The 60,948-nt window shown below is 40.2% G+C and overlaps 1 protein-coding gene across 3 annotated transcripts; it reads right to left on the minus strand.

Moving 5' to 3' along the window:
- Positions 1–18,498: 18,498 nt before the first annotated feature.
- On the minus strand, positions 18,499–60,190 carry ston2 (stonin 2). 3 transcript variants are annotated; one of them, XM_082144094.1, is made up of 7 exons: positions 60,132–60,190; positions 52,810–52,982; positions 51,840–52,004; positions 31,695–31,877; positions 24,156–26,024; positions 22,424–22,626; positions 18,499–20,242 (listed from the first exon to the last, which is right to left on the minus strand). In XM_082144094.1, exons 2-7 carry the CDS (start codon positions 52,886–52,888, stop codon positions 20,165–20,167), a joined length of 2,577 nt encoding a protein of 858 aa, XP_082000220.1. In that variant the 5' UTR covers positions 52,889–52,982; positions 60,132–60,190; the 3' UTR covers positions 18,499–20,164. The 3 variants fall into 3 exon arrangements, with proteins under 3 accessions (XP_082000220.1, XP_082000221.1, XP_082000222.1); XM_082144095.1 differs by lacking the exons at positions 52,810–52,982; positions 60,132–60,190 and having other exon boundaries at positions 51,847–52,000; XM_082144096.1 differs by lacking the exons at positions 31,695–31,877; positions 51,840–52,004; positions 52,810–52,982; positions 60,132–60,190 and adding an exon at positions 28,497–29,658.
- Positions 60,191–60,948: the final 758 nt, after the last annotated feature.

Consider the following 60,948-nt stretch of genomic DNA (forward strand, 5'->3'; position numbering starts at 1 on the left):
GATTAAATGTGGGTTCAGGTTGCCCTTTGGTTCTTGACATAAGTGTACTAAATTCAGATGGTTAGTTCTGGAAGTCAGTATATGTCATTCGAAGTGCCTTTTGTTTTCTTCTATTGCTGTAAAACCAAAATATATATATATATATTTTAAATAAGTACAGCAGATGATATGCGAGGCAGAACCATAAGATTAAAACCTCTTCTTTTGTTCAGTAAAAATACTGCATTGACAAATAGTTTAAATACAAAAAAAATTACAACATTTTCAGTGTCATTAAGATATCTTTATTTATCTTATATCTTGCCAGTCTGTTTTGCAAGAGAAAAAGAGGAGGGAAGACAGAGAGCAAGAGAGATAGTAATGTTGCATAATAGAGGTGTAAGGCTTAAAAAACCTTTCCGTTCAAATAGCCAGGCTGACTTTGACCCCTCCTAGACAGACGCTAGCTATTAAAAGTCAATATCAGTAGTGCTGACACTGATACATTTCAAAACACTGCAGTTGCTGAAAATAATAAGTGCACCAAGGGTCTGAATGTTCCCTTCACGTGCATTTGTAAACATGTTTATACATCAGTTAGTTCATGTAAGAAGTAAATAGAATAAAATATCAATTGTAATAATCTTTAAGTGCATAACCACAAATACAATTTCCGTCTCAAAAAAAAAAAAAGTTTCATTCGATTACATCAGTATTACATCATGAATGGTACAGTCTAGCTCTAGTCTAGACCAGTGGTTCTCAACCTTTGTAACTTCAAGGAAATTAATGCAGGAAACAAATTTAATAGTGGAAACTTTTAGTAATGCATCCAAACTAAATCTTACTGAAAGCAAATTTTTTATACATACTCAAATTTGTAAAACAACTTGTTTAGATTTATGGCTTTGATATTCTTATTTTTTGGAAAATATATATTAATTTAAACATTTAAAATAATATTTTTGTGCATTTTCCATAACAATAAACTAAAATTATAACTATATAACTTTATTTAAGTTCACTTTTTAAAACTTTTTTTTCAATTCAGCATTAATCTACCAAGTGCTGTCTTTAAAAAGAGATCAAGTCTGTGCTCCAAAGCATTCAACATGTATGAACAACATGTTCATTTTCAGGTCTGTACTTAAAAATTGAATAAATGGATTATAGCTACTGCTTAAATATAATTTAGTACCATAAAATCTCCTAAAAATACAAATATTAAATAAAACATTATATAACTAAAATAGTACATTAATTTCATTTAAATATGTATATATATATATTATCTCAAGATAATTCATGTTTTGTTTTTTTATACATTTTATTAAAACAAGCATTACACTAAAAAAAGGTTAACTGGGGTTCTATGCAGATATAGACTATAGGGTTTTTGACTCAATTTTAATGAACCCATGTGCCAAAAAGGTTCTATTTGAGGAAAAATGTCTTAAATGATTCCTTAATACTTTCATGTTTAACCCTCTTGTGCTCTTCGTGTAGTGGTCTATCTTGAGGGCCCCCTTGAGTTCACTGCAGACCCCACTCCTTTGTTTGAGAACCACTGGTCTAAAATTAATTAATTAATTAATTAATTAATTAATTAATCTAAATATCTGGACATGTGACCGAAAAAGGCCATTGGAAAAAGCACTCACGGTGTGGTTCCCATGAGCTGAGCTTTCAGAAAACATTGAGTACTTTCCAAGAGCAACAATTATATGTTATCATGCTTTTGTTCATCATTACAGGCAATAAACAAGCTACTGTCATAACAAAATCTGTGTCAGGACAACATTAGACACAAATCGTGAGAGAATGGAGGAAATGAATAGAAAGAATGAAAGAGAAAGGTTCAATTAAAGAGTTTACGACAATTAATGTCTCACACTTGAATGGCATGACAGTATAGTGAGTGAGTGGACAGGAATTGTGGGTGATTATATCTTGCTGCATGAAGCTTTAATACAATAGAGACAGTGTTTTGAGTCTCTATTGAAATACATCTTGCAAGCACTCGCATGGGCAACACTTGCTCCAGAATACCGTTTCTGATTGGACAGCTGTAATCTGAATTGTTGATGCACTTCATTTAACATTCTGAACAAATCAAAGAGCTTCATCAACCTGGAGGATATTGCAAAAACTCTCAATCATTAACACAAGACTGTCTGACTTGCAAAATCTTTTTAAGTTTCATGTCTGAGAGCAATTGGGAATCCAGCTATCATTATAATACAATTCACTTGCAGTGCAACAGAAATAAAGCTTGTAGATTATAGGCTACAGAGCAACCTTGCAAATATTCAATCAATACTACACTCAGAATGAGTGTTTGTAAGATAGCAACATGAATGTGCAACTATAAAGAACATAATATATGTACAGAATATAGAAATGACGTGAGGTAAATAAAAAGGTGTTGAGTGAGTCCAAACCTTGCTGCGGTGTTAGGGTCTGTTCATACAGAGCGCGTAGTTGCATTCCACTGTGCTGTTTTTCCATCGTTTTTCTATGTAAACAAGCTCTAGACGGCCGTCTTTGACAGGTGGCTAGCACATAATGCCGTTGTAAAAATGTGCAGCTCTATCTTAGAGAGGAAGCTTTGCTGTACTGTAAATAATATACTTTACTGGTAAAATTATAGAATTACTCAAATAAGTAATATTTAATGTGTACATGTTTATTCATTTTGCATCCAGCCATTTAAGGGCCTGTTTACGCCTGGCCACTTCATGCGTTTTTACTGATCGGATAGCTATCTGATTTGTTAAAACTGCTCCATTTACACTTGGCCACATGTGTCTCCGCAAAACGAATATAAATCCGATCTTCGATTCCCGCACTATATGCAAATTTTGCATATTTCACGAATTCACGTCAACGAAATCTTCAAGATCAAAGATCAGTCTCACTATTTTTAATGAAGATGATTGTGTGTTGAGAGTCTGTGACTTATTTTCTGTTTCATTTGCAGCAGTTTGCATGTTGGCTTGCGGACAAGATCAGATACTCCCCTGCGGCGTTTTGTGTTGCAGTAGCACTGTCATATCTGGCCACAACATGTCATAATAAAGCTTATAACATGCTCTTACACGTTTATTTATTTTTTACCATTTAGGAGGAGTACATTTTACATATGTGGTTTCAACAACCAGATGCATTTACACTCTTTCAGTTTTGTCTGGAATACGTCTCAGATCTTCCTGAAGTGATTTGAGTGATCGTATTTAAATCTGTATTGAAAATGTTTCGAAAGGGCATTTACACATGATCTTCTCACAATGCAGAGATGCAGAGAAAATGCATGAAGTGACCAGGGGTAAACAGGACCTAAGACATGAAATGTAGGCCTACTCATTTTTCATAATGGCCTTTGGGAAAGTGTCTTTCAAAGACTAGACTTTGACTAATGTGCAAGAATAAGAAGGATTAAAGCATCACAGAGACTAGCAATCAAGGTGTAAAAGACATTTAAGAAAGATCAGAGAGGAACAGAAGGGGTGGGACTGGTAAGTCAACATCACGACTAACCTGTGAGCAGAGGAAGGACCAGAGGGGGGATTGGGATGAAAAGTGGGAGTGGACCATGAGTCGAGCGGGACAGCAGAGGATATAAAATGAAAAGAGGGAACCGAGAGCCAAGGGGATTGGAAGGAAGTTGTACATCCAAGAAATGGAAACATATTGGACACTAAAATGGCCATAAACTCCCCAAGAGAGGTCAGGGTTATAGAAAACGGCTGGGGAGATTCAAAGAGGCAAGAAGGCTGTCAGCACAGCCATGGGGAACCCAGGTGCAACAGGTTCAGCAGAACTCTGAGAGAAGGGTGAGTCTGCTAAAGAAAAGAGATGTGGTTTATTATATGCGCACAGGGAGGCCAAGAGGAAGAGATACACACACACACACACATACATAGCTGATCTTCTGGGATTTCCATGCACAACCATCTCTAGGGTTTACAGATAATTTTCCAAAAAAGAGAAAATATCTAGTGAGCGGCAATTCTGTGGGCAAAAATGTCTTGTTGTTGCCAGAGTTTAGAGAAGAATGGCCAGACTGGTTCGAGCTGATAGAAAGGCAACAGTAACTCGAATAACCACTTATTACGACCAAGGTCTGCAGAAGAGCATCTCTTATCACATAATACGTCAAACCTTGAAGCAGATGGGCTACATCAGCTGAAGACCACACCGGGTGCCACTCCTGTCAGATTAGAACAGGAAAATTAGGCTACAATTCACACGGGCTCACCAAATTTGGACAATAGAAGATGCCTGGTCTGATGAGTCTCAAATTCTGCTGGGACATTCAGATGGTATAGGGTTAGAATTTGATGTAAACAACATGAAAGCATGGATCCTGCCTTGTTTCAATTGTTCATGCTGGTGCTAGCGTGTGATGCTGCAGGGGATTTTTTCTTGGCACACATTGGGCCCATTACTAATAGAGCATTGGCCATATTGTTGTCGATCATGTCCATCCTTTTATAACCCCAGTGTAACCATCTTCTGATGGCTGCTGCCAGCAGTATAACACGCCATGTCACAAAGCTCAAATCACCTCAAACTGGTTTCTTGAACATGACAATGTGTTCACTAAATTCAAATGGCCTCCACAGTCATCAGATCTCAATTCAATAGAGCAGCTTCGGGATGTGGTGGAACTGGAGATTCTCATCATGGATGTGCAGCCGACGAATCTGCAGCAATTGTGTGATGCTATCATGTCAATATGGACCAAAATCTCTGATGAATGTTTCCAGCACCTTGTTGAATCTGGGCCACAAAGAACTAAAACAGTTCTGAAGGCCAGTACCAACAAGGTGTACCTAATAAAGTGGCCAGTGAGTGCATATAAGTCTTTGGGAAGTGCTGGAGGAGACTTTACAGAGTGTAGTGTCAATACAAGATCTTGACCAAAAAAGTAATGCACCTCTCGATGGCAATAACATCACAACTTGTATTTCCATCAAGAGGTGAACCCATTTTTGGTCAGGATCTTGTATTGACAATGCAAGAGTCAAGCACCCTGGAAAGTCTACTCCAGAACATCCCAAGGGCTTTCAATGAATTTAAGGTCTGGACTCAGAGGTGCCGATTCATGTGTGAAAATGATTCTTCATGCTCCCTCCCAACCATTCTTTCCCAGTTTGAGCCTGATGAATCTTGACATTGTCATCCTGGAATATGGCCATGATGTGTCTTCCTTCATGGTTGTTTAAGAAATGAAAAGCTACACAGTCCATCCATTAGAGTTAGAAGAACTGTTGCCAAACATATAACATGATAGAAACTATCATAAGATAAGATAATAATCACTGCAATTATGATACAATCATTGACTCTTAAAGGGATAGTTCGCCCATTTAAGACATGAAGTTGTATGCAATCCTTACCAGCACTATAGTGCATACACACTGACCCAGTCTGTGGTCACCTCCCTGGTCAGAGTTCTGGCCGCTGGAAGTTTTTCAAGAAAGTAGTCTCGGTTAGTTTCCGGGGCCTCAAAACTGTGCGTTTTTACGTGAAAAAATTATATGCGTTTCAAAGCTTGATTAATTTACATCACAAAAAACACTCCAGACAAAATTCATACCTCAGTTTTAATCGGCACTATTTTCTTTCCATTTCTATCAATCCGCGCTGCTGTCAACGTCAACAGTGCGCACGTTCCGATCAGCTGTTCCATAGTGTTTACACAATCGAATGACAACGACGTAAAAAGTAGAAAATTAACAATGGTGCGAACTTGTAAATTCCCAGGTTGTGACCACAAGAATGTGCCGGGATCACCGTTCAGATTCCATCGTTTTCCTGTTTCGGATATAGCTATGAGACAGCTTTGGCTGGTTGCCATCGGCTACTCTGCGGGAGCTAAAATATCCAGAATCAAGGATTTTCGTGTGTGCAGTCAGTGCTCACTTCAGCGAAGACGATTACATCCCCAACCAAGGAGGAAAAAGAAAAAAACAGATTTTAAAGAGTTTTGCTGTACCAGTATCACGGGTAAGCTCTATTTACTAACTTTATGATCTAAACTGTACGGTAAACAAGCTGATGTTTAGACTAGGGATGCACCGAATCCAGGATTCGGATTCGGCCGAATCCTGGGCTTTTTGACAGGGTTCGGTTTCGGCCGAACCTTAGATTTATTTTCCACCGAAACCGAACCCTAGACTTGCACTACGCTGGTCGACGTCACACGGCCGTTGATTACGTGAAGGTGTTTACATAGGACCGTTCGAATGTAGTAGGCTGTAAGAATCTGAAAATGGAACTCGTAAGCAAAAAAAGTTTTGTTTGGCAGTACTTTCAACCAAAAGAAGGCGATTCAAGTCGAGCTTTATGTTCAATTTGCAATGCCGATTTGTCTCGTGGTGGCAAGGACCCTAAGCAGTAAGGATGCGAGTAGGATTCGGTATTCGGTTTCGGATTCGGCCGAATCTTAAACAGTGGATTCGGTATTCGGCCGAACCCCAAAAATCTGGATTCGGTGCATCCCTAGTTTAGACTCCAGTGGAAATCATGTGAAAAGAGGTCTAATATAAAAACAGGATATAGGGATATAGGTACAATTTGCTGAGAAAACTATTTGATTGAACACACACACAATTGAGGTTTTGTGTTGCAATCAATAACATTTGATTTGATCTTGTGTTTACCAAGGTATGCATGTCTGCACCCACTTCTTTTTCCTCCTTGGTTGGTAAGGATTGCATACAACTTCATGTCTTAAATGGGCGAACTATCCCTTTAAGCATTTGCCTTTTAACAGTGACCTTTTTTTTTTTGACCAGGCAGTGTATGTAGTGCTGTTTTTTAATAAAGTTACATATATATTTTTTGTTATATTTCAGATATATTTTGTCATTCGTACAGACAATGCGTTGGAATGATTTGAAATCACGTGGCTTGTTTAGAGTGTTAAAGTGTGCTACTTTTCTAAGCAATCCAATTGTCATTTTTTTCACTTCGATCAGGAACCTCTAGCAACCATCATAAATGCCCTATTAACCACTAACATCCTAGCAACCTCTTAGCAACAAAACGTATACCTACATCTGTGTCATTATCTCAATCCAAACAAAGTAAATTCACAGTAAATTCTCATAGATCTCATATATATCAGAGTTTCCAAGAAAGAGACTGTACGGCTCATCAATGCCTTCTTAAGCCGCAAAATAGATTCAAATAGAATATTTTTTCTTTCTTGATCTTCCACAAAAGAAGATAAACCCTGACCTCTTCAGAAAGGGTCTGAAGCCTCTTAGATTACCTAGCTCACCACTAAAACTCAATCAAAGAAGCTTTTGTCAGGCTGTAGTGTCTGGCGAGAGTGAGTGAGCGCCACAGTGACCTTTCTACAATAGCAACTGTTCTACAATGTGAACTATTGAGCTTAACAGCAGCGAATAAGGCCTGTCCATTCTGAGGAGACAATTACATTCTCTAGGAAAGCAAGAGCCTACTCTGCGGCCAACCATCAAATACACAGGCTTTTCTGGATTGAAGCAGTCTCTCTGGCCATTGCGAGGTCATCAGCTTTAGCAAAGACAAACAGCAGAGCCATTGTAAAATTCTTATGGCATCAGAGCTATCACAACAAGCACAGAGCCGCACAGACACAGGGCCAAAATCAACAGGCTCTCCATTCCTTTGGAACGGTCCAACATGATATTTACATTGGAAGAACACGAAGCAACGCACTTTGTGAACATGATCATAGAGACGAGTAAAGGTTACAGATTTAGTGCAATGCTCGGTAGATTTCGACCATGACGCTTTTCAGAGACAAACTCTGTACGGCTGCATACAATGGACGATGTGTTTGACGGATCGTCTTGGCCGTCTGTTCTGGCCACACACACGAGAGAAATAAACCACTATGGAGTTGGCCTGAATAAATGATGTGTGCATGTCTAACTTAGTTGACATACGTACAGTACGTACCTCTGTGCAGTCCAAAAATGGGGAGTAATCAGCGGGTGGGATGATGGGAGGGCGTACATATGCATTTAAGGGGCGAGGACGGTGTGGGTCACAGGCCAGATTAAAAGACCCATACAGTGTTTCCCCTACCATTATATAAGGGAGGTGCCCCCCCCCTCCCTAATGGCTCGCCCCCCACCCCTGAAGGTCAAGTAAATTTGATTTGATTTTCTTTATAGCGCCAGATTACAATTTGTTATTTTATTAAACAAACTAAATAGTCCTTAAGTAATATGTTATTTATCTTATTTCCATGATAGCATGTCTTTTCTGTCTGTGTTTGTGCATTTACAATTATCCCAATGAGTGCGCACGCAGTCACATGCCACCCCCCCTGTAAACTGTAAACCTAGGGGAAACACTGAGGATTGATATTTGAACAATCCTGTTTTTCTTGTCTTTCAGAAAGGCTGACTGCTTCCTCGTGTTGTCGAGATCTGTCATGGTATTAAAAATGCCTTCAGGGGCTCCTTCAGATTAACTCCCTGTGAAAACCAAGGATGTCTCTGAACATTTAAGGGGGTTTAAAGAAATATTTTACTCAAAAATTTGAATTCTGTCATTATTTCACCTTCCCGTCATCCAAATCCACATGACTCATATCTAAAATGACACAAAAAAGCCCCATAAAAGTAGTACAAGTCTTCTGAAGAGCTCTGTAAGAGAAACAGAATTTTAAGTCAATATTCAGCTACAACAGATCAGTTCACAAAACTGATCTGAATGATTCATTCACAAATCATTAGTTAAGAGCTCACTGGAATTTAAGTGAATAACAACTTCAAGGTATGGCTTTAGTAGACTTGGAATATAGCCTAGTAGTATGAACTACTTTTACAATATTTTATGGTGCTTATGTGCTTCTCCCATTCATTGTTATGGCATTGAAAGCACTAGTAAATTATATTAAAAAAGTTTCCTTTCGTGCTGAGAAGGGTTTGGAACAACATGAGAATGAATAAATGATAACCGAATTTTACACTAGACATCGTGCACTAGACATCGTGCGCGGACCGTGATGCTGCCAGGATCGCAGTAATCTTTGATCTGTGATCTGAGAATTTGCTCTGCCACTTTATTGGTCAACAGGGTCATTTTGGAGGTTTGGCAGTCTTCCCTGACCTTATTCTGTTCCCAGACAGACAGCAAATTGACAAATGAAAAGACTGATAAACAAACACGCAGACGGCTTCATAGGACAACTGAACTAGCTAAGATCCGCTACAGTGCCCTCGGCTTTGTGGGCCAGACGGTCGTGCCAACCATCTTGGTTGGTTGACCACCCACGTCAACAGAACACTAACCCATCCAGAAGAAATCAATAATGTGGATTCATCACATGCTTTGACATAAATGTGGCATGAACTGACAATCTGAAAAATTTCCAGAAAAACATCAAGGTGGTTTTGGATCTATTCAGTTTTCCATCTCCTATAACGGTAAAAGCTGAGAAGTTCAGTTTGCGAGGACATTATTGCACTTATGGCAACATTATATCTTGATCACATAGTGCAGATGAATATAATAGGCCACACTTATAAAATGTAGGCCAAGAAAAGCATCTCTGTGGAGGACCATACCTGTCAACACTCCCGTTTTCCCGGGAGTCTCCCGTATTTCACACCCATCTCCCTCCCTCCCGTTTTGTTATTTCTCCCGTGAAATTCCCGTTATTTGTATGGCCCAAACGTCGTTATATGAATAATCACATAAATATATTATTCCAAGGTTGTCCAGTTGCCAAATCTTGTATGAAACCCATCCTACTCGCGCAATCAACACATCATACAAATTTCAACCCATTTGTGAGCTCAACCTGTAAACCGTACAGTTGCTTTGGTTTTTCAATCCATACCAGTTTCGCCCCGTGGCTCAAAAGGGACAGAACAAAAATAGGGACACACGAGAAAGCCAAAATAGAATGCAAAATTTATTAACAACATAGAACTATACAGAAAAAAACAAACAAAAAAAAAAATTACGTACAACGGTAACAGTGAACAAATTCATAATCCGTGCACGCTTTCGCAATCGTTGTTTGGTAAATCGTCCTTTCGCAATATTTGTTTGTAATATTCAGTTCCTGTGAAAAATTGTGAAATACTGTTCCAATAGGTGAAGTTACACAACAATATGCTGATTGATTACATAACAATATTTGGATGTAATATTCAGTTCCAGTGAAAATCTGTTCCAGTTAATGGAGTAGGCTATACACAGGTGATGTGTAATATTCAGTACCAGTAAACTCCACCCGCTGGAACAGTTTCTTCCAGTAACTGAATATTACACCTGTTCAGTTTTGAAAACTGTAGCCTACTCACAGATTTGTGGCTTACCTTATTTTAGAAATCAGTTTTTCTGTATATTGATTTGGTGTGTATTGTTAAGATGAATACAACTGTCTTAACTGAATTTTTCTATTTGGTGATGGGGTGTGTAATGTATAGGCTAGATGACATGAAACCGCATGTGGTTGAACTGAACCCCCCCCCCCCCCCCCCAAATGTTGACAGGTATGTGAGGACTAGGGTGCAGCAGCTGTTGTTCTCTCTTCATTTTTATATTGTTGTTGGCGCCCTCTGCTGGTTAAGAGTTCTCGACACAACTAAAGCATACTAACGACACTGTTGTCTCAGACCTTTACAATTGTTGCTAGATATTGTACAATATAACTCTGGTCAAAGTTTGCCTAAAAAATATTCACTGTCTTTCATGTCAGACTGCACGATACATCATAGCTAACTCGTGTCATGATTGAAAGCCTTTGTATCCATCCATCCATTCAGCATCTCTCTTTATGTACAGTATCTATCTACCTATCTATCTATATAGTATTTATACAGTATCCATCTATCTATCTTTATAGTATTTATAAAGTATCCATCTACCCCTCTATCTATATAGTTTCTCTATATCTACTCAGTATCTACATATTATCTATCTATATATCTATATCTATACAGTATCTATCTACCTATCTATCTATACAGTATCTCTTTCTATACAGTATCTATGCATCCCACCATCCTCTATATATATACAGTATCTACCTGTTTGTATACAGAGTGTTTCGCTTTTTATTCAATATCTATCTATCCATCCATCCATCTATTAATACATTAACTACTATATATCTATACTGTATTTACCTATCTACATATGGTCTATTTATCAATTTATCTATTGAAAATTGGATATAGAATCATAAATCATTGAACTTTTTCTCTATTGCAAAAAGAGAAATTTACACTACTTTAGCTGTGGAATAAATTGAAAATAAATATTGAAAAACTCTAACAATGAACGTATAAAACAGTCCTTGTGAGGTTTGGAGATATTGAATTCAAATGACTTCATAGTTCAACTGCATCTCTTGAAGAAGTCTCACCCTATCACATTTATGCATGTGCAGACAGAGAATGAATTATTAAGAATTTGAGAATCCTCACAGGCGCTGTCCCTGCAGTAGAGAAACCTCTGCTAGATCAATATCTCCTTCACCTAGTGTCACTAGACAAGCACTGGGAAATTGCTGCTGTACAAAATAAAAAAGTTCCAATTTCACTCTAGGTCAAAGCTATTACATTTCCAAAATATCAGGCTCAAAATGCCCAATCCTATCCAGGATTTTCTCTGTATCTCCAGTATAGGGAAATACAATAGAATTGCAGGTTTAGTCTCGAGTGGACCTTTCCTTCACTTTTGCTGCATTTCAATTTTCAAGATGGTAACTATGGAAACGCATGAAATGTTGACTAGATGATTTGAGGGGGTAATACTGTCTTCACATTTTAGACACATGTTACAGACTGTGAGAAAGAACAGGTTCATGATATTTCTCCTTTTACTACAGGGCTGTTGAATGCTTGATTCTGATTGGTTGACGAACGTTCTAAGGTGTGCAATTATTTTCAGGGAAACGCAGGGGGGCAGGGTTTCATAAAACATTGAAGCTTCCCCGGGCGCCGCCATTGATTAGCGGACCATCACCTGCTGTTAGCATTCCATTGACTCCCATTCATTTTGCCGTCACTTTGACAGCAAATAACTTTACATCTGAGGCGTTTAAAGACTCCATTTGTCCTTTATTTATTTCTAAAGAAACACGAAAATGTATAAAAGGCTCCATTACCTTGTATCTTACGTTATGGCTCCGTAGAAGCCGTTTTTGTAAAAATAGGCTAACGATTGCGTCATAACCACGGGACTCTCTGTCACACAGTAGAGAGATTACCGTATGGACAGGAGGAGAAGCTCGCGCGCAATCGGGGGGACGTGGAGGCAAAATGACAAAGTAATTAATCCGAATACTTAGCAAAAGTTTCTGCTGCTCCTAGCTCATGGACACCTCCTACTCACACTCTCCGTCTCTGCAAGTTTCGGAAGGGAATGATTCAGATTTCTCTTGGCACAGCTACTAGAAGACAGACGGGTTTATACACTGCTGAAGAAGCGCGGATGATCTGAAAACACAGACAAGTAAGCTGGAGTTCGTTCCGCGATCTCCAGGGTCAGCTAGTTATCAAACTAATTTTTGCAAAAGGCAAAGTTCAGCTTAAAGGAGAAGTTCACTTTTAAAAAAACTTTTGCTGATAATTTACTCACCCCCATGTCATCCAAGATGTCCATGTCTTTCTTTCTTCAGTCGAAAAGAAATTAAGGTTTTTGATGAAAACATTCCAGGATTTTTTCACATATTATGGATTCCATTGGGACCCAAACGGTTCAAGGTCCAAATGACAGTTTCATTGCCGCTTCAAAGGGCTTTAAACGATACCAGACGATGAATAAGGGTCTTATCTAGCGAAACGATCGGTCATTTCAAAAATAAAATAAAAAGTTGACGTTTTATAAGCACAAATGTTCGGCTTGCTCTGTTCTGTGATGCGCGTTCGTGACGTCACGTAATACGCAATTACGTTGAAAAGGTCACGCTTGAAAAATTGAAGAAAATGTTCTTTTTGGCTTTTTAATATTAAAACACTCAGGATGCGCACACGAAATGGGCATTTTAAACGATAAACTGACACAAATACATTTGAAAATGTTTATATGGTCCTCCTTCCGCACATTTGTAAACACATCAAACTTGACCTTTTCAACGTAATTGCGTATTACGTGACGTCACGAACGCGCATCACAGAACAGAGCAAGGCGAACATTTGTGCTTATAAAACGTCAACTTTTTATTTTATTTTTGAAGTGACCGATCGTTTCGCTAGATAAGACCCTTATTCATCGTCTGGTATCGTTTAAAGCCCTTTGAAGCGGCAATGAAACTGTCATTTGGACCTTGAACCGTTTGGGTCCCAATGGAATCCATAATATGTGGAAAAATCCTGGAATGTTTTCATCAAAAACCTTAATTTCTTTTCGACTGAAGAAAGAAAGACATGGACATCTTGGATGACATGGGGGTGAGTAAATTATCAGCAAAAGTTTTTTCAAAAGTGAACTTCTCCTTTAAGTTTAGCTCCTACAATTTTTTTTTTTTACATTTAAAAGGAAAACACAATGCACAAGTATCACTCTACACATCAATATATTATGAAAATGGCATTGCAATGCAAGCATCATTATGTCAAATGAATATGGTAGGGTAGACTATGTACAGTTGAGACATGTGTACAGGTGAGACACCTTAAATAACTTGCGTTCGCAGCAAGCACAAGTTGTGATTTTTGCTGTGCACATGCGTATTAGTGTCCATTAATACGCATGTGCACAGCAAAAATCACAACTTGTGCTTGCTGCGAACGCAAGTTATTTAACCTCCTCAGACCCAAGCTTTGGTTTGGTGTGCATTTTAGATTTCTTCTAGCTTTTTGGGGTTAGAAGGGACCAATATATATAATAACCAGATATTATCTTTGAACATGAAGCACTTTTTGAAAAAAAATATGTCCACATATGTGGACACTGGGTCTGTATTCACACAAAACAATCAAGACACCATTGTGTAACAAAGTGCAAATCTCTTTATTTACAGCCTGAGCACTGTGCCTGAACATTTTTCACTGTAACTCTTGTATAACTTCTGAACATACATACATGACCCACAGCTCAGCCCAAGGGAGTTGGATCCGAAAATTTAGCTGGGGCCCCACCCTGGAACCAGGCCCGGGGTTGGGGCTCGTATGAGAGCGCCTGGTGGCCGGGCCTCCCCCATGGGGTCCGGCCGGGCTCAGCCCGAAGGAGCGACGTAGGGCCGCACTCCCGTGGGCTCACCACGCATAGGAGGGACTGTAAGGGGCCGGTGCTTAGAGGACACGGAAACTAGCTCTAGGGACGGGAAATGTCACCTCGCTGGCGGGGAAGGAGCCTGAGATTGTGCGTAAGGTTCAGAGGTACCGACTAGAGATAGTCAGGATCACCTCCACGCACGGCTTGGGCTCTGGAACCACGCTCCTGGAGAGAGGATGGACTCTTTGCCACTCTGGAGTTGCCCATGGTGAGAGGCGGCGGGCTGGTGTGGGTTTGCTTATAGCCCCCCAGCTCAGCCACCATGTGTTGGAGTTCACCCCGGTGAACGAGAGGGTCGCTTCCCTGCGCCTACGGGTCGGGGCTAGGTCTCTCACTGTCGTGTGCGCCTATGGGCCAAACGGCAGTGCAGAGTGCCCGGCCTTCTTGGGGTCCCTGGGAGGGGTGCTGGAAAGTGAACTCCGTCGTTCTACTGGGGGACTTCAACGCCCACGTGGGCAGCGACAGTGACACCTGGAGGGGCGTGATTGGGAGGAATGGCCCCTCTGATCTGAACCCGAGCGGTGTTCTGTTATTGGACTTCTGTGCTAGTTACAGCTTGTCCATAACGAACACCATGTTCAAGCATAAGGGCTTCCATATCAGTGCACGTGGCACCAGGACGCCCTAGGCCGGAGGTCGATGATCGACTTTGTGGTCGTTTCATCTGGCCTCTGGCCGTATGTGTTGGACACTCGGGTGAAGAGAGGGGCGGAGCTGTCAACCGATCACCACTTCTGAACATTGATATGGAAAAACTAAATTTATATCCAAATAAAAAACATATCCCCAAAAAAATTGGAAATTTGCTTTCTTTTTTGTAACACTCCAAAACTTCAACAAACTAGGAATGTTCTTTTTATTTGTGAGTGAGTGAGTGAGTGAGTGAGTGAGTGAGAGAGTGTGTGTGTGTGTGTGTGTGTGTGTGTGTGTGTGTGTGTGTGTGTGTGTGTGTGTGTGTGTGTGTGTGTGTGTGTGTGCGCGCGATCGCGATTGAGCAAGAGAGTGTGTGTGTGCGCGATCGCGAGTGAGCAAGAGAGTGAGTGTGTGTGTGTGTGCGCGTGCGAGTGAGGAAGTGTGTGTGTGTGTGTGTGTGTGTGTGTGTCACGAAGCTCAGTGCAACTACAAATTTTCATGTTTTTGCTAACATTCTTATACAGTTTCAACGAAGCTAATAAGTCCCATTGTCCACATGTGGACATCAAGTTTAGCAGCATAGTAAATCTTTACTGTTACAAAAGTTTGTCAAATTTTAATCATACAACACTATTTTGCATAACTTAACAAGAATCAACAATGTTATTCAAATGTTTTACCTTGTGGACGTTTTGGTTGGGTGTGGCTGCGTGACATGTCGCCTGTGTTTTCCGCCATCTTGAAATTATTAATTAAAAAAAATTTTCTCCTGACACCACCAGATGGCAGTGTAAGTGTCCGCGTTTATGAAAAACATGTTCCAGTTACACAGAATTAAGTATTATGCTGCACACAACTAAAAATGTGATGTCCACGTATGTGGACACGGGGTCTGATGAGGTTAAGGTGTCTCACCTGTACACATCAACTGTACATAGTGGGATCTTTGATCGTGGGAAATTTGAACAACGGACGCATCTCCGATCCGAAGATATTGGGAAAAGAGTTTTTTTTTTTTTTTAAGGTAGGCTATGACGTTCACTTCACCATGCACTCTCCACAACGAATAGCTTTATCCTTATGTGACTGTTAAACGTAAATGGTATCACCACAAACGTTATTCTGTGGCAAATTTCATGGTATTGTGTCATGCAAGGTAATTGCAAAATCTAGAGAAATGGGCGAGGTGGCCAGCGAGTAGGGTTGCCAACTGTCTGAAATAAAAATAAGGAACGGGGGGGGGGGAATTTAGGCTATAAAGGCTATCATGATCATTTTGCCAACAATGAACCATGGATTTGTTTAGTTTATAATACGTTTTATTTTTTACTTAAACAAATACAACATATAGCCTAACATTCAAAACTCATCGGCTTAGACTGCATTTGAAGAAAAATAAACACAACCGTTTTCTGTAGCCTTGTGCGAACTTATTCAAAAGAATTAGACTTCTAGAATGTTCTTTCCAGTGCAAAAATTTTTATTTTTAATTTAGCCTAATTAGACAACATTTTAAGGAAGTGTAGTGCAAATATATTTATATAGGTAATTATACTTCCATTATAGTTAACTTTCTTTCCAGTGCAAAACAATAATACATAAAAAAAACAGCTAATAAAGAAAATCTAAAATATTGCACTCAAATACTGCATTCAAGCAATACAACACCTGTATGTATGCACATGGAAAATCTCACAGAAATAAATAAACCTTCAGACTAAGCACATTGTGCAGCTATTTTTTCCATGTGTACTTTTTTGATTTCTTTACAATGTCAGGCTAAACCTGTACTATCTCTTTTAATATAATCACTCTCTTCACAACTATATTTTAGTTAAAAAAATCCACATGATTAACGTTACATAGCCTACCATATCAGCCTCTGGAGACGTCTGACGGACAACAAGGAACCTTGACATTGCTCCCTCCTGTGCCCGGACAATCGGCCTTGTATTCATTGTCCCTCACGCATTCCAGCCACGGGTAGTCATTTTCCCATTCAATTCTATATGTTTGTGCTCTTTTCTTTTTCGTCGGCTGCGAGGTAGTCATTTTTACATTTCCCGCTGTTGTCACTTGTCGTCATCGTTGCTACGATACGTGACTCACAATGACTGAAACGACCAATTAAAAGGGCATTCTCTGATGATGTTCCAAGATGTTAAATTAGAAATTAGTATCTACCGCACCGTCGGTTTTTTTCTTATCATAGCCTACTAATGTCTTCGTTCATAGTCTGACATATATTAGAAGCTATGTGTCTGTCATGGATTTGCACTGAATTGATTCTCAAAAATACGGAACAAAGTGCGTTCCGTATCAGTTCAATACGGAACAAGACTTCTATGTGTCAAATACGGAACGATTCCGTATTATACGGAACGGTTGGCAACCCTACCAGCGAGGGACAGTTGAGACCCACGTGTATGCACTGTACCCCCGATAGAGTTCTATTAGGTCACACACTGTTTGTTCAGTGTTATGATAACAGGTTAAACGTCGTAATTAGCCAGCATAGGACGCAAATGAAAATAAAATTAGATCTAAACCAGTGCTATGAATGAATATAAATGGATGAATAAACAAATATGTTGCCCAATTGTTATTTTCTTTATTTTTTATATTTACAATGAATGGTTAGTTACCTTTACATTATTCAAAATGGGTGTCTCAACTGTACCATGGTACTGTCTTAGCTGTACCACATATGGGTAGGCTACAGTTGAGACAAAAAGCACCTTATTTTTATGAGCTAATTGTCGAAAATATAAACTACTTGTGGGTATTATATATTATTAATTGATAATATATTAGTCTACAAGCTAATGAAATGTCATGTGGAAATCAAAACGCAAAAAGTGTCTCAACTGTACTCTGTCTACCCTACTTTATGCATGTTATAATAGGCCAGGTATAAAACATTTAGCATTCACTTGTATGCAATAAGGCTTTTTTTCTTTTCTTTTTTTTTTAAAGGTCAAATACCTCTGAATCAGAGGTAGAGCAACTCTGGTGAAGCACTCGACAGTATTTTGGAAAGTGATAAAGCATCGAAGTACAACTGGGAGAGTTGTGAATGTTTCTGCTCTTCTGTCTGGTTCATTTTGCTAAAAGGTTAAGGTCTGTTATGTCTGTTGATCGAAAATCATGCATTATAGTGTGATCATATGGCAAATGTTTTCATTTCAAACTTAAGACAAAAAGCATAGACCATATAGCATATAGGAATACCATCCACAACATCAAAATATAAGCTAGATGAGGGAAAACAGCAAGTACAATTTTTTTTTAAACATACTTTATTGTATGCATGCCGTCCAGTTGAGAGATGAAGGTGCCTGATTGAATGATTGGTGTTAGTGGAATTACAATTATGAAGACAACAAAAAATAAAACATATCTATCCATACTACATCAATTAGCAAAGCATAATTTTTTTAAACATTAACAAAGAAAACCAACCCAGAAAAAACAACAACAATCAATCCTGATAAAATGGATTCATTTCATTCTTTGTTCATCATGTTAACTAAATTTGTTAACTAATGAAACCTTATTGTAAAGTGTTACCACTCTGTCGAATGTTTTCCTCTGTGTTACAGGACAAAACAGAGCTATCTTAAATCATAATAATTTGTATTATGATTAAAACATTTTTTTAAATTTTTATTTGTTTTAATCATTCAAGGTTTGTGCACAGGGAACAATCAAAGCAACTGCGATTCCAGAAACCAAAACAACATGAAATGAAATAATGCACAAATATTATTTGGGAAGTGTTATCTTAAATATATTTTTTAAACACTTATCAGTATAATGTCAACAACCATTAGTTAAATGATGCAGTACACCTGAAAAGAATTGTGAAGAAAAATTGTTCAAAGCACACAGAAAAAGAAAAAAAAAGAAAAAAATCAAAGACATCATTACAGCAGTTTTCACTAGTTTAACACAAAATGTAAGCCCCCTTTAGTCATTTTGAACCCAAGTAATTGTTAAACTCAGTAAAAAAAAAAAATTACACTCATTTAAACTCAACAAGATGTGCAAAATACATGGTACATATATGTATATAAAATACATATATGTGACCCTGGACCACAAAATCAGTCTTATGTGTAATTTTTTTTAAATTGAGATTTATACATAATCTGAAAGCTGAATACATAATCTTTCCATTGATATTAGGTTTGTTAGGATATGACAATATTTGGCCTAGATACAACTATTTGAAAATCTGGAATCTGAGGGTGCAGAAAAATCTAAATATTGAGAAAATCGCCTTTAAAGTTGTCCATTTCAATAGGCGATAGTGCTGCATTCACTCACAAAAATATATTTTTTATATATTTAAGGTGGGAAATTTACAAAATATCTTCCTGGATCATGATCTTTACTTAATATCCTGATGATTTTTGGCATAAAAGAAAAAGCGATAATGTTGACCCATACAATGTTTTGTTGGCTATTGCCACAAATATACCTGTGCGACTTAAGACTGGTTTTGTGATCCAGGGTCACATATGATCTATTTCCCCTCATAGGAATACTCTGTTTTAAGAACTCATTGTTTGGCAAAATTTTAATTCAAGCTTGAAGATCAATTGTTATATGTAAATGGAATTCAAATATAAATATTCATGAAAACAAATTAAAATGTGCTTATAATAGACTCATGAACACAAATCTAAGGTAAAGAATTCACATCACTAGTACATTTGTACTAGTTTATACATTATACATGTATACTACATTATAAAAGCATTTATTTTTAACTAGAAATTAGTGAGGGTTTGTCTTCTAATTAAAAACAGTTCTGAAATGTGTTAGTTAACGAGTCCCTCATTATTCTCTGTACAAAGTTAAATAGCAAGAAAATGACTGTTCATAGGCCAAAATATACACAAATGTACACAAAATCTCAGTGATATCTGCAGTACAGATGGCAGCTGCATTGTTTCAGGCAAAGATGATTATTGGACTTAATGAGATGATTGTGAGTTATTCACTATATGGGCAGAGCAATGTTTTCATGTCTGTAAAATAAAAGCTCTGTACTTTGCTGCAATAGTAATTCATATTCTTGAAATATTTAGACATGCAACAAATGTGGAGATCTGGAAATATGCTGTAGTGTTTTGCGAGGGGTCTGTGGTGTGTTTTCCCTTTCTACATATCATTTTTACTGAATGTGTTTCAATTTCAAAATATTGCCCAAATTGGCAATAAATGTAAACGAAAACTAGTTCAGGGTTGAACTTTCTCTCGTTCAACAAGTGCAACCTGTGACCCTCCCTCTCTTCCTGGTTCCTCACTGATGAGTGCACTCGTCTGGCTTCTCGTTTTGAGGACTGTCCACTGTGCTCTCATTCTTCTGCTCGACTGCCACCTGCAGGACAACAGAAGCAAGTGCAAGTGAGTAGTTGAGTAGTAGCAAATGCTTGCCACAAGGAGGCAGTCGATTACAAGGCAAGGAATGTGGGAGTAATGACCTAGTGTAAACGGAACAACCTAATCTCAGGCATCACCTGTTTCCACATGCTCATCCCATTTCAATCTGCCCATGACTGACCTCACTGGGGTTCAGACACCTTCTGCCACTGTCCTGCCATGCAGCTATGATGCATTTATCATATACAGCAAGATGCTTCATCAGCAGGTTTCGCTGTCATTCCTATACGGAGGTTACAGGCAGAGTTTTACATCTTGTTCCTGCCGCCCTGCTGTTTGTTGCGCACCTCTGCTCAGTGATGAATCACTCCCTGTGGCTGCTGAACAGTAATAGGAACAGATGTTTGTAGAAAACAGCTCCAGCCACCTTAATGACATGTTCGGAATGCAGTAGGGAAAACAAGCTCTGGCAGCTGACACAGCAGGTTGCTTGAGCGTGACAACTTGTCTTTCAGTGGCTTTGTCACAAGGGTACATGACATTTAGCTCAGACCTGTCCCGAAGGGCTTGAAAATCACCACTAAATAACCAGATTCAATTACCGGTTTCCTAAAGTGTGCTTTTGAGGGTGAGGACAGGTGTATAACATCTAACAAGGTATAAACAGAGCCGATCCTTACCTCCCTGGGGCCCTAAGCAAAATTATGTTTAGGGGCCCTCATACCTGACCCATGAGCCATGAACCATTTGCCATTGCCACACAGTCACACCTGACACCCCAGTGTTCCCACTACAATCCCTCCTTTAACTAGTTCTAGTGAAAATGTAATTCCTGATATCAGAAGACATTGTTACTAGTAAAAAGTTCATTCTTAATATCAAGAATTCACATTTTAAATAGTACAAATTGAATTATTGATATCAAAAATGCATATCCTGTGAATGAATAAAAGCTAAAATGGCACCATAGCATGTCACTGTGTTTTAAATGATAAAAGTAATTCTTGATACTTGATGGTTATTATTTACTGAGGGATGTGCATCCATATTGACCAGAATCTCCAGCCAATCAACATTTTAAATTCAATGGAGCCTATCAATAGTCAATGTCAATACATGGCTTTCATTATTGCATTAGTGCAGAGTTGTAACTAAACCTTGACTGAGCGACTAGATAATCATCGTCTTGTTTTAAAACTATAATCCCGACAGATGTTTCTGCTGGAAAGTGCACGTTTCATTTCATGCACGCGCATATGAACGCGTGACGCGGTTATCTTTTCCGAGCTGCAGTTTATAAACAAACACCGTTGTCTTTTGTCGTTTATTAAGCATAATAAATCAACTCACATCAACTTAACTTTAGCCTACTGGTCTTTGCTGACATCAAACTTTGAGAGGAGAGAACACAAGTCTACCTGAACTGTTGCCGCAATTAACTCTCATGGTGTTTTTTTCTCTCTCTTTTCGTGACCAGAAGGATAGTTCCGCTTCATTTTGTCATCGATATTGTAAACATTGATTGACGCGCTTTGACACGAGGGGGAGGCGGGGCCTTGAGTAATTTGCGGGGCCCTACGCACCTTGCGTAGTGTGCGTATAGGGCTGATCGGCTCTGGGTATAAACATAGTTTTAATCACTGCGCTAACGCATATTTAGTGGAGAGTGGGGTAAGATGTGCCAACCTTTAGTCTAGCAAACGTGCAAAATTTGTCATGTGACCGTATACAGTATTTAGAAAGAACCAATCATATAAAACTACCTGTGATTGAGCACTTTAAGTTATATTATATATAAAAATACATATTTTACATTTTACACAGATTTTTATATTAATACTATTACAAATACTATAACTAATACACAATATTATAAATAAAATGTATTAATTAATATTAACCTTTTTTGTGGCTGGTTAATGAAAATCTGAGTAATCTGGAGCAAAATAAGACATTGGATTGTGCATTAATAAATCACTTTATGTTAAAAATTTTATTTAAAAATGCAGCAAATTCATATTATATTTATACTGATTCAATGTGGCACAGTGTACCCCTAAGGTGTGGAAAGTTTTGTTAGTTTGACCGCATTGCTCCTTGCCTAGAGGACAACTTAAGTAAAAGGTGGCACAGCTTTCTCCACCTTCCCCTCACACACAAACACACACACACACAATACCTGATAGGAGTAATGTGATTTGTAGGTGATCCATTTCTTCAAGTCAGTTCTGTCCCCCACGGACAGAGAGCGAACGGTGGCTTTGGACGCAGAAGCAGAGGGCATGTCAAACTCAACCTCTACCAGGCACTCAAATTTAGGAGGTACCTCCCAATCTGAGCCCAGCTCCAGACGACAGAAGAACGTATGAGGATGTCCCAGTGCTACAAAAAATACCATCCACAACCATATTAATGTAATGTATGCAATATTAAAGCAAATCATTAATTAATGAAAATTACTACAGTACATGGCATTTTAGATGAAGGACCTGAGCTGCATAATATATAATTTATCATTAGCACAGAACTGGCCTCGATTCTGCTAAAATGAACTGAAGATAACTCAAGAAATGTCAGGTGTGCCAGACTTGATGTCAGTGAGGCCAGAAACAGTTTTGGTTTATATTCATCTTGATGGCGACACATGTTTGAATATGCCACAAAAAAAGAAGCTAATATTCAGTGAAACTTAAACCTAAACATATCCTTTAAAATTGCTCTTGTAAAGCTATTGTATGGCTTCAGAAGACTTTAGCTCACGAGTCATGTGAACTACTTTTATGATACTTATATAGTGTTTTTTGTCCTTTTAGGAGCCTGACAGACATTCTTCAAAATATCAAATTTTATAGTCTATTGAAAAATAATGTCATATGGGTTTTGGAAGGACATGAGGGTGAGTAAATTAACTTTTTTCAATTTTCAATTGTTTTCCTTGAAACATTACTTCAGAGAACAGAGTCAATAAAGAATTGAGGAAAAACTCATTGCACTGAATTGTAAAGCTCAAGGATGTCAGACAGTGAGTCTGTGAATTAACAGATAATGACAGCTTGAGCTTTGTCTAACCAATCAGATTCATGCAGGGGGAGGGTACCCTGCTGATGTACTATTGAAAAGCCTAAAGCACTTGCCATTGTCAGAAAAAAATACCAGCACTGGCCACAATGCGAATGCTATGACAACAGAAAATCAACAAAAAGGATAAAAGATTATTTCTACACCACTGCACTTGCTTTGAGAGTCAATACTGCATTAGAGGCATGGCTTGTTACCGCAGCATTGTGATTCGGGGGTTTGTGAGGATTTATTCAGCAGCATCAAAACATAAAAATCCTTATCTACTATCTATAATAATATTCTCATCATGATAATAGAGAAAAACTCAAATAAGAGTAGCGTTCTCAAATATTGGCATAATTTCATAATCTTTCAAACAGAGCAATGGCAAAAATCATTACAATGTGACAAAATTGTTGGTTCATTTACTGACTTGATTGATCTAACCTCCATCTAATGAAATACAGTAGCTAGATAAAACAAAACAACTCTAACACAGCTTTGATATTGCATAAGAGTAACAGAGGAGAACATGATCAGTTTAACCTGTAATGTACAGAGCGCATCATGGCTATTCTACGCTAATGCTATATCGAACTATTTCGAGGTCAATAAATTGACAAAAAAAAAAAAAAAAAAACCCAAACAGGGAAGACCATGAGTACTCTCAGTGACAGCAATTGATTCATTATGAAAACACAAAAATTGTGTGACTTCTCAACTACTTTTTTTAACTTCGAAACAACCAAGGATACCTTCCTGCATTCAAAACTTTTTCAAGAGCCAAGATAATTCCTGTTGTCACATCATTTGAGACCGTAGCTACCTCAAATTCAGACCTAAGTTCTCACCTGAGTTCTTGTCTGGCAAGCGACTGATCCTCCACACCACAGACCTAAAGGCCTGTTCGTATTTAGCCGTGCCGATCGTGACCCTCATGGCTGGTTCTGACCCTGATGTGCTGGTTGAACCAAAGCTGGCTCCTTTATTGAACCGAGCCTTCAGGGACTTTTCTCCCGTCACACTCTCCCGCCTAAAGTTCTTTGCCCAAATTTCTGGTATGGGGTAACGGATAGCAACGTTCTCACATGGTATTAAAGTTAAAGGATCCCGATTGGATGAGAATCCCGTTGACATCACCAGCCAGGACTGAACCTCCACTTCCGCACCCCTGACGCAAGCGACTGTTCTCAGGGTGAAGGGAAGGGATTTTTCTGCGAACGCAGTGCGGAAACGCAGTAGTTCAAAGCGACGACCAACCGGTGGACTAAACGTAATGGCACGGGACTCTGTGAACTCTAACTGGTCTGCACACTCATGCAGCCGACAATCCCGCAGTTGAATCCAACGTGATGTTGTGTTGGGAATTATGTCATGCCGAGAAACCACCTCTTTACCTTTGACCTGGACATCATTTAGGCCGATACTACAAGGTGGAGATCCATTCAAGAATGCTAGCATGTTCACTCGGGTCAAAACTAGCTGCTCCAAGATACGGCTGTCCCCTTTAGACAGAATCCCATAAAAGTTATCTCTCACCTCCACGTGGACCTCCTCGTCAGTGTAAGTCGTTGGCCAGTTGAGACATTCTTGATCCACTGAGAGTCCTACAAGCCTCTCCTGCAAAGCATGACGAAAGCTCAAGAAGTCCTGGTAGTTTGTGGTCCCAAGTTTCACCACTTGCTCTCTTACGGGCAAATGAACCACAGTGACCTTGGGCTGGATCTTCCTCTTCTCCTTGTAAACCACATTGTCTAAACTGATGGTATGAACCCGGCCGTTCTCGTCGTAGTTCTGGAGCTTGGGTTCAGATATCTCATGCTGGGAGTTCAGCTGGAACTCTTTGAAGGGCTTTTCCAGCCCTTTCTCATAGAAAAGTTGCAGCTGGCCACTGTTCGTCAATCTGACAAATATTGGTCCCCAGTGACGTGAGGACATGATGTTCTTCTTCTCAGGGATGCGCAGGAGCATGGGCCAGCCTTCCTGAGGAGTCATGTGGTCTGGTTCATAGGTGGAATCATCTGAGCAAACTTCATCCACCGAATCATCTGGTAGTGTAGGACTACCGTCATGGTCAGGGTCAGAGATGTGTATATTCTTGAGTTGATCCAGACCATCCACAGGAAAGCCTGGTGGGACACTATCTTTTCCATTTGCAGAGTCCTTCTGAGCTGAAAAAAGCAAAATAGATTCCTTTTTGATTTCATCATCTTGATACTCAAAGAATGGTGAGCTGAAGCTGGACATATTCTGTGCCTCTGGACACAAGCCAATGCCTTGGGACGTTTTCAGGTCTGTTTTGTCAAAAAAGGCACTGAAAGGGTTAATAGGAGAAGGTTGTAGGTTGGAGAACTCATCATCGAGGAAAGGGTTCTTCTTGTTATAAGGGACACTGTTGTTCGATAGTGTGTTATCAAAGGCAAATATGGAATTGGTGCCATTAGGGGCCAAGTCCAGGATGTGTCTCTCCGTCATCTGACCAAAAATGGAAGAGGAAATCAAGTTGCTGTTGGCATCCTGCAGTGGAGAATTGTTGAGATTATCCAGTTTCATATTAGAAGGTCTCCCTGGAGACTGGATGTCCTCATCATCATCAAAAGTAACCCAACTGGTAAAGTGGTTGGAGGTGACATATGAATGGCCATTGGTGTGTTGGTTATTTGCTGTCCAGCTGAATGAATCCATGGTTATTTCTTCATCCTCTTGGCACACAGAAGAATCTATCAAAAAATAAAGACAGAGCTGTTTTAACACTTTCAGATAAAATTTTAGCTCTCTGACATATAATTCCTTTTATAACAGAAGCATTCTCTCACAGGAATCAACAGAAACAAAGGCACATATCATATTTATGAGAGGCAGACATAATGTTATAAACTAGAAAATGGATGACATCCTTGGTGTTTCCACTGCCTTTTGAGTTTATTTCTGAAACCTATTTCTGAAAAGTCACAATGGTCGGACTATTTAGGTCTAAATAAAGAAAAAAGCTGGAAATAAAGACATTTCCACTAACAGAAAGCAGACAGCTTCTAATCAACTACGATTCACAAGCACTTATACATACAATTACTCTCTTTCACATGCTATGCATTAATTTCAATACAAATATATTAATATTTCATAACAAGATGTGTAAGTGACTTTACGTTGTGTTATGTTGAGTTGTGTTTTTTTTTTTCTTTTGCACTAGGACAAAAACAAATCTTTATAGTTGCACCCAGGTCACAGAAGATATTGGCTACACGTACCACAAGAGCTTGAAGTACTTTGTGAAATTCCCCTACTTAGCTGTGAATAATTTGTCTATTTACAACATTCTAGACATTCTTGCTGTTAGATTTTTTTTTTTTTTTACCCTAATTCACATTTATTTAATCATTTATTGTAATTCCTATGCAACAGTTCAACACAGCCTTCATTTTGACTCGGTAAGTACGATTACATGCACTTCAAAAGATTGATTTCACACAAAAAGTTTTTTTTTTCTTTTTTTAAATTTATGTCATGTAAACAAGTTTAATTTAAAAAGGAGACACTGATTATAAATGTACCTTAGGCAAATAAGCATAAATAAGAGTGATAGAAAAATGATCATCCATTCATTAATGAATCCTTCTGCTCTCTTGGTACTTTAAAATCAAGCTCAAACTCTTGTCTGTTCCAGTTCTCCAATGCCAAATTAGAGAGAGAGTCTTTACCTGTTGCTAGGCACCAGCATTCCCCACCTCAGACCTACTTTCTCTGCCAATGCAACAAAGCACCCAGTGAATGGTCTGTCTCACAGGCTGAAAACTGGCATGACTGCACTATGCAATGAGAGCATATATGCACTCCCAGACTTTGACACATGCTAATTCACAAACAACAATGATATGATCTGAAATAGAATTATAGACCAAACCAAAAGCCACAAACAACCCTTTTTATGATCTGTAATAGAAGTATAGAGCAAAATCCATAAAAAGCTAATAATGTGTACTTGAATTGTTCAGGCAACCTTTTCCCAGTCTCTTAAAACATTTACAATTTACTGTGAGAGAGTGTGTGCGCTATGGCTTTGCTAATCTTCTCATATAAGTTCAACAGGGTTTATCATACTACAAATCTACTCAACTGAAACAGTTCCTTTAACAGAAAGTAATAAAAGACTACAATACACAACATGTACACACACAGAAGCGACCACAGACATAAAGAGACTTCAAGACTCAGATATTATCAGCCCTGGAGGAAGGAGGTTAAAAGATTATCCCAGCTCAGAAAAAAATTATTCCTGTGAATGCAATGCCCCGAACATGAATACTTATGAACAGAATCTGCACACCTTCAAAGCAAGTTTGATCATGTTCTTACAAGAGCTACATCAAATCAGCCAGAGGGTGAGATACAAATTGTAACCATCAGAACAAAGGTTCAAGGTCCAACCAAGTTCAAGTTAAATTCACAAAAAAAATTAATAATCGAACAAATTGACAATATTATCAATATTTTTTTCTTCCAACAAAGCAGCAGTTTAATCGCAAAACACACGTATACACTGCAAAATTAGTTGTCTTATTCAGTATATATATATTTCCAGTAAATTAATAATAATACTTTAATCATCCTTAAAACATGACCAATTTGCTTTAGCAAAACTGCTTAAGTTACTTTCTGAGATTATTTCTCGAATTAATTAATTTAATTTTTTTACTTGATACTTATAACAAGAACAACAGTATCTTACACAACCTTGCTTCTCAAGTTTGAAATATTTTTTTGCAGTCTAGAGATTCCGTTCTACTGAGTAAATCATAAAAAAGCAAAAGCCTGTTGCTAAGCATCAACCTACTGGTATTTCTTCAAACTTATAGCTCTAAGTAAAACTCAGCATGGATAGAGTGCTGATCCTGAGGCTGTATAAGCTATGCCAAGTGGGATTCCAACACCCCGCTTCTTTTTTTTAAACAAACTACACAAACTTAAATCTTAAAATACAGAATTGAAAGATGAATGCATGCTTAATCAGCAATAAAAGATGCCCATGTTATATGTTTCTTAAAAGAGGAAGGAAGAATGGTGAAAATCAAAACTAATTTCGCAACAATATTGATCCAGAAGCATTTATAAGCCAAAGTCAGCCAAAACTTTGATACAAACACTCTATGCAAAGCCTGCCACAAAGCAACAGTGCAGGGAAAGAGACTCACCAGTACAGCAGTCAAGAGTCCAGGTGCTAAAGAGAGAAAACAGATGGGACACCGATTGTGAGACTTGACTACGGCACCAAGCAGTAAGAAGCAGGTCACATGACCTCCTCTGTCCGTGGAGTGCCCGCACAGACATGTAGATGCCTGTTGATCTGCCTGCCTCCCTCTCAGGAGGAGTCTTAAGCTTTTGACAGGTAGCTGTCTTTACAGAAACTCTGCCACACCTCGACACAGAAATGCAGCCTTACGACAAAAATACGACTGGTGGGAAACAAGGTCAGAAATTCGCCCGCACTTAGCTCTCTCATGTTTGTCTGTAACCATGTCCATGAATATCCAGATTATGTGTCATATAAAAGAGAAGACATTATGTGAATAAGTGATGCAGAAACTGACTCATCAATAATATGATGGTGTGCAAACAAACAACTATTTTTATACAGCTGTAAAATGTGCAAGTCAATCGGCATCTGACTGCAAACTAAGACTTGAGACAAATGGGTGACAGCTTGTGATTGCACTGATGTCTTGATCTGCTTTGAGATCGCTCAATCCTTTCCTACAGCACTGAGCTACTGACCTTTATTTTGCTGGTTTCAGATCAGTCCTTCTAAACAAACCCAGAGCATTAACAGGGGATTACTGCAGAATTTACTACACCCATTTAAACTGATTATTGTTCGCATCAAATGCATGTATTGATCTCAAGATTGGCACTCTTACTGTAATATTTCATTTTAAATGCCCATTTTAAACCCTCAAACTATTTATTTCAAACAAGTAAGAAAAATCCTGCTTTCCATAATGTATCCCATTTGAAACTCGCCAAACTATGCTGGTGAGAAGCAGGCAGATCTTTCCTATAATGTGAAACGGAGTGATAGCTGCAGGTGTGAGTCACAGGAGGCGGGTGTTTTGCGAGGACATTTACAGGGGTCAAAGGTCAAAGACGGTGAGAAAGCGTGCAAGATTCCCAGCAGGATGTACTCTTAAACAAGCTGTTGCTCTACTCTATAACCTCTACTGACCTGAGATTACAGTTTACTTCTGCTGTTCCCTGTAGAGATTTGTAAACTGACGACAATGTCCTTCTGTGTGGGCTCCACTGGATATGACAAAACCACATACACACATGCTCTTTCTCTTCCTCTATTGAGCACACACACCCAATGCATCTCTATGAACAACACTATTCTTACGTACCACCGGAAATGGAATAAGAAGGAAATGAAAATGTGCATTGCGTATCCTTTATACATTGCACGTCCCAACAGAAAGCTTTCATAAAGACCTGCCTTGCTGCATAAATATTCACTCGTGACCGATAGTCTCTCGACTTACAATGACACATTCATAGCTAACCATGTTTCATTCATGAATAAAAGCTGTAAATCACACACAAAGAATCCCTCTAAAGAAAACGTTTGGCATACAGTGCTTAAAGTACACACAACACAAGCCAAGAACATTCACTAGAAAAATAACATGAAGATGTGCAATGTGTACAAACAGTGAAAGCAGGTCAAACAATTACAGCGGACTATGTACACAAATAATCAGCAATTACAAGCAAATTTACTCTCAATTCAGATGTAAATAAACAATCATGGACCAACACCCATGGGTCACATGGTGAAAGGAAAACAAACAGAACAACACCCTGCTGCCAAGATTTCAACATTCTGAGAGCAGGAGCAAAGGCCTGTAGGCAGGTCTAATGGTGTCTCTCATAGACAGGCCATATGGAAAATCCAAAATCCACAAATGTTTCTACACAGACTTGATGATTGCTATTACAATTGCAAATGTTTAATGAGCATGTAGATTCATGCCTGTAGTACAAATAGTGACACCTCAAAGCTTCCGATTTGTTGAGGACAGGTATGCCGACACCTGGCCAATACAATGGATGAAAAAAAAAATCCCATGGAGCAACCCAAGTAATATCAAGAGACCAGAGACTAGCATTAATTGAGTAACCAGAAAGCAACATCCAAACAACCTCTCAGAACACCTTTTTTCTACTCGCATATTCTTCAGAAAAAAAAGTACTTAGATTATTATTCAGATTATTATTATAGATAGATTATTATATACAGATTATTCATTCCGTCATGCTACTATCCAAAGTGACAAAGCAGACTTACACTACCATTTAAAGTTTAGTGTCAGTAAAGCCTTTTTGAATGTTTTTAAAAGAAGTCTGTTGTTTACCCGGCCATATTTATTTAATAAAAAATACCGTAAAACTGTGAAATATTCTCTATTTTCTATGTAATTTATTCCTGTGATGACAAAGCTGAATTTTACTCCAGTCTTCAGTGTCACATGATCCTTCAAAAATCCTTCAAATATGCTGATTTGATGCTCAAGAAAGATTTCTTATTAATGTTGAAACAGTCATGCTGCTTAATTTTTGTGGAAAGTGAAAAAGTGAAGAATATTTATATTCTTTTTTAAAGAATGTTCAAATCTTTTTATGATAAAACTGTAGTGCAGCTTGTCGTAATTACACAGTTGACTATTTAGTGTAACATCTGCTTTAACTAACACTCAATATCATGCACTGCTATTCACTTCTCCCTGAAGTGAAAATTATGTTGCAGTGACTTCATCTTCCCTCAGTCTGAGAAATGAAGCATGCTGCATTTTAATAAATAAAACCGTCTTAAGCACCTCACCCTCTCCTGTCTCCATAGAAACCCTGGTCTGAGTGAGCTATTGCTGGAAGGCTGAGGCGAGAGGCCTGAGATGGATCGTGTAGGAGCGCTAACCGCTTTGCCGCAAATTACCTGCGAGAGAGAGAGCGTCCTGCCTCAAATCAGCACAGCGTTCCTTCAGAGCCACCATCACTCACACAAGAGGAGCGTCTGAGGAGCAGCTGTCACAGACCGCGAGAATTTATTTGTCCCGATTCCTTCATCATTTACTCCTAAACCTGACGTCTTTTCATTCCGCCTGCGTTCCTGGATGCGACCCTGGAGGCTGTGCTGAGCAACGGAAGGGATTTATTGATGGATAATTCAGCATGTGAAGCATTTCCTGTGCGATTCTCACTTCCTTATGTCTTCTCACGAGGGAACAGACTTTAATTACTGTTTGAGGCATTGGGTGAATATAAAACCGCCACTTGCAGACGTTCGGATGATGAGAGTTACCCATTTATTAACTAGTATAGACTGTGTGTGTGGTACTTACTTGGAGAGTGAGGACAGGAGGGTGTTTGACTGGGTGGCTCTTCGGTGCTAAGAGAGGGCAGGTCACAGGAAGACGCCCCCATGCTCACAGAGCTCTGCTCCTCTGATTGGGTGGTCCAGCTGCTCTCTGAAGGGGGAACTGTACTCCAGAAACTGGCTGAAGAGCAAATGCTGTGTCTGGGACCTGTAATAAAACAGAAATATTTTTATAGAGATAAACATTTGGGGTACATACTCAAAAAATAAACAAGCAAAATTCTGGATTTAAAAAGAAATAGTTCATTCAAAAATAGGGACGTCGCTTATGCTCTTAAGGCTGCATTTACTGATCCAAATACAGTAAAATCTTGTGAAATATGATCACTTACAATTTAAAATGACTGTGCTCTATTTTAATATATTTTTAAATGTAATTCATTACTGTGATGGAAAAGCTTTTTCAGCATCATTACTGCAGTCTTCAGTATCACATGATCCTTCAGAAATCATTCTAATATGCTGATTTGCAGCTCAAGAATTTTGTATTATTATTATTATCAATGTTGAAAACAGTTGTGCTGCTTAATATTTTTTTGTGAAAACTGTGATACATTTTTTAACATTCTTAAAGTTCAACAGCATTTATTTGAAATAGAATTTTTTTAAATAGAATCTAAGTCTTAATACTGTCACTTTTGATCAATTTAAAGCATCCTTGCTGAATAAAAATAAAATAAAAAAAAACAACAAAAAAAAACGTTTTATTGGTAGTATAGATTCATTCCATTTCAATTTCCTTAAATTACTTTCCTTAAACTATTTCTTTTCAAACTGAAATTCAACTGACAATTATGTCTCTTATTCGTAATTGTAGAATTTGATTCAAATTCAGAAATTGAATTGGAATCCAAAGGCATTGTCATTTTTAATTGTGAATGGTGCACAACCCTTGTATGTGTGTGTGCAAATAAATGTGCGTTGCTAATGAACAGGTGTTATCATTGAATTAGGACAAGAGACTATTAAATATTCACAGTGGGGAAAAGTGCTTTAGTAAAAGGATTAAACATCAAGGGTGAGGTAAGATAGCACAGCATACTGATGTGTATCAGCAGCGTCAAACAATTGAATCAATCTACTCAATGATTTTAATTAGCACTGCTGTAATTGCTATCAGAGGACACATTTTTTTATGTTATGAATGACTATGTAGCTAGAATAATGCTTTCAAACAACAATGGTTCTAGATTCAGGTTGGAGTAATATATAAAGTCAGATGACACACTTCCAGTTCTTTCAATACATGTAGGCAACTTTGATGCTTAATCAAACAATTGGGATTCAGAAACATGCCAAGCAGGATGTGTACACTGCCTAGCAACAAATCCAACCATACAGGGTTGTATTCCCTTTCAATGGATTTTCCCCTGGAGCTCAATTAAAAGAGTTCACAAAAGTAGTGCCTTAAAACTTGTATGGCCTACCTACGGCATAAAGAAGAACTTGTCAATGTTATAAGAAAAATCTAAAATAATTGGGGACATGGGTTTAAATGGATAAAGAACGATATCATGTAAATGTTTTCCTTTATTACACAAGAAGAAGAAAAAACATCAAGAGAAGTGGTTTGAAGCATTGAACTGACATCATCTGACTGTGAGTATCACAGTGACAAAGACAAAAAAGATGATGTGTCATAGGATTATGATGATGATAAGTCTAAGACACGACTGCATCATCAGTTTGAAAAATTAAAGTACAGTCAACTAACATCTAAGAGGAATATAGTGAATATCACTTGCCAAGGGCAAAACAAGAGACAAACTTGCTTTGGCGAGTAAATAAAACATGGCGATATGTTTACTAGGAAAAGCAACTTGCAAAGAATGATAGTTCAACAACTTTTAAAACTGAACATTAAACTTTTATTAAGCATGCCCAAAGGTTTTGATTTCTACAGAACTCCATGAATGTTCCTCACATTAAGTCACCAAAAGAAAATATAAGCAATACACCCTTAGTGTGTCTTCACAACTGATGCAGAGAAAAAACAAGTGATGCTGTAAATGACACAATGACCTGCTTGTCACTGTATTTTGCAAAATATTGACAGCAAAAAATCCCCTTTTTGTAACAGTTCATTATTGTTCTCTTACGAGAAGTCTCTCGTACTGCGTAAGTATCTTACGCTAGGGGAAAATCCCTTTTCCGCGAGATATTGAAGTAAAAAAATAATCCTTAATTTTGTATCATTGTAAAACGTGTTGCGGCAGCATACAGGCATAGGCAAGACGGCTCGTGTGCCTATTGGCTGTTCTGCGGCAACTGCAGCAGCCTATCGAGCGAGGCCTAGCGTGACGTCAGACCCAATGAGGGTGCTTCGCGCCCACTGCGTCACGTCCCGCCGAAACGGGCGTGGCTTAGGCCTATAAATACAGCTCGCAGGCAGCTGATATCTGATTTTTCATCTCTTCAGCGAAGCACACGCATCGCTGGATCCGGAGAGAAGCCGCGCCGTCTGACGAAGCACTTGCAGCGGGACGAGTCGTCACTGAAGTCGCTGGCCGCGCCGCCTTCAATCGCCTTCCTGCAGCGCTATCCGGCGCCTATATCCTTTACACTCTCTGTTGTGTGCGTGTTCGCCGCCGCGACACACACTGTCTAAAAGAGCTTGCGTCTTTTTAAAGATGCCTTCCTGCGGCTCGTGCAGAGCCACACTCAGCGACGGGGACCGCCACGTTATCTGCGTTTCCTGCCTGGGTGAGGATCATGCAGCTCTTGCGCTCGCTGACAGCGGCTGCCATCACTGCGAGCTACTGCCTATGGCGACTCTGAGGACTCGCCTGGCATATTTCACTGAGACTGCACCTCCGCCCGCAGCAGTGCCGCGCCGTAAAAAGCGCCGTGCTCAGCGGGTCCCGGAACCTTCCCCCACCCGTCAAAGCTCGCCGGTTCGCCCGCCAGCTTCACCGGCTTCGTCAGTGTCTCTTCCTGATGGACAGCAGCCGCCGTCTGCCGCCGCTTCCGTCGATGACGCTGATGAAAAAGCCGCATTGGGGGAGGATGATTCCTGCTCTCTCCTGGCATCGGGCAGTGAGGATTGGGCGAGCTCTGTGGATCTCGCGCCCTCTGTCCGCGCATCGTCAGGCAAAAGAGCTAGCTTCGAGTCAGAGCTGATGCGCATACTCGCACAGGCCGCGGCAAGCCTCGGCCCCGAGTGGTCTACGCCTGAACAGCCTGCTCACAACCGGCTGGATGGATATTTTCTTCCCGGGGAGCGCGCTTCGCCTGCGTCCAGACCAGCGACCTTTCTTCCTGAGTTACACGAAGAAGTCGCTAATTCTTGGAACGCCCCCTTCTCAGCTAGAATGTGCTCTTCTGTTTCGCTAGCATTCTCCGCTGTTGACGATGCTAAAAACAGAGGTTACCATTCGCTGCCGCCGGTCGAAGAAGCGATAGCAGCCCACCTTTGGCCGCCCTCCGCTGGACGGCGCGCTAAGCTGGCTCTGCCTTCAAAAGCTTGCCGCATGACGTCAACCCTGCTCGGTCGCGCTTTCTCCGCCGCTGGGCAGTCTGCATACTATGGCCACACTGCAAATTCTCCAGGCCGATCTCCTCCGAAAGCTGGACGAGAATGGACCAGATGCAATTTGCGTGCCAGACTTGAGAAGTGCTACGGACCTCGCTCTCCGCGCTACTAAGTCTGCTGCACAGGCCATAGGACGGAGCATGGCCTCTCTCACTGTGACTGAGAGACACCTATGGCTAACGCTCTCTGAGATGTCTGAGTCTGAGCGCGCCGCGTTCCTCGACGCTCCGCTTTCTCCCGCTGGCCTCTTCGGAACTTCCGTCAAAGATTTCGCGGAAAGATTTCGCCGAGGTACAGAAAGCGTCACAGGCTATGAAGCACTTCCTGCCGAAGCGCTCCAGTTCTGCAGCAGGCCGTGCGAAACCGTCTGCTCAGAGCTCACAGCCTCAGCCTCCGCCCACCGCCGCCACTTCGCAGCGCCGACAGGCCCGAAGCGCGAGACCGCGCTCTCGCTCATCTGGCCGCCGCCCCGACGCGTGGGCCGCGGCCCAGGATTGCGGTAAAGCCCGAGTCCCCGAAGTCGTCCTAGCACGCCTAGGGAAACGACGGTGTCCAAGTCCCGCTGCGGCCGGACTTCCACCAAAACTCATCGCTCGTTCAGTTCCAAGAAATGTGACTGTTCCAGTGTATTTTGCAGTCAACAAGCCGGTTCCACTGCCCGCTTGCCTGCACACAAATGCCGTTTTTACGGCTACCCAGATAAATCCCATATAGAGTGTATTTTCTGGTGTCCCGGCCACGGCCGATGGTGTTATGAGTGTAGACAAAATGCCCACTGCCCAGTGCCCATTCCTACACACAAGCACAGCCCGTCACACATGGCTCGCGCACATAAAATCGACCCAGTTCAATTGCGCATTAAACGTAGCAGATGTGCCCACTGCCCAGTGCCCACAATCACTACGTCCTGCATGTCTCGAGGTTTCTGTAATAACGAAACCAACGTGCATTCGCTCTGCTCAGGCGGACAATGCTCTCGGTGTGGTAAATGTGCCCGCTATCTCGCGCCCACATCCACACACAGACATGACAAGTCCTACGGGACTCGCCCAGCCCTCCCCCTCTCGGTTAACCACCGCAGAGGTGCCGAGCGCGGGCAATCTGCCCGCTGTTATCAGCGCGCCCTCTGCCTCGAATGTCATAAGCGCGACGCTTGTGTTACAGCACACCGAAGCCCCTCTGTCGCTGAGCGACCAGAGCGCGCTTCGCATTCAACCCCTAGCCATTCATGCAGATGCATGGGCGAGGCTACCCGGGGTTTCGAAGTGGGTGCTAGACATTATAAAAAGAGGCTATTCGCTACAGTTTCGCCGGCGCCCTCGTCGCTATCCGACGCGCGTCGAGACCATGGTAAAAACAGAAGTAGCACACCTACTTCGAGCCGAAATTTTGAAACTATTGAGCAAAGGGGCCATAGAGCCGTTATCTCTAGCTCAGAGCGAAGGAGGGCTATACAGCAGATACTTCCTGGTACCGAAAAAAGACGGGGGTCTCAGACCCATACTAGATCTAAGGCAACTGAACAGAGTGCTTGCAAAGCGACAGTTCAGAATGCTCACGACCAGAAAAATCCTTGCGCAGATTCGCCGAGGAGATTGGTTTGTGTCAATAGATCCGAAAGACGCGCATTTTCAAATACAGATAACGTCACGTCACAGGCGATATTTGAGATTCGCCTTCGAGGGCCAGGCATATCAGTACACAGTCCTACCGTTCGGCTGGTCCCTAGCACCCCGTACATTTACGATGTGCATGGACGCAGCGCTCGCACCCCTCAGGCTACAGGGCATGCGAGTATTGAACTACTTGGACGATTGGCTGATTCTAGCTCAATCTCACTCGATGCTCATAGAGCACAGGACCATTTTACTCGATCATCTCGAGAATCTGGGTCTCAGAGTCAATTGGGCGAAGAGTTCTCTGTCCCCCAGACAGATAATATCTTTTCTGGGCACAGAACTGAACTAGCACAGTTCTTTCCGCTGCGGCGCATCTGTCCCGCTCAAGAAATTTCAGAGGATGCTAGGTCTCATGGCCTCAGCATCATCAGTTCTTCAGCTGGGCTTGCTTCGCATGCGCCAGCTACAGTTCTGGCTGAAAGCGCGAGTGCCGCGCCGAGCGTGGGCTTCCGGTCTGCTTCGTCTCAAGGTCAATCAGAAATGCATCGCAGCTCTGAAACCTTGGAAAGCAAACGACTGGTACCAATCAGGTGTAAGCCTGGGGACTTCCTCGAGTGTGAAGGTGGTGTCTACGGACGCATCCACCTCGGGATGGGGAGCGCTGCTCGAGGGCAGACCGTTCTTCGGCCAATGGTCAGAACGGGAGAAGCTTCTGCACATAAACTGCCTCGAAATGCTGGCAGTAGACAACGCGCTGACGCGTTTTTGTCCCCAAATACGAGGACACCACGTCCTGGTCCGTTCGGACAACATGTCAGTGGTGTCCTACATAAATCGCCAGGGCGGCCTCAGGTCCCGAAACCTGCACAGGCTGACAGAACGCCTCCTGGTGTGGGCTCAGCGCAACCTGCTCTCGCTGAGAGCAGTGCATGTGCCAGGGCTCCTAAACGTAGGACCGGACAGACTGTCCAGGAACAATGTTCCGACAGGCGAGTGGTCTCTACACCCACAGACAGTCCAGCTGCTGTGGAAGAAATTCAGCAGAGCGGAAGTAGACCTGTTCGCGTCTCAAGAAAACGCTCACTGTCTGGAATTTTTCTCCAAGAGCAGGGACGCGCTGGCTCATGTATGGCCCCGCCGCCCGCTCTATGCCTTTCCTCCCGTCTCTCTCCTGCCTCAGGTGATAGAGTTGATCAGGGAAGAAGGATGCTCAGTGCTACTCGTAGCGCCGTTCTGGAAAAACCAACCCTGGTTCCCAGTTCTGATGCAGCTAGCGAGCCCTGCCCCATGGCCAGTGCCAGTGAGGAGGGACCTCCTCTCTCAGGCCAAGGGCTCGATTTGGCATCCGCGCCCAGAGCTGTGGTCCCTTCATGTTTGGGCCATCAACGGGTACCCGCTGACCTCCCAAGCGGAGTGTTAAACACGATCACGCAGGCTAGAGCTCCGTCTACGCAACGTCTCTATTCCTCGAAATGGTCAGTGTTCTCCAGCTGGTGCACAGTTCGTGGCGTGTCGCCCCCAGACTGTGGGGTGACGGAGGTTCTCTCCTTCCTACAAGAGCTGTTGGACAAGGGCAGGTCCCCTTCCACGCTCAAAGTTTATGTGGCGGCCATAGCAGCGTTCTCAAAAACAACGCTTGGTCAGTCAATAGGAAGGAACGATTTAGTCATCCGCTTCCTTAGAGGAGCAAAGAGACTGAATCCTCCCAGACCTCCCTCAGTCCCTGTATGGGACCTTTCTGTGGTACTGGAGGCCATGAAAGGTGACCCATTCGAGCCTTTACAGACGATTGATCTTAAACACCTGTCTTTCAAGACAGTGTTTCTTCTGGCTCTCGCTTCGGTGAAGCGCATAGGGGACTTACACGCGCTCTCAGTAAGCGCGACGTGCATGGAGTTTGGGCCTAATGACTCAAGAGTTATACTCAAACCTAAGCACGGTTATGTTCCAAAATCCCTCAACACACCGTTTAGGGCGCAGGTCATTTCCCTGTCAGCCCTACCGGTCTCTGACGAGGAAGGAGACGCAAGCTTCCTTTGTCCAGTCAGGGCATTAAGAGCTTATGTGTCTCGCTCATCTGTCTTCAGACAGACGGAGCAGCTCTTCGTTTCGTTCAGCGGACGTTCCAAGGGACTAGCCGCGTCGAAACAGAGCCTATCCAGATGGCGCTGGCGTACATTGCGCTGGCGTACACTTCCAAGGGTATGCAGTGCCCGTTGGGTGTCAGAGCGCACTCCACGAGAAGCATGGCTTCGTCGTGGGCCTGGTCAAGTGGGATTGCCTTGCAAGATATTTGTATGGCGGCAGGCTGGGCCGCCCCGTCTACATTTATAAGGTTTTATAACCTAGAGGTTCCCGCCTTACAGGCCAGGCTGTTGTCGGTCTAAATATACCAGTACTGTCTGTTCTGATGCTATCGGTTCAGAATACTGTGTCTGCTGAGCACTGCCCGCTGATCGACCGCAAAATGCTTATGGGCAAATAAATAAGACCCACAATTTTCCATCAGCTCAGGCCGTACTCCGCCCTGTCTGTATGATGTAATTTGCGTCTAAGGGACGCTGCTATATGTGGAAGAGCGCGGCTCCGCCCCTCCCTCTTCCCGGACTCCCTGTGAGTTCCCCTGGTGATTATGCACTATATGAACCCCGGGCTTTCGCCCTTGGGTCTTTGGTGTCAGATCCCAGCACGCACAGCGTTTTACATTGGGTCCCCTAGCGTAAGATACTTACGCAGTACGAGAGACCTCTCGTAAGAGAACGTACTCGGTTACTAACGTAACCTCGGTTCTCTCTAGAAGAGGGAACGAGTACTGCGTATCTTGCCGTGCATGCACACGCTCTGGTTCGCTTCGGCGATGAAAAACCAGATATCAGCTGCCTGCGAGCTGTATTTATAGGCCTAAGCCACGCCCGTTTCGGCGGAACGTGACGCAGTGGGCGCGAAGCACCCTCATTGGGTCTGACGTCACGCTAGGCCTCGCTCGATAGGCTGCTGCAGTTGCCGCAGAACAGCCAATAAGCACACGAGCCGTCTTGCCTATGTCTGTATGCTGCCGCAATGCGTTTTACAATAATACAAAATTAAGGATAATTTTTTGGCTTCAATATCTCGCGGAAAAGGGATTTTCCCCTAGCGTAAGATACTTACGCAGTACTCGTTCCCTCTTCTAGAGAGAACCGAGGTTACGTTAGTAACCGAGTACGTTCTCATTGGCACCCATGTACACCCAATGACAATGCAAATTGAAATAATTATGATTCTTACCTCAAATTAATAAACTGAATTAGTTCTTTAAGGGGTACTTCATCACTGGCAATATGGGCTTTCAATAAAACGTGGCTGCCTATGCAGTAGAAATGTTTAAATAAAATGTTTTTAAATCCAAGGCCACTCCCATTAGTCTGCCATGGATACGCTTGACCAGAGTAAAAAAATGCCTTGCTTTAGTAGGAAATACTTCTTAGCAAACTTTTAGTTATAATGGTGTCAACTTGTATAGTTCCCGGGTGCAAGAATAAACATTTAGCAAGAGCGAGTTACTTTTGGTATGGTGAAGGATCCAGAATATTGTAGGCAGCGGCTAAAGGCTGCAAAGGATCGTAAATATGGAGAGAACGCAGGAACAGAAAATCTGAAAAACCGTGTTTGTAGTCAACATTACAAACTGGATGACTACCAACTAGGGATGGACATTCGATTAAATTTTATTAGTCGATCGTCGGGAGAATTAACGATCGACTATCGATTAATCATTAATATTTTTATATTGAAATTTATTATTTCTTTAACTTTTTATAAATTAAAAATGCAATGAAAATACAAAAATACAGTTTATTTGTCCTCGATGAGATCTTTATTACAAGAAGATCAACTTGTGGCAGTGAAACTGGACGTTCGGTAGACTTGAAGATTCCTGCGGTGCTCTAAACCAGCGGAACCTGCAGCTGCGAGCACCCATGGCCACTTCATCCGTTTTCTGTGATCGGATAGCTATCCGGTCGTGAAAAGACCAAATCTAAATGCCCTCCGAAACGCATTCGAGACGGATTTAAATCCGATCGCTCAAACCACTTTATACTTTATATCTGAGACGCATTCCAGACGAAACTGGACAAGAGTAAATGCATCTGGTTGTTGAAACCACATATGTAAATTTGACTTATCCCAAAAATGATAAGAAATAAACGTGTGAGAGCGTGTTATAGGCTATATGTCATGTTATATCCAGATATGACGACGCTACTTCAACACGCATCACCACAGATGAGCATCTATTCATCAAGCTAACGTGCAAACTATCGCAAATCAAAGTGAAAGTCATTCATCAACACACAATCATCTTCATTAAAAGTAAAGAACCGAAATGATCTTACCAGGGCTGTTGCCGCAATATCTTGTTGCGGTCTTTGATTTAGAAATTTTCGCTGATGATCAATAAAATGCAGCTCATATCAGTTGCATTCGATGACGTGCAACAATTTAAATATGCATATAGCGCGGGAATTCAAGATCGGATTTATATCCGTTTTGCAAAAACACATTTATGTGACCAGGTGTAAATGGAATCGTTTTGATAAATCAGATAGCTATCCGATCTGAGAAAACGCATGAAGTTCCCATAGAACTTCTGCACCAGTCTACTGATTTCTGTTGAGAAAGATAAGCATGTTGACATGATCTGGGATCAGACGCGACCGCAACCTGGTGACAGCCAGTCCAGCCGCCGAAAACACCCGCTCTGAACAGCCCGGTCTCACCCCAAAACGTCATATACTGACGCGTCTTGACCATGCGTCAACATACGACGAAAAGGGTACCCCTTTAACGTCAATATGAGACGCAGACAGAAGCGCACCAGCAGCGCCTCCTAGCGGTACCCTAACGCATACCTAAACCTACCCATAACCCGAATCGTCACACATGGACGTTATGGGGGTACCCTTTTCGTCGTATGTTGACGCATGGTCAAGACGCGTCAGTATATGAGTTTTGGGGTGAGACTGTCAAGCCGGGGCAGCCGGGGACTGACGTTGCCGGGATGCACAGGTACCTCCGCGCTAAAATTAATTCCATTGCTTCAAGACACACTACGCAACGCAACCTGCATTAGTTTAATCGATAACAAATAAACGTGATCGACGAAATTCTTAACGATCAATTATCGATCGTCGATTAATCATGCCCATCCCTACTACCAACACTGTTTTATGACACCTTTGGGCATGGCCTAAGCCAGCTCGCACTATTTATACAGTGTGTTTTATAGCACTTATTCGAAAGAAGCAGTCAAGCAACAGGAGGTGACAGTAACTGTACGTGTTTTGTATCTTTTTCTCATTTGATTTAAAGTGCAGTTGTAGTTACTAAGAAACAGTGTTTGTTTACTGTGCTCATGAGCTGAAATCTCGTTGGTGAAGTCTCGTTTGTTGACGTTTAGTCACGAGGTAAACAGTTTTGCTGGTGAGGCGTGTCCAGCTGTATTCAATAATGACATTTCAGGTGAGTATAAAGTAGTATACCGCGGCAGCCCTCGTGTGAAGCCTCGTGTGACGACCGAAGTGTGTAAAGATAAGCGACTCTACCAGCGCGACTCCACTGAGCAAGGACACCGACAAGGCACTTGAGTATTATTTTCTTATTGTTTACTCTCTCTTCTACACAAACAATTTTTCTTCTCATCTTTCTGTTTGTGACCTCTCTTTCACTATGTGTTTTCAAATCCCTACTATTACTAACACGTACTATTACATTTATTAGTCACACCTAATAAATCAAAAGTCACACGTAGGAGGAAGCACAATCCTAGCAAACTGCGTACCTTTCTCTTTTGCCATTGGTCTCTGGAATTGCCAGTCCGCTGTAAACAAAGCTGATTTCATTACATCTATTTCTAGTCATTCAGGTCTCAGCCTATTGGCCCTGACTGAGACCTGGATCAAACCAGAGGACACTGCCATACCTGCTGCCCTCTTCACTAACTTCACTTTCTCACACACCCCTCGCCTGACTGGAAGGGTTGGAGGTACTGGTCTTCTCATCTCAAACGATTGGAAATGTTATCCTTTACCACCTCTGTGTGACAACAGCTCATTTGAATCGCATTCAATTGCCATCACTAGGCTTATTCAAATCCATTTTGTAGTTGTCCATCGTCCACCAGGTCAACTTGGCAGTTTCTTGGAGGAGCTTGATGTGCTACTCTCATCCTTCCCTGAGGATGCTACTCCTCTCGTAGTTCTTGTAGACTTCAACATCAACCTAGAAAAGCCTCAGACTGCTGATTTCCACACTCTGCTTGCCTCATTCGACCTCAAACGAGTATCTACTGCGGCTACTCACAAATCAGGTAACCAATTAGACCTTATTTACACGCGCTGCTGCTCCACAGACCATACACTGGTCACTCCGCTGCACACCTCAGATCACTTCCTCCTCACTCTCAACCTCAACCTGCCTCAGAACTGTAGGTAGAACACAACCTCAGAACACAAAACAAACTCCCCCACAGGTCACCTTTCGGCGAAACCTACACTCACTCTTATCCTCTTGTCTATCCTCTTTGGTCTCATCCACACTTCCTCCACCTGATCAGCTCTCAACACTAGATACTAACAGTGCAACTGATACTCATTTCTGCTCTTGAACATCCTGCTTGGACAACTTCTGTCACCTTTCCTCCAGGCCAGCCCGCGCCACACCCTCTGCCCCCTGGTTATCTGATGTTCTCCGCGAACATCATTCTAAACTCAGGGGTGCAGAGAGGAAGTGGCGCAAATCGAAAGATCCTATTGACCTTGGTCTTTATAATTCCCTCCTCTCTTCCTTCTCTGCTAATATCTCTACAGCTAAAATGACTTACTATCACAATAAAATTAACAATTCGTCTGACTCTCGCATGTTTTTCAAAACCTCCTCCTCCATCAACCCTAACAGCTGACGATTTTGCCACATTCTTCATAAATAAAACAACCACCATCAGCAGCCAATTTACCAAACCACAAACTGACACACACATCTTACCAGCTAACACACACATTCTACCCTCCTTTTCTCTGCTTTCAGAGGCAGAACTCTGTCTGCTTGATCCTATTCCCACTAATCTACCTCAAGCCATTTCTTCCTCCGTTGTACCTGCACTCACGCACATTACAAACGCCCCTCTTCACACTGGTACTTTTCCCACAGCATTTAAGCAGGCTCAGGTAACCCCACTGCTTAAGAAACCCACTCTAAATGCAGCACATCTGGAAAATTACAGATGGAAGAAAATTCCCTTCTTCCATTTGTCGCAAAAACACTTGGAACAAGTTGTTTTCAACCAGATCTCTTCCTTTCTAACACAGAACAACCTCCTGGACAACAACCAGTCTGGGTTCAAAAGCGGACACTCAACTGAGACTGCCCTGCTCTCGGTAATTGAAGCTCTGAGACTGGCAAGAGCAGCTTCCAAATCCTCAGTTCTCATCCTGCTGGATCTGTCTGCTGCCTTTGACACAGTTAACCAACAGATCCTCCTGTCAATTTTAAAGATCAGAGCTCAGTGCTCGGACCACTTCTCTTCTCCATCTACATGACATCACTAGGATCTGTGATTCAGAAACATGGTTTTTCCTATCACTGCTACGCTGATGACACGCAACTCTACCTCTCATTCCAGCCTGGTGATCCGACGGTTGCTGCTCGCATCTTAGCCTGCCTGACAGACATTTCTGGATGGATGAAGGACCACCACCTTCAACTAAACCTTGCGAAGATAGAGTTGCTTGTGGTCCCGGCCAACCCAACACTACACCACAACTTCTCCATCCAGTCAGCCAGGAACCTTGGAGTTGTGATTGATGATCAATTGAACTTTACAGACCACATTGCTAGAACTGCCCGGTCCTGCAGATTTGCCTTATACAACATTAGGAGGCCCTTCCTATCAGAGCATGCTACACAACTCCTTGTCCAAGCACTTGTTCGATCCAGACTGGACTATTGTACTGCTCTCCTAGCAGGTCTTCCAGCTTGCACTGTCAAACCTCTGCAACTGATCCAAAATGCTGCAGATAGAGTGGTCTTTAACGACCCGAAGAGAGCACACGTCACTCCTCTCCTCACAAAATTGCACTGGTTGCCAGTTGCCGCTCGCATCGAATTCAAGTCACTGACTTTTGCCTACAGAACAACCACTGGCTCTGCTCCCTCCTACCTAAACTCATTACTTCAGACTTACGTGCCATCCAGAAACTTTCGCTCTGCAAGTTGTAGCAACAATGACAATGACATCCGGCCAGATGTTCTGAATTAGCGAATCCTGAGTTGCAAACATAGCTCCTTTCTTCTGAGTAAACAAAGGAACATCCTGTTTCACTCCACGGCTAAGACATGTGACCACGAAAGCTAAGACATGTGACCACGAAGGCGCTGATCTGGCTGGCTCTTCCGGGGAACATGACACATTTATAACAAGCTAACCTTGTTTAACCAAATGTTCGACCTAGACCCCCTCCTCAAAATCAACAAACCGCACCACGCGGTGAGCTTCAAACAAATACAAATCACACATCGGCTCCAGCTAATCGGCAACTTTTACGGCTCCTCCAAAACTTTATAGCACCCTAGACAGAACGCTCTGCATTCCAAACCCCCTTTCTCTCTGCACCAAAGAGATAATGAAACTCTATGTGACTTTTACGCCACACACACACACACACACACACACACACACACACACAAAAAAAGACTTTCCTATCAGACACAGACTCTGAGATTAAAGTCCTACAAAGAACCCAAATCTAATAGCCATTACGAATGTTTTTGATATGTATTTTTATGTGTGTATAATTGGCCAGATAATGTCTGAGGTATCTATGCAACGTTATTATGTTAATCAAAATCACTATGCTAGTGATTATGAGGAAATTATGTAACCCTGTATTTCTGTCATGCAAAAACGTAATTCAAAGTGTCAATGTAATGGGAAAAACATGTCGGAGTCGAATCCTGACTGCAAAGTACAATAATATGCATTTATTCTAGGAAATACCATATTTCTAGATATGAATGTTAAATTCGATCTCTCACATGTTTGAGTCAAAGTAGGCGTTTCTTCACAAACAAAGAAACTTCTTTCCCGTTTCAGATCAGCAGATCCGATTTGCTGTTGTCCCAAAAAGAGGGCGTAAGCAGATGTCTTTTAAAAGTAGAGACCCTCTCCTCTGATCTCTCTCTCAACTCTGGCTCTCAACTCCCACTTTCAACCTTCGTCATCTTCTCCACGAGCAGCGCTTCTCCTTGGCCTCCCTCTCTCTGGGACGCATACCTCCACGCCATGTAGGAGCTGCCCTGCCGTCCTTTGCAACTAAGTTCATACTCGCCTTTCCCCTCCACAAGGGAAATGATCTGACTTTTCTCGGTAACGTTACATTCAGTGAGCCTTTTAAGCTTCCCGCGACACCAGAAGACGCAGCACCCACAGGACACCGTCCGCGCTTCCTGCCTCTCAGTCCAGCACTCGAACAGAGAAACAACTTGCAAGTAGGCTAATGATCATTCTAAAAGCTGATTCCAGGTGTCTTTTTAAATTAGGTTTCTGTCTGTAATAATTACCAGCCATTTTTCTCTCTCTCCTTATTTTCTCTCTTTCATTTCATTCACTCTGATCACGTTATTTATTATGTTCTTGTTTGTTTAAATGTTTGTTTGTTTTATTGTTTGCATGTTTACATACGTTTATAGTTGTAGCTTATGTAATAACTCTTGACATTTATTTAAACCCATTCATACTTTGACTGTCTCTGTATTTGAAAAGCCATCTTTATAAAGTCAATGAAAATGCAAAAGATCTAATTAAGCAGGGCTCCAGACTGCGACCAAATGGTGGCATTTTGCGACCAAAATTTGAGAGTGTGCGACTGAATTTTTCATCCAGTCGCACATGTGCGACCAGTAAATTTGTTTTGTTTTTACACGTTAAACGGAAGGGGCGCGTCAATGAATCCGGAATGTGTGGCAGGCCAATGAGTGTGAGAAGAATTGGGAATGGCCACTGTAACTGGCTAATGTGTGGAGGGGGAGGGTCCTAGAGATAATCGAGCGCGCGTAAACGTCCGTGGGAAGGAGACGGAGACAAATATCAATGTCACAGACAGAGCCGGATGATGATTCAGAATCAGAGGTTTGTGAGGTGATAAAGGCCCGAACCCACCATTTTCGGGAAGACTGGCTGCGAGAGTTCAGCTGGTTGAGGTACTGTAAGGAGACGAACTTAATGAACTGCGAATGTTGCAGTCGCTATCCCAGAACTGCGGGGAACACGAAGTTTGCAGACAGTGCAGGCACTTCGCAGTTTAAACACAATATGCTAGTTAGACACATTCTCAGCCTCAAGCATAGAGTATTCCGTGACATGTTAATAAATCAAAACAAAATGAAAGCGGAAAAAAACTGCGCTACTCATTTCTGCGTCACGGACCGTTTAATAGTTCAACCAATAATAGACAGCGCAGAGCTTCTCTCGCCAGTCGCGGGCGGATCTCGATCACGCAACACCGTCACATCGTGGACATCCAGTGAAGAAATCCATTGAGTTCGCGACAGAATTAATAACATCGTTGCGAGATCCAGTGAGAAACATTCAGATTCAACGCAGAATTCTCTGTTATAAACCATATCAGATCAAACAGCGCTAACGTGGAAACCAGGAGAAACATGTGCCATGAACGAACAAGTTATAGAAGGCTTTAGGTCCACAGATCATCAGCAACATTCACCATGGATTTAATGTAGTAACACTAACTGTAACGGTATACTGTGGTTATAACAGTAGCCTACACATATCTTTTTCCAGCACTTCAAAACTATAATATCATATTTAAATGTTATTTTTAATGTGTTGACCAAAACATTTTTTGTTCAACCTTTAAAGATTGTCTCTATTTATAAAACTAAAAGTTTCAAGAAGTAGGAAAACTCACACTTATTTAAAAAAATAAATAAAATTAAATTACCATTGTAAACATAGGCGCTTATTGGCTATTTTCAATCCCTAATATCTATTTTGTCACTCATTTTGCTATTGAATTAATATTAAGACATTATGAATGATAATAGTTCAAGTTAATTTTATCTACACCTCAAATTAAGCTCAGTGCTTTGTCATCCCACAGTGCTACCAGATACTTTCTGTAGAACTTAGTGCCGCTGCCCTCAAATGTTAGTCTGGAGCCCTCTGAACTTAAAATAAAACTGCACATTGTAATTTCTGTACGTTAAGTCTATTTATTATCAAAGCATTTGTCAGTAATACAGTTATTTTTGGGGGAAATGTGAATAATTGCATTGCAAGGTGATTTAAGATGTGCCCCTAAATTTTCTGCTTGCGCTCCTAAAATTTTAAGTCAGGGGCTACAGCGCTCCTAATAAAAAAAGTTAGTCTGGAGCCCTGTTAAGCTACACACTCGATATTATAGACTGCTTTGAGTAGTGTTAATTCATAAACCCAGAAAGTTTTATGTTCACGGCCAGAAGATACATTTTCTTGGAGTTTGTAAACGGGATACCCCTTCTTGACTGTGATAATCTTACATTTATTCGCTGGACGAATGACTGATGACTAGACCAGTTACAGAACAAGGTAATCTCGATAATTGATAATGTAAATGTATATGCGATTTATGAATTATGACCATGAGTTATGATTATTAATAATTCCAAATTCCCTATATCCTTGAGCTAATTCGTATTGACCCAGAGTCATATATACAGTTTATGTTACAAAGTGAACGTCATCTTGTGGTGCCAACTCAAAGAGGCACAAAATCTCTTTCTCTGACCTTTCTCTGGTCTGTTCCATGCTGGTGGAATGACCTGCCCAACTCATCCAGAGCGGCTGAGTCCGTGACCATTTTCAAGAAATGTCTGAAGACACGTTTTCGGCAACACTTGATCCATTAACACTTCTATTATAATCTTCTATTATATATCTATTATCTTTATATACAAAAGGTTATAGCACTTGCATATTGTTTTCCTAGTGTTAGTTTAACTGCTTCTTTTGTTCTCATTTGTAAGTCACTTTGGATAAAAGCGTCTGCTAAATTAATAAATGTAAATGTAACTGCCAAAAAGAGGGTAAAAACTGAAAGAAACTACCGTTCCGTCAGTTCTCTTCAACTACCCAAAGCAAAACGCTGTCGCGCACAGGTAAGAAAGATGCCATAGTGTTCCATTTTTACCATAATGCTGTTTAAAGAGTAGACAAAGTAAGATACAATATTCAGAGATAAACCTACTTTTACAATAACTGTTCTGTTAATAACCCTCTGTTGATCTGACGGTCCGTGGATGACAAAATGCGCCCTGGAGCTGTCAAAAGACTTTAGCTAACAAATAAACATGAATTTCTCGATCCAAGTAACAGAGAGAACAAGTAAACATTGTTCATTCACATATACTATTACACTTTAACTAGTTTTCGAACCAAATTCAATGCATTCAAAACCAAAAAAATCTCTTTTTATTTATCCATGTTGACAGTGATAAGTGGAATCTCAATGTTTCAAGTGAATAGTTTTAAAGATTTGAATATTCTCAGTCTATGAGAAAAGAAAAAAAGTGTGCATGTGGGATTACTCCACCTAACACTCCTTTTCCTGAGGGTTCCCAAACCACTGATATCACCATAATCACAACTTCAGATGGATCCAAATGTGCTCAGATGGATCCAAATGTACTCTAATGATTATTAGTCAATAAATCACATTATGTTCACAATATACTTATTTAATATAACCATGGCAACATGAGGTTTCTGTTGCATTAGCAATAAAAGATAAACTGCTTTTACTCCTTTCTTTCCCCCCCTTAGTATTCATTTGATCTAAAATAATATGAATCTGGATGCCTTCGAATATAAATTATTTAAGACACTGTGGTTGGATAAACCCAACATATGACATTGGCTTCCCGGCTGCTAAACCTGCCTCTAGACCACACATGAAAATAAAGGCATCAAACCAGAAATCATATGTTGGACAGCCCCTGTAATTAGAGTAAATAAGCAGTACTTTAACAAACCCAGGCTTGATCTCTTAGTGATCATATTATGAAAGAATGATAGAGTGGCTGCACCCTGGACTTCATCCTTAGGCAGATTTCATGCAAGAGCAACAACAGCTGAGATGAAAACTCTGCTTATGGCTTCAATTAGGGTTTGAAGGGTTTGGCCATTTGTGTGTTGCTGCACCCGGCCTCTCATAGGAGATTTCCTGGGAAAGAGTTGCTGGCAAAGCTGCCGGGTTTGACAAGAGTGGGGGTGGGTGAGTCAATGTGTGCAAAAAAGAGACAGACAGAGATAAAGAGAGACAGGCAAGTCTAGACCAAGCCTCAGGCCTAAAGGAAGTGACACAGTCCTAATCAGCCCAACCCAACTCATTTCTAGAAATCAGTAGAATAATGTTTCTCAGGAAAACTGTAAACATTGGGAAATACTTGTTGAAATGGGTGTGGTGTAATGGTTAGAAGCTCAAGGCTGGTACTGAAAGGTTGCCTTTGTGCCCTTAAGCTAGGCATAACCCCAGATTTCTCCAGAGGAATTATCAATATCATGAGTCACATGACTACTTACTCACTTGATGAGGAAGCATCTGTCACACATTATTTTGAGTTTATTTTGAGTCTCATTATGAAACTATTATTACTACTTTTATGAAACAGGAAATGTACATGCACTATATATATATATACAGTATATATACAGTGTATATATATATATATATATATATATATATATATATGTATATGTATATATATGTATATGTATATATATATATATATATTTATTTATTTATTTATTTGTTTGTTTGTTTATTTATTAATTTAACACATTTTTTTATATAAAAAAGCAGGGCAGTTTCAATAAATGGTCTTTTTGGGCAGGGGAGGAAGTTTGTTTTAAAAACTGGAATCCTTAACCTTACAGAACTTAATTCTCAGAAGATCTTATTTCCTTACAATATGACCCCTTTCGAAACTGTTTGCATTGCATTTCCCTGTTTTCTAGTATTTCCAATGATTTTTAAACAAACTGAAGGATGATGGATTATATTGTACTGAATCCTGAACATCCCTTAGGTAGCATAGCATATGAATCCCAAAGTGAGATTCCACCTTTAAAGGACAAGTTCGGTATTTTACACTTAAAGCCCTGTTTACAGATCATTTCTGATGAAATAGAACAGTTAAGATTGAAATTTGGACACATGCTGCTGTCCCGACAATTTTAGGTTTCTTTCGCTTCCCCCCCCCCACCTCCAGAATGGCTGCATATGTGCACTGGAACAACCCTTCCTAAAACGCATTAAACTTTCGTTTACAAAGACGTGAAATTCACCGAGTGGTCAGGGGTGTTCACTGATATGCTCACACAAAAATCGCTGCAAAAGATGCTTTCCAACAGGTTTTATCGTCGTTTTTGTCCAACTCCATTGACTTGAATTGGATGTGCTGTGAAGTACGGTAATTACTCCGCTGCCGGGCTGGAGTGTCTATTATTCAAGCTCTCAACGGAAGAATGTACGGGTGTGAGGCGTTTGGAAAAATAGGTCCACAGTTTTACAACGAATGGTAAAACACCTGTTGGAAAGCATCTTTTGCAGCGATTTTTGTGTGAGCATATCAGTGAACACCCCTGACCACTCGGTGAGTTTCACGTCTTTGTAAACTAAAGTTTAATGCGTTTTAGGAAGGATTGTTCCAGTGCACATATGCAGCCATTCTGGGGGTGGGGGGGAAAGCGAAAGAAACCTAAAATTCTCGGGACAGCAGCATGTGTCCAAATTTTAATCTTAACCGTTCTATTTCATCAGAAACGATCTGTAAACAGGGCTTTAAGTGTAAAATACCGAACTTGACCTTTAATGCAAAAAAAAAAAAAAAAAAAAAAAAAAAAAAATTTAAGAAGTTCTCATACCTTTTACCTGCGTTGAGGGAGGAGGAGAGGGTGACCATGGTTTGTCATCAAACTGAACCCAGGAATTCGTCTGCTCTGTCTTGTGGCCAGGCACACATGGTACTTCTGCCCAAGTAGAGGAGTTCAGCACAGGCTCGTCTAAAGAGGGCTGGAGGTGGTGCTCATCTACACAGCAGAAGAAACAACACACAAACACGGTAAGTGAAATACAGCCTCTGCTCAGTTAAAATGTCACAGCTGAATGTTAAATCTAGCAGGGTGCAAGAGCTCTGGACCGTTCCTGCAGTAATCACTATGGAGCAATGACCTAAGGACACAGGAATCTCACAGAAAGGTCTGAACGCAAACTCAGACAGAGTAAAACAAACTGATACCCAATCTGCAAAAGGTTACATGTCTTTATAATTCCTTATGTATGGTGCAAAACGATTTTTCAAATAGGTACAAGAAAGTCATCTAGAGCCTTTCTTTGCCATGTAAAGTAACATTCAACAATTCTTCTATCCAAGATTGGACCAGGTTTTCCAATTGTGTAAAACTGAGATAATCAGGGTAGTGCCATAATAATTTTTTTACACAAATGAAAATAAGGCTGTGAGGGATAGAAGTGCAATGTGTTCAATTGGTTTGTTCTGCAGTTTAACAACATGCCAATTGTTCAGCTGACAAATTGTTCATCTTTCCACAAACAATTTCAATAGACAAAACTTCCATGAAACAGTTTTAAAAGTTGCGAGTTCTGAAAATTACATGACCTAGTACCTTTATACAGTACCTAACATTGTAAAGACTGAAGATCATCTCTGAAGAAGGTCTATTATTGACTGGTCAAATAGGTACTTACATTTACATTTATTACTTTCATCAGCAGAGTATTCAAGGTATACATTTTTTTACCATGTTTGATACCACAGAACTGAACCCACAAAATATCCAGTGACTTGTGAGTAAAGACAATGTTTGTACTGACCTGCCTGTGACTCCTCATCTGAAAAAGCGACCCACCCCGGTCTTGGAGTTCCAGTTCTGCTACTGGCTGTAGCAGCCATGGGGAGTTGTTTTGTCCTGTGTCTTCAGTTGCTTGCACCTTGTAACTCTGTCTCACTCCAACAAATCTTGAACGCCATGCCCACCTAAGGAAGGCTTAAGAAGAAGAAAAAAACATTACTCACTGTTCATGCAATTCACTTCATATAGTATAGCAGTACATAAGTCAAGTCTCAACTCTTGTTTAAGACATTGTTCATATGCAAAAAATATGCACAATCCAATATGGAATGGTAATGCTTGAAAGTTCTGTTTTCTCCGATTTGAGGTACAGTGGAGAACTTTGGTTATACCAGCTATAATCCTCTAGTTAGAAAGGTCATCTTAGACTTAAATTGAAGCTTATAAACTTGGGAAGTTTTTCATGTACATTTGAGGCAGCGATATATATATTATAAAATGCTTGAAAATGATCAACCTTGATGACAATTTGTCAGGCGGACAGACATTTTTTTGTCTTTTGGGGTATGTTGAGGGTGATATTTGACAGCAAAAAGGCAGCAATCCCCAGAATCTTTTTCTGCTAGTTTCTCCTATGTGTCAGGATACACCATGCAAAATGTTAGGGTTATATGGCCATTTATGTAGCTGCAGTACCTTAATATTCACAATTACATCATTCCGCCAAAAGCTTTTCCCAAAAAGGGTGTTTTTTGGCCCCTGAGACCAAACGGGGCCGAGTTGGGGGTGGTCGTTATCAACTTGTGATGGCCCGAGGTATAAGATAATAGGAAATAATAGTGAAAAAAAGCTATCAAAAAACATCCTGAGGAGTGGACCTGGCTCCCGGCCTACTATTCATTGGGGATTTGATCCATTTCAATATGAAGGTATTTTCCTTTAAACTACTGGCCAAACAGTTATTGTTGCTAAGTAGAGTCAAAATATTTAAAATAATTACAATAAACAAGGCTTGTTTACACTGTTTTTAAACAGAACAGAAATACAGTATACATTATACATTTCATGTGATCCTTCAGAAATCATTTTAATATGTGGCTTTGATGCTCAAGAAACATTTCTTATAACTGTCAATGTTGAAAACTGTGATTTGTCAAAATTCTTTGATTAATAAAAGTAAAAAAAAAATATATATATATATATATTTTGAGATAGAATATCTTTTGTAATATTATACATATCTTTAATGTAACTTTTGATCAATTGCATGCTTTCTTGTTGAATAAAAGTATTAATTTCTTTCTTTTTTTCAAAATCTTACTGACCCCAAACTTTCTTTACTGTTCGGGTACAATAGCGCATATGCACCAAAGTTATAATATAATAAATGATAATTATATGTATTTTTATTAAAACATAGCTATCCATCTGAAATATCACCTGTGAACTTCCAATGATTATTTTTATTTTTTTTAGCTGATTTGAAATTGATCAAACTTTTCAACTTTTCTAATTTATGTTCAATAAGATGTTATTAAAATGTCTGTCCTAATGATTTCATGCAGGTTTTGACACGAGTGGGCACAAAAAAGCACATTTAAATCATCACAATATTGTGTGATTTTGAATAGTCAACAAAATAAAATATGTTGTAAATGCTCAATATATTGACCAGCCCTATTGCTCATCAAGTGATAATGAAGAATCGCTCTACTTTACAGGATTGCTCAACTGGCTTTACAGGATGAGTTATGCTGTACTTGCATTTGTTGAGAGTACAAAAAGGTTGCAAATTAGAGGCTTTGACAGCAAGAAGTGACAGCAGTAAACACTGAAGGCTTGTGTAAGTGTTTTTGACTGCCAAACAGAAAACAACATGCTCCGACAGGGCCTTTCTATACAGGATGGAGGCTGTGCGAAGCTGCAGGAAAGACTACTGATAAATGTCTGACAACTGAAAACTATTTATAACACAAAGAGCTACTACAGCCCCTGTGGCTTCTTAGATGAAACATCATACATTAAAGCAGTGTGTTGTAAATATAATCAAAGTTTGTGTCAAGGACCACTGCACTCTAATGTCTCATTAGTGTTCACAAGGAACTGGGTGACAAATGCACCATCTTAAAGTCACCGATGCCCTTCAAAGGTCACAAAGGAGGAAAGGCACAGTAACAAAAGCTGAGAACCATTGTGATCAGGATTTTTCCACATCAGAGAGGGGCCAATTTTCTCTCCTAAATCAAGACCCTGCAGGAAACACACTTGGACGTGCTGAACAATCTAGTAAATTGGGGCCAGTTCCGTAACATGTTTTCGCTCTGATGAATCTCCTTTGCATTCACAATCCGGCTACATGCTACCCTTCCTCAGCCCCCTTTATCACACCAAACAAAGCAAGCACCTCCCTCCAACTACCGAATTCATTCAACATCTCACAACACCCATACTTAAATACTGAAACCATACTGAAAAACAACAGCCATCATTTACTGATTTGGATGCTGTCTATCAGCACTATATTCCTCAGCCATTTCTTGTCCGGTCATGTAAAAAGTTAAAAGGTTCTTCTTACTTATACATTTGCGTAAAGTATTAACATGACAAAAATAAAACCATGTTAACAGGGCTAAAAAATAAACAGGGCTTTCAGGTCCTAAACGAAACAAAGTCAAACAACTTGATTTACCACCATTTTCTCTGAACTTGGCCTGAAAACTAACAATAAAAAACACAAAACTAATTAAGAATTAATAGGGTCTTTATGAAATGAATGCTAAACAGTAACCATTTTTGTAACTACTTGTTACACTATTTTATGACACTTTTTAAAAATACAATACTAGGGCTGTCAAGCGAATATCATTTTTAATCTAATTAATAACATGATGTGCCGATTAATTAGGCCTAATCTAATTAATCGCACATTCAATTTGCCTGAGAAATTACCCCCAAAAGATCATTCACCCCCGAGTTCACAGACAAGGCTTAAGCCTAGTAGTCCCAGACTAAAATGCATGTTTGAGCTGTTTTAACTGAAAGCAACTTATACTGACCCATCTTCAAACATGTCCCTGCCATTGTTTTGTCTCAAGATGCACACCACCAGTAAAGTTTTTTCTAAGGCATGTTTATAAAAGCTACTTAAATGTCCTAATTGAGCTAGGCCTTAAAGTCATTATTGTGTGAAATGAGAAAAGCATCATATAGACATTACAAAAAGTAGTTTTAGAAATAAATATTTTATTTGATTCAACATAGAATTTATTACACATAAACTTTTAGGCTACATCGGCCATGATTTTTTTCAGAAGCTGCATCGGAATTGCCTATATTTACAGACCAAAACAGTTTGGTTACAAACATTCTTCAAAATATCTTCTTTTATGTTCCGCAAAAGAAAGAAAGTCATACATGTTTGAAACGACACAGGGGTGAGTACATGTAAATAAACAGAATTAAAATTTTTGGCCAAACTATCCCCATTATGATTTTTTTTTGAAATTTCTAAATTAGAAATGAATGCTTATCCCGTGTGCTCACAGAAGACAAACACATGCATGAATGTCCGAACCCCGACACGTAACCAAAACCAAACTAGACATTCCGCACATAAAACAAATGTTGTCATGAGCAAACTCGGAACCGCATGCTCTCTATCACAAGACAATAGGAGTGTCCGAGCTCTGTCACCAAACCAAGAATAAACAGACCGAAGTGACAGAACCCAGACAATTTGACTTAATCACACACAGATGCAAATGCAATTACACTATCTGACTAGATTTTAAATTATTGTGAAAACTTTGAATTCTGGCCATTTTAGTTGCTCTCTGGAGCCTTCAGAGTGTGCAGCCAGAATTTCAAAGCAACCCCAATGTTTGCAGCTGCAAAATTTTACAAAACTTTCATCCACTTCTCAGACTCCAACAGGCTTGGGCTTTGGCAGTCTGTCAGTTATGTCAGTGGTGCATGCAGGCATCAACAAGATATGTGCACAATATTCGAACGTTTGGCATAGCTGGCCCGCAAAACTCTCTCACTGTGTCAACTCTCTCACTCGCACGACCATCCGCGAGCTCATGATCATGCATGACATCATTATTCAGACTGTGCTTATAGACACTGCATAATTTCCTGCTGTCAGAGCTCACAGTCTTAGTGAATTTGCATCACGCAGTACATGTGAATAGGAGGATAGGAGTAAAGAAAAACAAACCAAAAAGGAAAAACAAAGTGTCTAAATGCAGGAATAAACAGTTATTATCTTTGTGGTGGTGCTGCAATGTCAAGCCACACCTGGACCTCAAAATGCATGGTGGTCACAGACGGGCTACATATGTGACCGTAGCAGAGCGCAAGCATCAGGTGCATCTCATCATGAGAAGCCAACAGGGCTCAGTTCAGCCTCCTGTTCACCTTTTTATTAACGTAAGAGTGCGCACGACCATTGTAACTTGATTCTGTCGAGGCTTCCGGTCTCATCCACTTCCAGTTATTTTGGCTATACTAAAACTGTTGCTTGACATAGCAAACTGTTATTTGTTATCACATTTTTATTATTATTATTATTATCATAATCATAACAAACTGGTTTGCATTGTGTTACAGCATTTTGTTGTTCTTCCAGTTATTTACTATTGTGTCTAATGAATCGGAAGAGCGCACACATTCACAGAAAAAAAGCTAACTTAACTTCCACATTGCAAATAGTAAAAAACTTGTCTTGGCATTTGGCAAATAACTGAAATTAAATTTAAGTTTAAGTTGAACTAAAATAACTAAAAATGAAACATTTTAAAGACAAAAACTAATTGAAAAAGCACATAACAAAATTACTACAACTGGAACTAAAAAAAATCTAAAAATATCTACTTCAAAATATTAATAAATACTATAATAGTATTAAAAAAAATCCTTAAATAACACTGGGTCTATGGTGTAGTAGCAATCAAAATATATGACATAAAATTCATAGCATTCAATCAGACATACAGTATGATATTTGTAAATAGAAAAATATTAAAACAATTCAGAGTAGTTTTGCAATGTGACAAAAACAGGTGTTTGACTTCAGTCAGCTTGATTAAAATTGAAGTGATTAAGATTTGAGTGGTCTAGTTTTGCTTTGCATCAAGCCAGATTATGTTGTTGTTTTGAAATGTATAGGTAAGGACTTTGTCCCCCCTCACTAACCACTGGCATTAATGGTTCCAGCAGGTTTAAAGGGGCCAGTGCAGAGCCAGATCAGCCACATAAACTCCTGCAAATGTCTCATACTGTGCTTGGCAAGAGAGACTCTGCCATTCCCTACAGCTTAATCTCATGGAGTGGGCTTGCTGGGCTGTCTCACTAAAACTCAGCAATGCACCAAAAGACAACAAAGACTGGTTAGATTTTAATAAAAAAGCGCATACACCCCCCTGCCTCCCAAAAGTTCTCAGCTTCATGCCAAGTTCACAGAGAAACTGTTTACAGAGCAGCGAAGCTCACATGAATAACACCATAATCTCCAGACACTACCAGAAAATCCTGCTGCGCTCAGTCTTCAAAGACACTGCCACCAGTTCCAAAACAAGTAGAATGAGTAAAACAAATACAAGTAACTGAATCCATGTATAGGTAAAAAGGTCAATCCACCACCTGGGACAAATAAATGCAGCAAATGAAGGACATTTACCCCTGGATAGACACACTTACCTTGCGGTAATGTAGCCTGTGTGTGAAGATAAATAGTGTATGCTGACAACTATGTTTATTTTTACCTAAGTGAGACTAAATATAATTGAGTTAATGCTGGCAAGTAAAATACTTTGTGGGAACAAAATTTTCGAAAATGTCAATGTCAAAACCTGACAAAGGTTCATAAAGGGTCTATTCATTATGTATTGATTTATATCTGAAATGCCATATTTATTTAGGGTTAGTATGAGTAGATTTTTAGATAATTAAATAGAGTGGTGCTTCATAGTCTAAATCCCAACAAGGACATGGAAATTCGTGTGTTTCTAATTCTTCATAGACGAAAGCAAACCGTACAAGCCCAGTTCTAGCAATGACTCACCAAGAAAAAGGTTTCTGACATGCTATGTTAATCACATGACATGACATAACTATACAAAACAACAAAAACATGGGCACCACCGCCTCCACATGCTTTTCACAGCAGTTTCAGTTTCACTATTCCCTGGGGAACTGAACATCTCTTACAAACCTTTACCATAGTAACCACAGTTTCAGCCAAAGTACCATAGTTACTAGTTATTGCGATTACAAAAACCTTTGGTAACTTTAGTATTATCCACCACTGTCATTAAAGACCTTCTCGACAAGAACCATTTTCTTTTCATTTTTTCATTTCCTATGGAAAATGAGGTGGGACATAACAAAGGTATTGTCTTCTTTTAAATTAGTTGGTATTGGGCAAAGCGGTATTAGAAGGGGTATTTTAGAAACGCAACTTTAGAAAGTATTTGATTCGACAAAAATCTATCCAGTGCAGCATGAATCATCAGCCTTTTAAGGTATCACCTGAACTTTTAAGACAACCTGAATACTGACACTAAAAAAAATTATTTCATTTAGTCTTTATCATTTTTTTTTTTTTTTATCACTTATGAAAAGATGCTGAAATCATCAAATTTCAAGAAGTTCCAATACTGAGCACCCTTTTTTTTCTTTTTTAAACTGTGGTAACCTTGGTAAAATTAGTGACTACAGGGTCTTCAAAATCATTGATGAACCCTTCACAAATTCTGAACATACAAAAATGGCGTCATGTATCAAAAATAAGAAGTGACAACGATAGATAAATGTATGCATTATAAAATTGTAGCAGACTGATGAGTGAAACAACAAAATAGGCTAAGTACTGGGACTGGCACAAGTGCACAAAAAGCTCGTGTCCCACAACAGCATATTCAGATATTATCTTTTCGTTTCATAATCATCTTTTGCTGATCAGACGACAATCTGCTGTGATCTATTATCAAATGAGCAAGACATGCTTCAACATGTAACAATGGCACAAAAACAACTAGAAAAGTCTCCTTATTACATCTACTTCACATAAAACATCTTCCATATGCGTGTTCAGACATTTGATAACTTTTTGCCACGTATTACACATATCCTGCTGCCAATGTAAACAAAGCACACGCGCTTACAACAACCTGTTGCAACATGTGAGACATATAGTTTCATGGTAACGTATGTAACTTAAATATTTATCCCATAACATATATCTCTGAAAAGAATTCAAGATTATAAAGCAAATTAAGTCGACAGTATTGTATATAACACAGCGACACGGCAAAAAACAAGTGCACAGGAATATTTACATACCGATACCGTGTTGTTGAGTCTGAGCAGATTGTAGCTCTCACTCGCTCCCGGTGAATCAGCTCTAATGCCCCACCTTACTCACAGCTGATTGGACAGTTGAAACAGCGCTGTTCGAGGCCCCACCTTATTGTCACATGATTGGACAGTTAAAGCAGCGCTGCATCAAATGTCCAATCAGATGCAAATCTGGTGGAGTGTCGAAGAAAGTTGCCCCCAGATCCAGTGCTCATTGCTCTGGTTTCCCCTAAACGCATCACATGGATTAAAAAGTGCGTCTAAATAAATACATTTATATTATATTATATTATATTACATTATATTATATTATATTATATTATATTATATTATATTATATTATATTATAATAGTTGAAGTGAGAGCTGTTTATTATAAAAAAAACATCTCTGTTGATGTTACATGAAAAAAAATAAGTTACATTTTTATTTTGTGTTTACCCCATGGAATTTCTTTGTTTGAAATATAAAATGGATTTACATACATTATTATATTTAACATATCATTAACGAATTAGATCGGTTGGATGTACATTTTTGTTTTGATATGTGTGTGTTTTTGGCATGGCTTTGTGTGGCCTTTTTTAAACAGCAATTCCTAGGAATTAATCATAAAATAAACAAACAAAATATTCAAAATTAAGATGCATGACTTTTTAACATTTCTGAATAAAAGGATTGGAGTGATGTGTTTTATGTAAAACATAAATGTTTCCTACAGGGGGCGCCAAAGTTCTTATAACGCCTGCCATTAAATGTAACTTTATATCAAGTGTATACGAGCCACATAAGCATGTTGTTGT

Source organism: Leuciscus leuciscus (assembly GCF_965113295.1).
Source record: "Leuciscus leuciscus genome assembly, chromosome: 17".
In the NCBI taxonomy this organism is placed as follows: domain Eukaryota; kingdom Metazoa; phylum Chordata; class Actinopteri; order Cypriniformes; family Leuciscidae; genus Leuciscus; species Leuciscus leuciscus.

Bases quoted from the DNA above. Each gene is read 5' to 3' on its own strand.
- ston2 (XM_082144094.1), bottom strand. From the start codon at position 52,888: ATGGCTGCTACAGCCAGTAGCAGAACTGGAACTCCAAGACCGGGGTGG. The intron at 26,025-31,694 runs GTAAGTACCACA...ATTTTTTGATAG, and splicing joins CTCCTGTCCTCACTCTCCAA to ATTCTTCTGTGTGCCAAGAG. The intron at 20,243-22,423 runs GTATTGTGTGTG...GTTGTCCTGCAG, and splicing joins AATCACATTACTCCTATCAG to GTGGCAGTCGAGCAGAAGAA.